Raw genomic sequence first — 72,089 nt, 5'->3', positions numbered from 1 at the left:
ACCTTTGTTTACCTTTCCCCTGTTACCTTTTACCTAAGACACCGTTTGTTCTGGCGTTGGTTACCTATTACCTTTTACCTAAGGCATCTGCTCGTCAGATCGCTGATTACCTTTTACCTGCAATGCCAGTTCATCGGTCGTCGATTACCTACGACACCCGCGATCTCGCGACACAGCTACTTATTACCGTGATTACCTGACGAATTCGGGCAAGTCGCGCCCGGAATACCGTGGCACCGTTCGATCCGTATCGGCCCTGCGAATTAGCGACTAATAAATTTAATTTCCTTTCATGCTTTCTTTTTGTATAGAATCACCTATTGCGCTCGTTTATCTTTTTCTGTAATTCTGTTTAATTGACGAACTTTTGAATAAATTGTGAAACTTTCTCTGAATCTTCTGTTTTGTGTCGGCTACATTTTTTTGGTTTGCATTGCGAATTGCTATTTTTCCCCAAGGATCCCCCCCTCTACCTTTTGTATCTCAGATGAGCTGAGTAGTCGGACCGTCCTCGGTCATTCGTTTCCCTCGTGCACTCTAATCGATAATTTTGCGCTGTGATAACATCCCGAGAATGAACAAAAATCAAGTCGATTAATTCGACGGTACTTTGTACCTGGCGCCCAGTTCATTCTCGAAGCCGGAGAGTCGCACGGGAAGAAGCGGATGAGCCGAGAAGGGACTCGATCGTACCTTCACGGGAAAATCTTTGTTACAGTAACTAGATATTGATATATTACATAAAAATTTGTTGTTATTTCTTCATTTTCATGTACTTAAACGACAGAAATTTTCAACTTTTCGCGGTTGGTAATCATCAAAGGAGCCCATGTATAAGCATAGGCTTACCCCCCTTACTGCCTGCCCCGCACGGTGCATAGCCACCCTCCTTAAGCCCAAAATTTTTTGGTCGTGCTCGGTTAGTTTTACAGGAGGACCCGTAACATTTCCTGTTGCAGCTTGATTGGCACGTATCTTTGCCACTTTTTGAGATACCAATGTTTTGTTGTCTCGCCACGTCTATAAAAATGTTTTATATGTACATAATTTAGAGCTGTAGAAAAATCTTGACGGGAAATATTGAAATATCCCTTTCATGTATTAAGAGACTCGGTAGAGTCTCGGGACAAGTACATTGACAGCCCTGTCGTCTGCTGGCCCGAGCTCGCCGAGACTATCTTTTCTCTGAATAAAACGATTCGCGGTGGTGGGGGTAAAATTGGCATGTCATTTTGTTCAATTACGAAACTCCTGAGTCATCTGAGGCTTTGAAAATTGAACTGGAGATTAATTAATAAATTCTCTTTCGATTCCACCCACAATCAGCATGATCGGTGGCGTAATTGCTGAGAAAAAACTTTGCACAGGCTCAAGATTATGCAAAAGTTACCAACACATTCTAGAATTTATGCGTCTATATTTACAACACAATCAAAGGCACTTTGATGCTCTCGAGTTTCTGATTGGTTGGATCTGACGACATCCATTTTTAAACGTTGTCATTGGTTGTTGAAATTAGTTGTTGATGATTGGAAATCTGACGTCAACTTCAGAACGTAGCACACGGCGCAGCACAGCTGGTAACAGCAGTCATAAATTCGATCGATATACATAAATATAATAATGTACAAACCATGTGTCAGTTTTTGATCGTATGAACAGAGTTTCGACATTACGAAGTACGTGCGGGATCAATAAAAAAATAATTTTCGTCATCTAAAGAAGTGCATATTACTATTTATTTTGTTATTTGTGATATATTAAACCGGTATCAAAGCGGCCGCGTAAATGTAGTCTGTGATGTGTGTGTGAAAAAGAATATAAAAAATGCGCGATGCATATGTCAACGAAACTTTTCAAGATTTCATCATTTCGTTCGATTGGAAATAAGTGTTAACTGAAATAATCCTTCAATTAAACCAGAATACGAGAAATATTGTCCAGTGCGAATATATTGTCAGTGGCGTGATTATATATCATGTGTACATAGGTTATATATACGAATAAATAGAACAAAAATACACGCAACTGTTAGAATGATATTAGAAACTTTAATTGAATAAATGTTTTCTAATTTATTTCTTGTGTCGTCATTATTTTTAAACATCCCCATATTTTGCTTGATATTCAGTTTGGCTCTGCCCTCTCCGATCCTTGTTCCCACCCCATCAGTTTGCAGCGGATCGATTCATATTATTAATTCGTTCCCTAATATGTGTCCTATGATTTTCTACTCCTTCATGATGATTGTGGTAACATGATTCGAGAGGTTTCTGACCATGATCTTGAATTACACATTTTGTAAATCAGATTTTCAAAAAAACATCTGGTCTTGGTATAGTGTGTAGTTATTGTTTTCCCATTAGGTCTGACGAGTGATAAATTTGGAAACTTTTCCAGAAAGCCTATGGATGCTTTTTTTGCTGATGATATGAAAAGTCATATCTTAGGAATGCGGTATGCAAACACAAATTTTGATAACAAAACTTATAAAATGACATGTATGTTGAGTATTTCCACTTTGCAAACTACAAATATGGAATTATTATAAAAAAAATTCATTCCGATAAGTCTACTGTTGCTCAGTTTTGGATGCGATCAAATATGATGCCTACCAACATCCCCAGAAACTTACAGAATTTCTGAATGCAATGTGCGCTATGTCATTTTAATGCAACATCATGACTTTTGACAACTTTTCATTATAATGCTGTAGATTCGGATCATTAAAATACTGCAAAAATCTGCAAACTATACAATTTAAATACTGTGCCATTCATTTTACATTTTGACTCTAACTGTAATGTCACGTCTCGCGTGCCACGTTAATACGCGAGTCGTGACGACGTACTCTTCTGATCACTCGCGACTTGCGCTGGTGTTCGCGATTATAGCGGGTCGCAGGGGTTGACCAGGGGCAGCATTCGCAACCGTACGCGTACGCGCAACAATAACGTAAATTACACCCCCCACCCTTACGATAATAATCAGGAGTCCTAGACCAGGGGCAACATCCGCATCCCGATCCACGCATACAGCAATACCGTTTCGAACATCCTCTACGAGGCGACGGTGAACGGGGGCGTGAGCCCTCGTCCTGCCGCTTGAGAATGCTCGTTGGTCGCGGACTCTCCGAACGCTCCGGTAGCTCGGACCTCTCTGACCTTGAGGAACGCTCAGGACGCTCCTCTCTATCCGAACGTCTTTCCGATCTTTCAGGTCGTTCGGATCGTCTTTCCGACCTTTCTGGACGACGCGGCGATCGCTCGCTTTCGCGATACCTGTCATTTGGCGGGTCGGGAGACGCAGAACGAGACTCGGATTTTGCAGCGCCCTTGGCCATGAGAGCCAGGACCTCACCGATAGAGGACGACGGTTTTATATCATTTGCCGGATTCGGATGGGGACTTGCACTAGGTACCTCCGCCACATATCTTTCGACAACCGAGAGAGCCTCCTTTAACGTCGCCGCTCCCTTGACAAAGATCATTTCGCTTAGTTTGTCAGGCAACGCCCGGCGAAATGCCGCGAAACCCCAAACCGCGATTGTATCGTTGCCGTCGGCGGCCAATTCCGGACGACCCTCCTCTTTCCAGGCGGCACGAGCTATACTCATTAGCACCTGAATTCGAAGATATAAACTACGCGGATTTTCTCCTGGCCGGAGCCGAACCTCGTAAATCCTATCTAAGCACGAATTTAAACTCCGATACGGGGCTAATCCTTCGCGCAAAGCTGTGATCAGTTCAGGCACGGTCCTGAATGTCATACCCTGTACACACGCCCGCGCCTGGCCATGCAAACGACTCAGAACCCCCGTAATAAATTCGGGAATCTGGCTATCAGCGACGAACGTGCCGGCATTTTGGACATTCTGCAGAAAATCCCCGAGAGGCGGAGTGGCTCCATCAAAATCTGGGATGGAAGCCAATTTATTCGTTAAGTGCAACCCACCGAGCACGATCGAGACTTCCGCGGGAGAAAAATTGAGTGCGCTATTATTAAGCGTACGATCATCCCGATTTTCACGACCGTCCATGGTGAATTTATTCGCGAACACTAAAGAAATTTATTCGGAAACTCGAACGGAGAAGCTGGAAAGTTCGATAATCAACGGAACAAACTAACAAAAGAAACCGAAGAAAACATATAGAAACAATGATATAGAACAATTCAGAACAAGAGATCACTTTCGAGCCTACGGACATACACCAGCAAAAATATATATTATTATGAGCCGGGCATCACACTGAATATTTCGTCGGTCGCTCCTACGTTGGACCAGCACAGCTTCGTTCCCGGCCTCGGACCGTCGTTTACGCTGAGCGATAAGGAGAGCGCGGCGAGCGGTAACCTGATCCCGGGCGATAAGGCCGGGGAGTCTTTGCTCGCCGTGGAGAAAGAACTGAAGAATATCGGCATGCATAAGAGAGAGAAAGAAAAACAGCAGTTTCTCACTCTTACGAGTTTCTTTAGTCAAGCTGGCTTGCTGGCCCTATTCATCATATATATTACGAGAAGCTGGCTGTCCTGCTTGCTCTTAGGAGTATGGAAGCGACTGAGCTGCCGCGGAAGGAAACCGTCGCCCAGGGCAACGCATGCTTTTCTCTCAGCGCCAAATCTTAGCCTCTCGACACGTGTCGATGGTCAAGACGGAGGGGGGAGCTCGACGCCGAATACTCATCGTCGAGCCGAGCTTCACAATAGCATGCCCTCTATACTATATACCCCTCCCCGCCACGTCCCTCGTCAGGAACTGTGTGCATAGCCGAGCGAAGAAAGAAAGATTCATTGTCGTTTGAGCACTCGTGCTAACAGGACGTCCATTCCAATTTCAATTTAATTCCGGCATACTCAGAGGACTACCTATTCACGTGTGTGACCAAAAAAGTGGGTGTTAGTTAACCGTTTTAAAAAAAAAAAAAAAAAAAAAAAAAAAAAAAGAGGAAAATGCAGGCTATTGTCGAGCGTTACGTACGTCGTCGCGAGTGCCCGGTGTGTGTGTTGCCCATAGTGGAGTGCTGCGATCTGTTCATGTGCCTCGCTGCGTTTCGCCAGCAGCGGAGTGGCGACGGGTTGCCCGACTGGTGTCCCCTATGTGATACGGCGGGGGACGATGACCACCTCCGCGCGTGTTTTCGCAAGTTCCGATTATTCGTATATTTGGAGGCGAAACATCAGCCGGAGGTGCGGAAACACGCGGGGACAACCCAGGATACCGAATATGAGGCCGCTGCCTCGGTGGTGGACGCCATACCCGCGGCGCGACAATTCGTGATAACTCACCGGCCCACACCGACGCCCGAATCCGCGACCACGGGTCCGCCGCACGAGGGGTCGTCATCTCGGCGAATACCCCCCGGCGTGGAAATGCGGCTTGAAGGGAGAAAGGTTACTCCCATCGGACCTTCCAACCCCCGCACGCCGTGTCCAGTGTGCGAAAAAATTCGAGGTTGTCCGGGAGTAGCGGCATGCTTGGAGACGAGCATCGCCCGGACCGGCAGGAGGAAAGGCAAGGTGGCCTGCCCCCTGTGCGGGTTATACGTACAGGGGGAAGCGTACGCGAGGCACGCGGGCGGCTGCCTTACGCGATGGGAGGCCAGGGGTCAAGCCACGCAGTCGGCGCCCCGAAGCTCAAGCGAGCCCCCACCAGCACGCGCGAGCGCCTGCAGAACTGCTCGCCCGTCAACATCCGCGAGCGCCTGTGCTACCGCTCGCCCGTCCGACACCTCAACCGTTCGCCGACCTGACTCACGGTCGGTAACTCCAACTGCGCCGGCCATAGCAACGCGGGAACGGACAGCGACGGTAACCGCCCAGCGCTTACCGACACCGACAACAGCCCTCGCGCCCGCTACTAGCACGCCGCGCATGGAGCAGCTGGGCGAGCTGCTCCTCAACGCTATGAATAACGAGGATGGTCCGAGCACGGCCGAGCTCGGGCAGCTGACGGCCGTACTCCTTCGGAAAATGCGGTTGGATAAACAATAAGCCGCGCTCTTTTGTTCGTATCTAACCAATTTATTTCTTCCTCTCCTTTTATTATGGGCAAACAATATGGTTTTTCTTTTTCTTCTTATTTGGGATTTGGAATCTAGTTTTAATTTGTCTCAACACTATGTTTTTTTTTTTTTTTTTTTGGAACGTAAGAATGAGATTATTATAAGATTTTCAAAAAAAAAAAAATATATTATGTTCGTCGAGGGCGCCGAAAGGCCCCTAGGGGGGGTGGGTGTCACGTCTCGCGTGCCACGTTAATACGCGAGTCGTGACGACGTACTCTTCTGATCACTCGCGACTTGGCGACGGAGCGCCCTTGGGTGACCTCTGTGCGTTGCCTCGTGTTGCCGCGAGCGGATGGCTGCGGAATCCGCGCGATCAGCATCGCCTGATCGCGAGGTCCGAAGGCCGTACCCGAGTGGACGAGCGAAACCGCTGATACGCCGAAAATCCCTGTCACGACGATCGCTTTCGAGCTATCGTCGCCGTGGCAAGGATTTTCATAAAGTAGTTCCGATTGCTCGCTACAGACTCTCGGTCGTCCACTGGGATAACTCCGTAATTCAGCAAGCTCGCGGCGGGGTAGTAAATCCTGGTAAAATAGTACAGGTGAACCGCACAGAGGACATAAGTCTGGGTTCCGTCAACAAGCGCGAAGTGAACAACACAGTGCCCCTTGATTCACGAACGTTTCTTAGATTAGTTCTTTTGCTTTCTTAAAATATTTGTTCGAAGTGTGAGTGAGTGTGTTTAGGAGTGTCGGCGGAAGAATTGTTTCCGCCAGTAATCGTAAGTCGAATTCATTGTAACTTTCACCATTGTAACTTTCACCATTGTAACTCAAAATTGTAACTTGAACCATTCTCTTTTCGTCAATCAATATTAATTTAATTCTTGTTCCAAAATTGTGTCTCTGCGTTTTATTCCAATCCTCGAGCGATCCCGTCAATCTTCTCCGGGGCCCGTATGGGACCAAATAGGCGTATTAAACATTTCTTTGATTCTGCTAAAATTTATTCTGGTCGTCAATTAATTATCAACCTCATTAAGTATATTGGAAAAATCCTGCAGCTTCTCTGCAGGTTGGTGGCAGCACAACTACCCTTTTTTTTCTTACAACAAATTCCTTCATTCTCAATTGGCCTTCCTCATTGTTCGTCCCCTCTGGACGTAACAGTAACATCTATATGAAGTAAAAAATTGATTATAAAAGTCTTCAGTTGCTCATTTATGGATAGATTTGAAATTGCTGTCTTCGAAGCTCATTGCGCAGATACATTGAACCGCAGCAGATACCTGCGAACTCTGAAATTTCTATGGATAAATATATATGCGACGGATCACCCCTTATCTTTGATTATGGTAATATGTAAGGTAAATGTAAGGTAAATTTTTAAGTGTTCCTTTTCAAATAGTATTGAAGTTTGTATGACTGATATACAGCGAATACTTCCAAAATTTTAAATTTCTGTGTTGCAGCATGTGTGCCAATCATTCAAATCATTTACTCCAACCGTCTCATGTAATCTAGAAAATTCATCACAAAAGTCTTCCGCTTTTCTAAATACTTCAATTTTCCTTTTTCTACTCCATTGTGAGTTTTCGAATTTCTAAATTCATTTCTGAATTGTCCTGAAATGGTTTTCCTCCAAAACCAATGCAGGTACCTTAAACGTCTTTGAATTCTGTTGCTCTGTTGAATTAAGTTCGCTTAGTTTTTTTTGCTGCTTTGAGTTCTGGCATAATAAATGTTAGAAGTTTTCGGGTACTTTTTTTCAGCAACTATCAAATTGTGGATAATTGGACCTCAGCGGCCACTTGCAAACTTTGGAAATATATTTCATTGAGGGCACGTTTTGGATGAAATGAAATCTCTAGATTCAGAATGCAAAAGCGACATTTAAAGTGGGAAAATCCGTTGGATTTTTCGTGTTATGAATTTGATCTATCTTTCATTTGAATTTTAAAGAACAGGGATAAATAAAATCTGTTCTATTAAGGAAATCTTTACATCAGTTCTTTCTTGGTATGAAGACTTGGAAAAAATCGCGAAAGGCCAAGGACAGACAGGAGACGAAATATTTCCAGTACAATTTTGACGAAAAATAGATCTTTTGTCGCGGAAACCAACGTTATAAGCTGAAAATCATATCTCGGCCCCCAACCCGCTTTCTACCATTCTCTTGGGTTCCCAATAAGCATAGCATATTAGAGTAGAAGAAAAAAAAAGCCAAAGTGCAAAGACAGACCTGTGACGAAATATTTCCAGTACAATTTTGACGAAAAATAGATCTTATTTCGTGGAAACCAACATTATAAACCGAAATTCATTTCTCGGGCCTCATCCCGGATTCCTCCATGCTGTTGAGTTCCTAATAGGCATAACATATTAGAGTATGAGGAAAAAAATCGCCAAAGTTCAAGGGCAGACTTGTGACGAAATATTTTCACTACAATTTTTACGAAAAATTGGTTTTTTATGGTGGAAACCAACTTTATAAGCCGAACATCATACACAGGGAAAATAAGATTGGGAAAAGTACATTGATGGTCCCTTATTTGCTGATAATTTCATGAAAAAGATTATCCCATAAAAAATGTTCGTATGAGAATGGAATCTATAAAAATGTACTAAGCAATTAATTCATAGAAATTTATACTAAAATCCTATAACCGTCATAACATAAATGAGGAACTTTTGAGAAAAAAGGCGTGATATCAAACCATAAACTTCCCCTAGGGAAAAAAAGGTTGGGACAAGTACATTGATGGTCTCTTGTTTCTGGATGACATAGAAAAAAGATTCAGAACCAGGAAAAAAATTCTATAGAAATAATAAACGAAAAATTGAAAACTTCAAAAAAATTCAACAAAAATAAAAAACAATCGAAAAAATTCTGTAAAGAAAAATAAAAAATTTTCAAAAAAATTCATAAATATTGGACAAATTGAAAAATAAACTATCCAAGTTACATGCAGTATAAAAATGTATGATATCAATTGGAGGCCAAGTTTTTATTGATAATTTGAAATATTTATCGAACAAATCGCAAACTTTAATTGAAATTCTTGATAATTATTTTCAAGAAAAAAGTTAATGAAAAAAAAGTCATAACGGAAGTTACGTGCAGTACTAAAATGAATTATATCAATTCGAGGTCAAGTATTTATCAGTTATTCGAAATATAATCTCCGGCGACAAATGAGCGTTGAGAATCCTTGTCGGGCTCATAACGTTTTATCAAAATTACTAAAAAATTAATGGAAATAAAATCATTAAAAATTCACATGAAAGTCATTCGTTACTTCAACAAGATACACACTGTAAAGAATCGATTCCCCTCCGACTTTCAGGATCCCCTGGTATTATTCACAACATTCAACTTCGATTGGATCGGTACAAATTATGTTCAAATACGTCTTAAACGTACTTGTCCGGCCCATCACTTTTTATTCAAATTGCTCATTCGAAAACAAATTAGGGCTGTTCTATAATGACTAATATAATAAAATGGATAGAAATAAAAATAATATCTCCAAGTAATTTGAACTTGATTGTTCGCAAGTTCGTATAGCAATATCCACTTCTCATTTTCTTCAGTGAACACATACCATTCGGTAAGAACCAATGAAAATGAGAAATAATCAGGCGCATTACTAGAAATTTTCGAACCTACTCAGCCATGCAATGTTTTTTTTTCTATAGTCACGTACACATTTTGATAAATATCACTAGTCGAGTACGACACGTGGATTCCTGGAATTTGAAGAAAAATGATTTTGTTGTGAATTATGACTCCATATAATATGAATAGATTAATCAACTTCATCTTTCATTTTCGTTTCATTTTGACAAGAGCGATTCGAAGGAAAATTATTTTCTCGGGAATTACTGTTCCTTAATATTATAACACATGCATTAACTTCGTTTTTGATTTGTTTTCGAATGAGCAATTTGAATAAAAAGTGATGGGCCGGACAAGTACGTTTAAGACGTATTTGAACATAATTTGTACCGATCCAATCGAAGTTGAATGTTGTGAATAATACCAGGGGATCCTGAAAGTCGGAGGGGAATCGATTCTTTACAGTGTGTATCTTGTTGAAGTAACGAATGACTTTCATGTGAATTTTTAATGATTTTATTTCCATTAATTTTTTAGTAATTTTGATAAAACGTTGTGAGCCCGACAAGGATTCTCAACGCTCATTTGTCGCCGGAGATTATATTTCGAATAACTGATTGTTCAGGATTGAGCGAGGCCTCGACGGTAGCGCGAGAGAATTCGGGCCGGGCTCTCGCGCTCCGCCGCTGGCGTCGCCAGTTCGCGGGTTCGGACATTTTGGGCGCGTGCAATTAGAGCAGCCGGGTGCTCGTTTCACGCGCTCACGGGGGGCGTCGCCACCTCCTGGGCAGTAATTAGCACGGGACCGGGGAAGCACACCGCGCATGTGCGCGGGGCTTCATCATCGATCTCCATGATTGATGCCGCAGTCTTGATCCGGTCGCTGAAGCGTGCAATACGGCTAATCACTGCATCTCACCTTCTCACCAGTTTTCGGTATCAAATTCGGGTTCTCTTATTCATTTTCGGTTCAAATCACTACACGGACTCTGCGCATTTAACGGAACATTCTCTCGGACTCATTTTTTAACGGAATATCTCAAAAAATCATCGGGTTCTTTCTCACGAGCACGCTTCGGTCGTCCATCTTGTTCGTCTCGCACGTGCTCGACGAACACCGGGTCAACTCGCATTTTCATCATCGGGCTTAATCGCACTAATTGTCGGGCAAATACTGTACTTACGATAGAACAGCGGAGCAATAAATTCCTCACTATTTTTCTCGCACCACCGGCGTACTTATTATTCGTTTACCACCTACACCAGACTCCTTGCAAAAACATTTTGGTCCTTCGAGCCGGATCTGGTGGTAAGTGCGCGCGGAGCGCGCGGAGTGGGTGTAAAAAGTGAGTGAAAATTCAGTGAGAACGGTTTCAACGGGTTTTTTACGGCGCATCGCATCTCAACGGGACTTCGAACATTCTCGTCTCCACGGCGTGGTTCGCACGTGGTTCGAGCTCAACGGGCGGCCATCTTGGTCATCGACCGTGCACTCTCATCGATTCTTCGATCTCAACGGGTTTTTTCTCAGTGAGTCTTCACATCGGGTGAGTTTTTTCGCAAACTTTATTCATCAATTTATTTGGGAAAATGGACATCAGTGCGGGAAGTGAAGCAAGTGTGCGGTCGCGGGCTCAGCGGTAGCGCTTTCTCTCTCACTCTCGGCGCGCGGGAACATTGGCGTCGATCTCGGCTCTCATTCTCGGGACGCTCACCGCGCGGCGTGGCGCGGCGCTGCGCAGTCGGTAATCAGTCACTGGCGTCGGGTCACGGGCGGTAAAGTAACGGTCACATTACCGCGCACCGGTAATTTATCGGTTTTCCACGGGATTCGGTCATTCGGCGGCAACTCATCGGCTAAACTCAATGCATGGACAATTCTCACGACCGTTACGGGCAATTACTCGGTTTTTCACACCTTTTTGGGCAATCTTGGGTACTTTTCGGGAGTGGCCAGTGACTTCGGGCAAAATCAACGGACATTTCTCACGGGTTCTAGCAGTGATTAGTGACACTTCGCATTCGGGTTTACAGTGACGTTCCGTTATCGAATTTTGGACAAATTCGCGGGTGCTTTATCGGTATTCTGTGCACTTTCGGGATTAACGGTGACAGGTGGCGCGGGTCGGGCGGGTTCGGGGCCACCTCGTCTCTTCAAGCATTTCGGGCTTGTACAAAATTTACGGGCTGCAGCATTCATACTACGGGACAATATCCTCCGGTTTTTTTTTGGGGATTTTTGTCGGTTTATTGGGCTTCACGCAATTCTTTGGGAGCAATTGGGTCCCCTTCTCATCTGGATCGGATACCTCGCATTTTCGGACGGTTCTATCATTCGGTTGCGCTCAACAGGTAACATGTCGGACGGGGAATCCTCACACCCAAAAGCGGAGCCGGGCGAGGAGCATCGGGTCCTCCTCGTCCCCACGGGACACGAGGTCGCTCCTCCAACGGGACCACCGGGATCCTCCTCACCGCGGCGGGACGTCTCCCCCGCAGCCTCACTCCAGGAGCTGGACGCGGGCAATCGGGATTTGACCTCACGCTCACGGGATAATTCTCGATCGGGCAGCCGGGAACCGTCACCGGGCACACGGAACCCACCTCGAGCGGGTAATCGGGCAACGGGACCGCTCGAGCTCAAGGTGGCGACACAGAACGCTCGGGTAAAACTCCTGGAGTCACTGCTCACTACGGTGACTCAGGCGGTCGCACGGGATTTCACCCCTTCACAGCTCGACAATTTGCGGGTGCAGTCGACGGAGCTGTGGAGCAAATTCTCACAGGTGCACGACGCGATCTCGGAGTCGTGCACGCCAGCGTTCTTATCGGGAGCATACGTCACCGGGGACGTATATTCGCAGGCGTTCCACCTGCACCAGCGCATCACCTCAATCCTTTCTCGGTTTCGGGACGAGATTCAGCCTTCCTCAACGGGAGCTTCCACATCGGGCGGCGCTGCAGCCATCGGGAGGGAGAATCTTCCGAAGATCTCTCTACCCACATTCACCGGGGACTTTTCAGCCTGGATTTCATTTCGGGATCTATTCACATCTTTGGTTCGGGACAACGCATCGCTCACTGATGTCGAGCGTATGCACTATTTGCGGACGGCCACATCGGGAGAGGCGGCCAAACTCATCGCCAGCCTCGCAATAGAAGCCGAATCTTTCGCAACGGCTTGGGAGATTCTCTCGGATCGGTACAACGACACACGGGTGCTCATCCGCTCTCACCTGGACAGCATTTTTCGCACAACGGTCATCTCACCAAACTCTGCACGGGATCTTCGCACTCTCATCCACGACGTCTCGGAGGCGTACAACTCACTCCGGGTTCTGGGAGCACCTATCGACTACTGGGACTGGGTTCTCGAGTATGCGATCACGCGACGTCTCGACACCTCGAGTCGCGTCGCCTGGGAAACAAAAGCGGGCCAATCACCAAATCAGCCAAAATTGGCAGAATTGCGGGCGTTCCTCACCAATCGGGCTCGGGCTCTTGAGGGCTCTGCTGTCTCCACGGGTCCTCCTCACTCTCGGAGCGGAAGCAACACGGGATCGGGCAAATCAGCACCGGGTACATCCTCAAGGCCGTCAGCAAGGGCTCATGCGGCAACAACGGGGAGCCAGCAATCATGCTCGCTCTGCCAGCAGGCGCACTTCATCGTCGCCTGCCCCAAATTTCGGGAGCTCACCAACGAGCATCGGCGGGAAAAGGTGCAATCCTTGCGGCTGTGCTTTAATTGCTTGGGTCGGCACAACGTGTCGTCGTGCCAGACGACGACGAAGTGCAAGGAGTGCGAACGGAAGCATCACACCATGATCCACGTCGGGTGGAGTCGGGACGGGAGCACTCCTGCACCATCACGTTCGGTCAAGTCGGGCGAGGCATCGGGAGCCTCTACGGCGGGACCATCCTCATCAAGCTCCGCATGAGACAACGGGGCATTAACTTTGTCCGCCTCGGGAGCTGCCAGGCCGGCAGTTCTTCTCGCAACGGGTCAAGCTAACCTCATCACACCACACGGGGCTTCTCACCGGGTACGAATGTTGATCGACACGGGCGCGGAGATCACATTCATCACTGCTTCTCTCGTGCAGCAACTCAAGCTTCACCGGGAAGCATCGGTAATACCGATCATCGGGATCGGCGGGACGCATTCGGGCCACACGCGCGGGGTGGTTAGCGTAAAGCTTCGGTCTATGCACTCATCGGACATTGTCTCAATAAAAGCTCACATTTTGTCAAAGTTAATGCCTACTCTCCCTTCATTTACACCTCCTAACATCTCACTTTCTCATCTGCAAGGTCTTCCACTTGCAGACCCGGAATTTCTCTCACCAGAGTCCATCGATTTAATTCTCGGGGCTGACATCTATGGGCAACTCATTCGGGAGCAGATCAAGCGGGGGCCTCACGGCACACCGATTGCACAGAATACGGTTTTCGGGTGGATCGTTCTCGGTCCTATGGACTCTTCTCAACAGTCAGCCGGGTTGGTTCATCACGCTGCAGTGGATCACGGGTATCAGGAGCTTCAGGATCTCCTCACACAGTTTTGGGTACAGGAAGAAGTCTCGGGCTCGGGCGAATCGCACCTCACTCCTGACGAGCAGGAATGTGAGACTCATTTCTTGACGACACACAAACGGGACTCAGACGGGCGGTACGTCGTCAGATTGCCGGTTAAATCCGCATCGGGGACATTGGGCGGGTCTTTTCACACAGCTTCTTCCTGTCTCCATCGACTACAATGCAAACTCAATCGGGATTCAAGCTACAAGGGCCTCTACGACACGTTTCTCGGGGAATACGAATCATTGGGGCACATGACTCGAGTCTCGGGCAATCACGCCCCGCTCGGGCCCATTTACTACTTGCCGCACCACGGGGTGCTTACCACAAAGTTACTTGTTGTATTCAACGGGTCGTGCAATACAGATTCGGGAATTTCGCTTAACGACATTCTGCACACGGGCGCGAAACTGCAGCGAGATATTTCGGACGTTCTCTTGTGGGTCAGACGACACCGTTTCGTCTTCGCGACCGACATCGTTAAGATGTTCCGGCAAATTCGGGTTCACGAAAGTGATTGGGACTTACAACGCATTTTATGGGTGGACGAGGGCGGGCGGGTCGTTCCATTCCATCTCACCACGGTCACTTACGGTACTCGGTCAGCACCATTTCTCGTGGGACGGGCCCTGGATCAACTGGTTACAGACGAGGGCGGGAAATATCCCGAAGCTGTCGCCCCTCTTACAAAGGGGCGATATGTGGACGATATTTACGGCGGTGCTGACCAGCTCGCAGATCTCATCACGCAAGCGGAGCAACTCATCGGGATTTGTACGGCGGGCTGCTTTCCTCTGGCCAAGTGGCAGAGCAATCATCCGGAGCTTCTCACGGCGGTCGGAGCGACCTCATCAATGGAAAACGCTCGGGTATTTGAAGAATGGGAGACAAAAGTCCTTGGTCTCGCATGGCTTCACACACGGACGTGTTCAAATTCACGGTTCACAAGTACACAGCCGGGGACGGGATCACGAAACGCATCATTCTCTCGGAGATCGCACAATTATACGATCCATTGGGTTTTCTCTCACCGGTAACGATTCGAGCCAAAGTTCTCTTACAAAGGCTTTGGTTAGAAAAGTTAAATTGGGACGACCTTGTGTCAACGGAAGTTCGCAACTCTTGGGTCGCGTTTCGGCAGGAACTATCGCATCTCGGGACGGTTTCGGTACCGCGGTGGCTCAACATCGCGACGGGTACATCGGTCGAACTACACGGGTTTTCGGATGCATCTCAACTAGCAATGGGCGCAGCTGTGTACGTTCGGGTTTCGGGCGCGGGTAATCAAACAACGGTCTCACTAGTCTGCGCTAAGACTAAGGTCGCACCGATCAAACGGCTCACAATTCCTCGGTTGGAGCTCGCAGCAGCGGTGCTGCTTGCTAAACTCACACACCACGTGCAAAACGTGCTGGGCCTTGATGACTCACGGGTATACCTATGGACGGACTCAATGGTAACGCTCACTTGGGTCACTTCTCATCCTTCACGGTGGAAGGATTTTGTTCGGAATCGGGTATCACTGGCACAGGAGCTCGTGCCACGGGCCCAATGGAGATTCACACCGGGTCGGGACAATCCAGCGGATTGCGCATCACGGGGGCTAACCATCTTACAACTCGCGCGACATTCATCATGGTGGGACGGGCCTCACTGGTTAGCCAAAGACTCATTCCATTGGCCAACTCATCGCATCGGGACGGGGGACGCAGCGGCGCTCGAAGAGCGGCCAGGTCTTACACTCTCACTCGCAACATCACCCTCACCGGTTTACGATCTCATCTTGAAATACTCATCTCTCACACGGTTGTTGCGAATCACCTCATGGCTCTTCAAGGTGATTACAAACCTGAAAAGAGCGGGCGACGGTACATCGGGTTCAGCCAACATCACACCGGGAGACCTGGAGAACTCACGGCTTTATTGGGTGAAAGCCATTCAGGGAGCATACTTCACTTCAGAGCTTAAAACACTCACATCGGGCTACACTCTCCCGAAATCGCATCCGATCACGCGATTAACGGGCTTCATAGATCATCAAGGCATTCTCAGGGTGGGAGGACGGCTGAAGCACTCAGCCTTACAACCTGATTGCAAGCACTCAGTCATTCTCCCTCGGGACTCACCACTTACGGCACTTCTCATCGCTGATGCCCACGAGCGCACTCTCCACGGCGGGACTCAACTCACTTTGGCTTATCTACGGCAGAGCTGCTGGATCATCGGCGGGCGTGGGCCAGTACGCTCATACATTTTGCGTTGCGTGCGGTGCGCGCGCTTCCGGGCGCTCAAGGCACAGCAACTAATGGGTCAGTTGCCAATCTCACGGGTTACGCCGGCAAGGCCGTTTCTCTTCTCGGGGGTCGACTACGCGGGGCCAGTTTCACTCAAAAGCTGGCGCGGGCGTGGGAGCAAATGTCACAAAGGCTGGTTGTGCATTTTCGTTTGTTTCGCTACCTCCGCTATGCACCTTGAAGTTGTTACAGATTTAACCACGGACGGGTTCCTCGCAGCACTCAGACGGTTCACGGGCAGACGCGGGATTCCGCACACGATCCAAAGTGATTGCGGAACCAACTTTCAGGGTGCAGCAGCGGAGCTACGACAATTATTCAAAACGGGTACACGGGAATCCGAACTCATTCAGCACACTGGGGCAACTGACGGGATTAAATGGGTGTTCAACCCACCGGGGGCACCTCACATGGGCGGAAAATGGGAGGCCGCAGTAAAATCGGTCAAGTATCATCTCCGGCGGACGATTGGGGATGCCAGTCTCACGTTTGAAGAATTTACGACTCTTCTCACACAAATTGAGGGCATACTCAACTCGCGGCCGTTGGAGCCTCTGTCGGATGACCCGGATGATTATTCGGTTCTCACCCCTGGGCATTTTCTCATCGGGGACACACTCACCTCCATTCCTGAGCCCTCATTACGGGATGTGCCTCAAGGTCGCCTCACACGGTGGCAATGGCTCCAGGAACGGGTTCAATACTACTGGGAGCATTGGTCATCGGGATACCTGCAACGGCAGCAGGCTATATCAAAATGGCATCATCCGAGTCACGACATCCGGGTCGGGTCTATGGTTCTACTCATGAACGAAAACACGTCACCCACAAAGTGGCCACGGGCACGGGTCACACAACTACATCCGGGAAAGGACGGGCTCACACGGGTGGTTACTCTCAAAACGGCGACGACCACACTCACACGGCCTATCACCAAACTGGCACTCTTGCCAGTGCCTCAACCGGGATCAATCGACAGCACTGCTGCCGATGGCGGGCGGAATGTTCAGGATTGAGCGAGGCCTCGACGGTAGCGCGAGAGAATTCGGGCCGGGCTCTCGCGCTCCGCCGCTGGCGTCGCCAGTTCGCGGGTTCGGACATTTTGGGCGCGTGCAATTAGAGCAGCCGGGTGCTCGTTTCACGCGCTCACGGGGGGCGTCGCCACCTCCTGGGCAGTAATTAGCACGGGACCGGGGAAGCACACCGCGCATGTGTGCGGGGCTTCATCATCGATCTCCATGATTGATGCCGCAGTCTTGATCCGGTCGCTGAAGCGTGCAATACGGCTAATCACTGCATCTCACCTTCTCACCAGTTTTCGGTATCAAATTCGGGTTCTCTTATTCATTTTCAGTTCAAATCACTACACGGACTCTGCGCATTTAACGGAAGATTCTCTCGGACTCATTTTTTAACGGAATATCTCAAAAAATCATCGGGTTCTTTCTCACGAGCACGCTTCGGTCGTCCATCTTGTTCGTCTCGCACGTGCTCGACGAACACCGGGTCAACTCGCATTTTCATCATCGGGCTTAATCGCACTAATTGTCGGGCAAATACTGTACTTACGATAGAACAGCGGAGCAATAAATTCCTCACTATTTTTCTCGCACCACCGGCGTACTTATTATTCGTTTACCACCTACACCAGACTCCTTGCAAAAACACTGATAAATACTTGACCTCGAATTGATATAATTCATTTTAGTACTGCACGTAACTTCCGTTACGACTTTTTTTTCATTAACTTTTTTCTTGAAAATAATTATCAAGAATTTCAATTAAGGTTTGCGATTTGTTCGATAAATATTTCAAATTATCAATAAAAACTTGGCCTCCAATTGATATCATACATTTTTATACTGCATGTAACTTGGATAGTTTATTTTTCAATTTGTCCAATATTTATGAATTTTTTTGAAAATTTTTTATTTTTCTTTACAGAATTTTTTCGATTGTTTTTTATTTTTGTTGAATTTTTTTGAAGTTTTCAATTTTTCGTTTATTATTTCTATAGAATTTTTTTCCTGGTTCTGAATCTTTTTTCTATGTCATCCAGAAACAAGAGACCATCAATGTACTTGTCCCAACCTTTTTTTCCCTAGGGTTAATTATTTTTCAATAAAAACATAACGCTAATGACTTACGGATTTTCATGACTTCACGTCTTTTGTTCTTCCATCGTTCCACATCTGATTTAACTCTTCCGCTAACTTCTCCCATGAAGCGGACAAATCAAATTTACCGTGCAAAGTTTGGAATTTCCCTGTAGCAACATGGGGATTCTGTATAAAATAATCGACCATAAAATCGATTTGTGATGAGGTTGCCATTGCTTGCCTTTTCCTCGCACCTACTGCCGTACACATTTTGTTCCTAAAAGAATATTGAAACCACGTTTGATTGATCAAGAGACGCGGTAGCGGCTCGACGCCAAGTATTAAAAAAAAACGAAAGTGTAAAAGAAAAGTCAGCGCGAGCCCTGCCGCATTCTTATATACGCGAATATGTCGATTTATGACGTCATAACGTTTTTCAAACCGTTCTCACGGATAAACCATTGTAGTTAAAAATCTGAAAATTAGTGATAATTTTTTTTCGATTTTTCTCTTTCAATTGATCCTTATTGCAAGTAAATCCGTTTACTCAATCCCGAGATATGATGATTTAAGCAATTAAAATCGAATGTTTCGGTACGCTCTAGTCGCTTGGAGTCAGAAAGACTTCAGTAGCGTTCGTTTACCTTTGGACATACGTCCTTTGCAGGAAACGTTACTTTTGTCCCGTTTCGTTTCGCCCAGTCCACTGAACGCGATATCCCCTCTACTCGCGCCCGATCGAGCGCGAGAGACAGCGCGCGAAGACTCGTTCCCTCTCTCTCCCACTCGTCGTAGCGTGGCGAGACATCTATACGCATATCCAAAAATGTTCTCACGTTCTTTTTAATGCTACTGCACCGCTGGTTTAGATATTTGGATGCAACAAGGCGCATTTTGAAGAGAAGACATTTAGCTTTACTTTGGTGTATTCGAAAAGTCTCTACGACTTTCATTACGGGTACTACATCGTTTCAAAAAACATTGATATTTTCGTTCGTTTGATTTCTTTTTCAATTGGGCAGCAAGTTCAGATAAAACAATTTGTCTCCTCAATTTTCGATATATTTTTATTTTTTTTTATTTTTCAGCGGAACCTCGAGTACATTGATTGTGGTAACTGTAGTAAAACAATGGGGTTTTTTGGAAAATTCGGAGAGAAAAAATTTTACTTCTTCAATTCCAACACATTCAAATTTTATCAGATTTTTTTGCTAAATTTTGTCAACCAAAAATTTCTACATGGTACGTTAATAAATTGATCTGGAATTTTCGAGCCGTATTAGAATATACAGAGTGGAAAAAATTTCATTTTTACTTTTGATTTTTTATTATTAACCGGTTGACTAGTAAGCTTTTTTTTCTGGTTTTCGTGCCAAAACTGGCACGAGTCAATAAATTACCGAAATACATGAAAATTTGTTTCTTGGGATATTCGAGGTTGCTGATTTCATTCCCAATCTTAATTTTCATGTAGCTACCTTCGAAAAGAATGAAAATAAGGGTTGAAAGTGAATATTTCTGTTTTGCTAGCGGCATGTTTTTATGTTATATTACATGGAAAATCCAAATTTTTTAGGATGAAAATGAATAAAATTCACTATCCCCGAGGGGGTGAAAAATGAGGGTTAGAGGTAAAATTTTCAGATTTTTCAATGGGAAATTTTTGCGTTATATTACATAAAAAATGTTCGTTTTTGAGGATACCAGATTCTTTCATCAAAGTAAAATAAAATTCGCTACCTGCGAAAGGGTGAAAAATAAGGTTTGGGGATGAAATTTTTAGATTTCTTAATAGGGAGTTTTTGTGCTATATTACATGAAAATTCTGAGTTTTTTAGAACACTAGACTCTTCTATTGAAATGCACCCCCAACCCTCATTTTTCACTCCTTGGCAGATCGGGAGTTTTGGTTTATTTCGATAAAGGACGTTCATGCTCTACAAAAAACATACAGTTTCTATGTGGAAAAGCATAAAATTTCTCGTTGAAAAATCTGGAAATTTCACCCTCAAACCTTATTTTTCACCCCTTAGGAAATAGTGATTTTTTTTTTCATTTCAATAAAAGAGTTTCGTGTCCTAAAAAACTTGCAATTTTCATGTAATGTAAGAAACTTTCACATTGAAAAATCTGAAAATTTCACCTCCAACTCTTTTTTTTCATCCTTTCGCGGGTGGTAAATTTTATTTTATTTCGATAAAAGAATCTGGTATCCTTAAAAACGAATACTTTTTATGTAATATAGCATAAAACCTTCCCATTGAAAAATCTGAAAATTTCACCCTAACCCTTATTTTTAATTTCTTCGGGGATAGTGAATTTAGTTCTATTTCGACAAAAGAGTCTAGTGTGGAACTTGGAATTTTCGGGTAATATCGCATAATAACTTTCCATTGAAAAATCTAACAATGTTAGCCTTAACGCTCGATTTTCACCTCTTTCAAAGTGAAAATTAAGCCCGGAAGTCGATTCAGCAACACAAAAAATCCTTGTAAACCCTTTTGCATCCCAATCGGTTGAAAATTTAAAACAAGATTTCAATATGTACCCATATCATACATTATTACCAGAACTGACCCGACTTTTTTTGTATATACCAGTCAACAGGTTATTCGCTCCGTGCGCGTAAAGTAGTGTGCTCGCACTACTTTGAAAGTGAGCGTGTGTCGTGTATACGTGTTCACCCAAAAATGCCGGAGTTCCATTTACGGTGGTGCTGGCAGTATGCATGAATACACTAATACTATTAGTGCAGTAGTATTAGATTTTTGGCTCCGCCCACGTACACAGAGCGAATACGTGGTATGAGATGCCAATGATCGTTTTTTAAAAACTTGTGAATTTCGTGAATTGTGAAAAAAAGTGCTGTACACCAAAGGTAGTTTCTTTGATATGAGATAAACATTTTATGAGTACTTTTTACACAATTCACAGTATTTTTTCTATGAGTTTCTCAAGAATGCATTTTAGTGTTTCGTGCCATGTCTTATTATAAAGAAATCGATCAATAAAAAATTCAAAAGCAAAAATGACACTTTTTCTACGTTGAATATTCTATTACGACTTCATGATTCTCGAAAAACCTAGATCAATTCATAACTGTTTGAAGTAAAAAATTAAAAAAATCTGATATCATTCCCATGAGCTGAAATTGAATAAAAGGTAAAACTTTTCCTTCAAATTTCATTAAAAAACCTCATTGTTTCAGAGTTACGACAATCGAGGTACTTGAAGTTTCACTGAAAATTGCATGGCGGAAAATGTTAAAAAAATTTAGTGAATAAACAATCGCTGACGCGACTCTTTTTACGATTGAAATATCGTGTGAAATTTAATATTTCTCGCGATGATTGAGCGAAAAAATCGTTTCCAATAAAAAAATTGAATCTAAAACCTCAACTTTTGAGGATTCGCTAGTAGAATTGAGGAGAAAAAATTTCATGTGAAAACGCGGTCCAATTGAAAGGGGAATCCAACGAACCAAAAATCAACGTCTTTCGAAATGACGTAGCACCCGTAAAAAGGGTCATAATGACTTTTCGAATAAACCAAAGTAAACCAAAATAAAACAAAGTAAGCTCTTCCCTTTAAAATGCTCCTTCTTGCATCCGAGATCTAAACCAGTGGCCTAGTAGAAGAAAAAAGAGGGCGGAACATTTTTGGTCTTTTATTCGGAAATTTTTCCTCGGTAGTGAAAACACTTGAAAAAAAGTAAAAAAAAAGCGCGACAAATATTGAAAGACCGCAACCTTAGTTTTGAATGATCTTCACATATTATCATTGTTAATTTGAAATTTTCTTCCTCATTATTTGTTTCATGATAGGGAAAAAAATATAAGACCATTCTAATATAGACAAGATTTACATCATTTGAAATTGACTAAACAGTTTTTGTCCGTCAACATAGAAAAAATAAATATTTAGTAGCGTTGAATGCTTTCGCCATCTGAAGGTAGTTACTCAACTTTAAACAAATCATTTGTAAAAAATTTTTTGGAGATAAGAAAAAATGTATAATTTTCCAAAATATTTACTAATTGTCACTCTTCTAAAAAAAAGCAAAATCACTATAAAAATACTTCAAAAAAGTAAAAAAAGAACGCCAAGTATTAAAAAACCGCCCCTCTAGTTTCGAATGATCTTTACTACATTTTCAGTAAATGAAAAATTTCCTTACCCATTATTTATTGCTAAAATGACATAGTAGGATGAACATAGTAGGATGATCAAGATAAGAAAAAAAATATGAGATCATTTTAGCATAGCCAAGGATTTTGAATAAATTTCGATTTCTGCAAAGAATCATGTTACACCTCCAACTGTACTGGCTAAAGAGTTTTGTGACTTCAAGCGTTCCCAGAATGATTTTGCGATTAAGATATTGTTATTCTAATTTAATGCACAAATTCACTGTCAAAATTACACACAAACTTGGCGTGGATGGTTTTCAAATGGAAGCTCGGCGAAGGAATGCTAATGCTCCATCCATCTGCATCTAGAGCGAATTTCAATGCCCACTAATTCATTTGTTTCTTATTTCGTTATCCTTCATCCAGCCACGTATGAATTTTTTACTTGTCTACCTATCCATATACTGGTTCATCACAAGTATTCTGTATCCCATTCTCTGATTCATTCACCAGATTGTCTATTTCTTTTATTCCTAAAACCATACTTTCTCCACATTCTATTCGTTTGTTGATTCAATAATTTAAACCATTCGCCTGGATATTTATTGTGTAATAATTCATTAAATCATTCATATTTGCTAATTATTTTTTTTCTTCATTAATCTCTTTCATCTATACACTATCTCAGGAATCTATTTTATTCATCAAACCATTAATTTTTAATAGTATATTTGATCAATCGTGTCTTCCCGAGCTTCCATTTGAAAACCATCCACGCCAAGTTTGTGTGTAATTCTGACAGTGAATTTGTGCATTAAATTAGAATAACAATATCTTAATCGCAAAATCATTCTGGGAACGCTTGAAGTCACAAAACTCTTTAGCCAGTACAGTTGGAGGTGTAACATGATTCTTCGCAGAAATCGAAATTTATTCAAAATCCTTGGCTATGCTAAAATGATCTCATATTTTTTTTCTTATCTTGATCATCCTACTATGTTCATCCTACTATGTCATTTTAGCAATAAATAATGGGTAAGGAAATTTTTCATTTACTGAAAATATAGTAAAGATCATTCGAAACTAGAGGGGCGGTTTTTTAATACTTGGCGTTCTTTTTTTACTTTTTTGAAGTATTTTTATAGTGTTTGATGTACTTAAGCAAATATATATATATATATATATATATATATTGAGACGTAACACTCGCGTAGCGGCCCGAGGTCGCTCGAACTATCTAATACCACGCGTGCGAAAAACATCGCGGCGCGATGACGGGCGTGCGTCCCAACCGGCGGCCATGTTGGCGACTGGCACAAAGGCCCGAGCGAGCCGGCGGGCAACGCTCCGAACAGCGCCACTTGACAAGAAATCAAACTAAATCATAATTTCTTTATTCTAATTGTTTTCAAACTTTTTATTTATCAATATGAGCGTAATTAGTCTCAAAATGTCGGGAAAAATAGCCGCTATCAAAGAAAAATAGAGAAAAGATTAAAGCTTGTAGAAAATTTGTGTTATTTCAAATAGAGTGAGATGCTTGATCACAGCGCATGCGCGGGGCTAAGCGTTCATGGGCTATAGGAACCCGAACGTGACTTTTTGTGATTTTTCAAATAAAATTAAATTAAATGATATTAAATGAAACAATGAAGCCAAATCACTCAAATAATTAAACAACAACAATTGACATTGTAATTTCATTATTTGAAAATCATGCTGAGCTGAAAATTAATCAAAGCGGAATTCGGCGCATCGGTAAAAATAGCAATCAGCCAATAACAAGGCGCGAATTAAGGCAGCGGGCCAATTGTGAAGCCCGTTACAAAGGAATGCGCAGAACGCGTCCGAAATAGAGAAATTCGGCGTTTGAGAGAATTTAGAGTGGGGAACGGGGTATAAGAGTGGGCGCACGGCTCATTCGAGAGGCAGTTCACCCTACCTCTAGAACCAACTCGGATCTCCTAGAAGGGCTTTCCTAACATCAAATAGCAAAATACACTCTATTCTGGTAAAACCTAAAAATCCTTTTTCCTACTATTCCTTTGGATGCCTGGGGTATTGGTGAGACTCGGCGACGTATCGATCCCGTAGTCCAGGGTCCATTCCACTTAACCTATAATTTCCGAATTTTCGCTGCACGGGACATTGGTGAGACTCGGTGACGTATAGATCCCGTGGTCCGTGGGCAAAATTACCTAACCTAGTGAATGCTCAGGACATTGGCGAGACTCGGCGACGTATCGAGCCCGTGGTCTGGGGTTCACATCCTAACCTGTCTTGTGTTATGAGCATTGGCGTCATTCGGCAACGTTTGAGGCCCGTGGTCAAGCACAAACTTTCCACCTCGCATTTCTTTGGGTTTTATTGAGAATAGAGGCGATAAATAAATGATTTTATGATTAATTATTCTTAAATTCAAAATTGTTTTATAATTGATCCGATTTGGTTGGGTCGAACGAAGAAATTAGCATTAAAATTGAATAATTCAATAATCTACAGTTCATTTGAACCATTGTAAGACTTCAAAGTCAAAATATATCGTCCGATCAAATTATAATCAATAAGAACAATAACAAGCGAATAAAAGCGTTAATTCAAGAGGCAGCGGTGAGACTAGAGTTTGTATAGCGTCCAAGCGATCACAAATTGAGAAATTGTAAAAACTAAAGCGTACAACACTCTTGAATTACTAGGAAGCATGAAAATCCAGGTTCAAGCGGTATAGGATTACAGGACATCGGTTGTCAATTATTAGTGTTGCGAATTTCATTATTTTGTTTGCTTTTTTTTTCTGAAAAATCTCATGCAAGCGGAAAGGAAAGAAAACAGAATAAGCAGGGGGCATGATAGACCATAAAGCGTCCTTTATTGTATAAACAAAAACGAAAACAAATTTGAAAATTCAATCGAAATTTCATACAGAAAAACGCTCCGTTTTTCCGGGTCTTTCGAGTCTTTTCTCGCCTGACTTGGTCAAACAACGCGGACAAACAAAGATTAAAAATAAAAACGCGTATCATTTTGTAAAAACACACAAGTATTGTTTAATAAATTCTTTTTGTTATCTTATCAACACAATTCTCGTCTCTCGTCTCGTTCATACCTGCTCCTTTTAAAATTAAGGTAGCTCGAACCGACGCATGGCGGCGTTCAGGCCGGGTCGGCAAGACCGTTACGTTACAATATACTAACTACGAATTTACGGATGATTGTTCCATTTTCAGGAAAATTCTACCTGCAGGTTGTAACATCGGATAACAGACTTTTAACTATAAGATAAAATCTAATAAAATTCACCGGGTGATAGAAAACTCGGTCCTAAATACGTATGTATAACCTACAATTCTACCTGTCATATTATAATATATGTATTAAATATTTTCGTTACAAACGTATTTACTTACTGCGATTGTGGAGCTATTGTCGAATGAAATAATTTTTTTACTTATAAATATCGAAAATCACGTCAAAGTACATGCAACAACAAAGGCACCATTGAGATTAAAAACCATGAAAGGCACAAAGAAACACGATTTGTAAACAATGCTTCCCATTCGACAATTACTAGTTATTTATAAGAAGTTACTAAAATGCCGGTGGTTCTCAACATCAACCAACGAAAGATTTTACTATTTCACATAGTCAATGTCACTTCCGCAAAGGCTTGAAACATAACGACGACGTTAAATAACGACGTTTCGTTATCGCATTCTGTAACGTCGAGGCAACGCTATTTGGAGTTACGGAATCATACAGTCGTTATCCGTTTGTCGTTACATTCGGCAGACGTCGCTATCGTTACCATAACGTTCCGATTCGTTATAGGCATAACGAGTTACAGAATCCCGCTACTGGAACCTTCCACGCAGTAACGTTGCTCTCTCTCTCTCTCCCTGCACGCGCCGAGGCTCTCGCCGGCCTGTTCGTTCGCGCCTTTGTTTTCGTTCCGTCTCTCTAGCTCGCGTAGTCGCGCGTCGTTTATACGGCAGTATCTTCTATCTTTTGCGCTGAATATTTCTCGATTCTTTCTTTTGTCTGAGCCTTCGCTTTACGATATCTACTGTGTGTGACGCTTTGGTCATTTTCTGATACCTTTTTGCGAGCGATATTACGTCCTAAACTTCGATACTTTCTCACCCCATTTCGATGTTAATTTTTCTTTCCTATTATCTTATTCTCCACCCCCTCACGGTCGAGCCTGTGCCGCTACCTTTTGCCTTGAATTACCTACGACACCGTTCGTTCTGATGTTATCTTTTGCCTACTACCTACAGCCCTGCTTGTCGGGTCGCTGGTTACCTTTTACCTGCCATGTCAGAGCATCAGTTGTCGGTTATCTCTGGCACCTGTGAGATCGCGAGGCGAATCGCTAATTGTTCTTACCCGGCGGATTCGCGCCCGCCGCGCGCGGATTTCCTCGTCACGGTGCAAGACATAAGGGTTGTACGATCGGACCCATTAGCGAATTACTTTTCCTCCCGATTTTATTTTATATCGCATCCACTCTCATTCTGATGTATCTCTTCCTGTACTCTGGTTTATTCATCGAACTTTCGAATAAATTGTGAAACTTTTTCTGAATCGTTTGTTTTGTATCGGTTACATTTTTTTTTGTCGCGTTATGAATTGTTACTCTTCCTCAAGGATCCCCCCCCTCTACCTTTTGTACCTCAGCTGACCTGAGTAGTCGAACCATCCTCGGTCACTTGTTTCCCTCGTGCACTCTACACTTTGATTTTACATTACGTTCCCATCGTGAGATCCGACAAAATTCAAGTCGATTCATTCGGCGGTACTTCGTACCTGGCGCCCAGTCCATTCTCGTAGTCGGAGAGTAGAGCGAGGCGAGGTGAGTGAGCCGGGAAGGGACGAATCGTACCTCCCCGGGAAAAATTCGTTACAGTATAAATACTCTTTCCTCGCTCAGTCTTTCTAAAATGGCGGTTTTTTCAAAACAGCATGATGTAAATTTGCGTGATTTTTTTCCCGAAAATCTCAACGTAACAAAGAAATGTTACAGAACAAAAAGTATTGAGCGTCATCTAAAGAATCCGTCTAATTTTTATCAAAAATTTTCTAGCTATTTTTGTATTTTTTTGGAAAATTTTTTAAAATTCTGAAAATAGTCACACATATTTTTTGGATGATTCTCAACAATTTTTGTTATATCAAATTTTTTTTTAAAGTTGAAACTTTTTGAAAAAAAATTATTTTCCATCGCACAATAAATAGGTTTATAATTTTGTTCTCAAAAAGTTTCAGCTTTAAAAAAAATGTTACATAACAAAAATTGTTTGAGAATCATCCTAAGAATGCGTGTGAATCTTTTCAGAGCTTTTAAAATTTTACAAAACATCGAAATTGAAAAATAAAAAAATAGCTAGAAAAATTTTGAAAAAAATCACACGTATTCTTTAGACGATTCTCTATACTTTTTGTTGTGGAACATTTCTTTGTTATGTTGAGACTTTCGAGAAAAAAAATCATGCAAATTTTCATCATGCTGTTTTGCGAAAACCGCCATTTTGCAAAAATCGAGTGAGAAAAAAGTGTTCATCACCAGTGTTCTGTAAAGGTCAGTCATTGAGAACACTTTTGCTGGCGATAGTATGATTATTTGAGTACAGCGACAGTAACGGGAATCGATTTAAAGAAAAAAAAACGTCAAAAATTCTTGACTTTTCAATTCAAAACGCAAAAATAATGAAGATTTTTATTTAATTTTACAAAATAAATGCCATATTCTGAAAAAGCACCCTGAGAAACTTGCTATGCCAGATTTTGAAGATTTTATTTTTTGTTCCTCATTTAAAACTGATGTGTACTTGAAATTGAGTGTCCAAAATTGTTATTTTGCGCATTAATGGGTTAATATGGTGATGCTATACAACATTTTGAGGGTAGGAGTATTGGAAATTTTTTCCGTGTAGCAACATGCTTGTGAAGTAATTTCTGAAAATTTTAAGATTTTCCAAACGTATTGAGGTCCATAGTAAAATCGTGACTACAAACGCAGAAAAATTCCATGTATCATAAACGAAAAACTTCAACTCCCATGGTCGAGGGTTAAGCATTGTTTTAAAAATATGAAAAAATTACAGCATTCTTTTTATGTATTTCGAACCGATTTAGGGCGCAGAAACGGTAAAATTTTGATCCCAAATAACAATGACCCTAGTGTGCATGAATATACCTAAACCAACTTGCATGTTCAATAAAACGATTTTTATTTTCAAAAAAAAAAACTGATTTGGCTTAAGGGGGTCACCCCCCGTGGGAGCCGCATTTTTTGGCGTTTTTCCCCGATTTTTTTTGCGGCAAGGATAAAAAATATAGACTTTTGAAATTTGAAGGTTTCATTCAATGGTATTCAACTCTATGGTAGAATTTTCTAACTCTGATATTTCGGGTTTATTCGGTGTAAAACTACTTCAAAGGAAACCATCTGCATGGTCTCCACGATTCCGGAGGTTCCGTTTATCTGCGATTAAAAAACCAAGGAGCGTTTTGACTTGTAAAGCAGTGGCTATCACCTGAACGTACAGAATCATACAGAAATATTAAAAATTGAAGGATTATTGAGCTATGCAACTTTTTGGAAAATTTAAATCAGGTGTTTCAAAACGGACAAATCTTTCAATTTTTCATATTTCTGTATGATTTTGATTCAGGTAATAACCACTGCTTTACAAATCAAAACACTCCTTTGTTTTTTGATCTCAGATAAACCGATCCCCCGGAATCGTGAAGACTATGAAGAAACATATGGGTTCCTGTGGTGGGCCGGACAAGTACTTTTAGCACATATTCAAACATAATTTGTACCGACACGAAATCGACGTCGAATATTGTAAATACCAAGGGATCCTGAAAGTCTGAGAAGAATCGATTTTCTTCTAAGTCTCTGCCACCATAGAGTAACAAATGACTTTTACCTTTGATGCGATTTTTTGGTAACTTTTTGATTCACTAGAACTTTTTGAAGTTCCAGATGCTTCCCGTAGGAATGAATTTCTCACGTTCTATTTGAATTTTTTTTCCTTACAATATAATTACGGATTTGTATTTTTTCTAAATATAATGTTTTTTTCATGATTTGCGAAAGCTTTTCTTAATTGTGTTGAAATTATTTACAGTTGGTTTCGTAATTTTTTTTACATATCTGTTCGGGAATTAGCGAGGCTTCGGTGCTAGCGAGCGCTCTCGGGCTCGAGTGCTCGCCCCACCGCGGGCGTCGCTAGCTTGCGGGCTCGGGAATTCGGGAAACGTGAGACAATGGGCTTTCCGTGCTCTAGTTCTCACGCTCTCGCGGGGGGTCAACACGTACTGGACAATGTGACGAATGCGTAATTCGTCACCAGAGTGCGCTGATTTCTGCGCTAAGAACCGCGAATTTGCGAATTTCGTACTTTAGCATTTCATACGGATTTGATAATTTGATCATTGAAATATTAACAAATGAGAGGAACGTGACGGACTTGGGTGACTAATATATAAGTATAGCATAAACAATAACCGCTAGTCGATAAGAAATATGAACGTATTGACTAACTCATTCTTATAGTTTACATTATAATAATCTCCATACGTTGAAATGTATCGAAATAAGGCTTTCTTTGATTTCTTATATAAATAGTTCTAGTATTCCAATACGATACTTTTACCCACTTCCATCTTATAAACATTAGGTTAGGACATATCCTTCGTCACTCTTATGCTAAGGACCTAGAATAATAAGGGCATTGTGTCATTGTGAAGCGAGCGTGTGAAACCGAGGCGTGGGTCGCGAGACCCCAGAATTCGAATGAGTGGGAGAACGAAGAACAACGTGATTGGTCCGCATATGAACGGAGCGTACGGAGTCTGCGCGTGAGAATCAAAAGATTTGTGAGACTAAAAGTCGAACGGAATAGAATTAGAGAGAACATTGTTGTCAGCCGAAGAGTCAAGATCTATATTTTCGTCAATATATTCATCAAACATTTAAATCTTTGTCTTGAGTTATTGAAGAGAAATTCGCAAGGCGAGTTTCAACTCCTTATCAATCGAACCCACCCAAAACTAAATCATTCGAAATAATAGTTACTATAATTCCCGCTCGGAGCGTTACAACAAGCAATTCGGGTGCGGTCGACGCGACGTGTGGCGCATGCCCACGGCGCGTCTTCATCGATCTCCATATTGATTGACTAGTCTAGATCCGGTCGTTCTGTAAGGTGGTACCTTTATGTTGAGGTATCATCATTATTATTTCTCCCACTATGTACTTACGAATTCTGCGGAATTCGTAAACATTCACGATGACGACGGCCGAACGAGGCAAGAGGTTTCGAGATAGTTAGTTGTTACCGTGCTCGCAAACTGACGAGTTCAACATGTGAAATATATACATACACGTGAATGACACTAGTCTCGTCTAATTTTCTATCCTTACATCTCAGAAGTGGGATCGACTCGAAGCCGAGTTGATAAAGTACGTAAAATCTTGGTCGATTGTCGTTCATTTTCACGGAAAAGAAAAAATATGAAATTCGTGGGAGTCGAGCGAGCTACGTGTGAACAACGAAAAGTTGAGTAAGTCGTTGTATCGTAGTATAAAAGCTGTGTGCTAAAAGCTGTGTGCTAAAAGCTGTGTGCTAAAAAGCTGTGTGCTAAAAGCTGTGTGCTAAAAAGCTGTGTGCTAAAAAGCTGTGTGCTAAAAGCTGTGTGCTAAAAGCTGTGTGCTAAAGCTGTGTGCTAAAAGCTGTGTGCTAATATCTCGAGAACGTTTCGCGGTCGTCGTTTATAAATTCTGGTGAAAAACCCGTGAAATGATAAGAGGAACCGTACCGAGTCTATCAAGATATTCAAAATCTCTGTTAGTTATAAGAAATCTGCTATAACATTGGTGAAAACAAAAGGTGTTTTCGTGAAAAACAGTTTAGCCGCATTATTCTGGACAGTGTCGGATTCACGCTATGAAAACAAAATATAGTACGCAGAAACTGTGAGAGACTAACGAATACTCGTTTACATTCTGTTCGTCGTCGTATCGTCCGCATCATTACAGAATATTGGAAATCGAAATATGGATCCACATAAATTGACCGTTCCGACGCTCAAGGAAATTCTTGCAAAAAATGGTTTGAAGATAACAGGATCAAAGACGGAATTGGTAAACAGACTGATGGAAGCCGATCCGAGAGGTACCTGGCTTGAGCAACTAGGAGCGGGGAATGGTGGTTTGGGCTCAGGAGAAACAATAGAGGGAGGGAACGATAACGAGACTTATGTTGACGCGCAGTCGAATGATTTAGCAGAAAAGCATCGTGAATTTCTAGAAAGAGAATTGGAAATCGCACGTAGAGAGGCGGCGCTTATGGCACGAGAATTGGATATCGCGAAAAGAGAAAACGAACTTTTACGCGAACAATCGCGCTTGTCTGAACGTCGTTCACCCATGGTTGGTAGCTCATCAGATCCTCCCCGAATGCAGAATCCAGTTTTTCACAACCAACCTCGATCCGACTGTAGTGTCACGAAAATTCGTGATCTACTTCCTGAGTTCGATGGCAAAGGTGATTCCTTCAATAATTGGGAAAAACAAGTGAGGTTGTTAAAGAACACGTATAATCTTGACGAAAATTCGACGAGAATTTTGATCGCATCCAAACTAAAAGAGAAAGCTCAAAGATGGTTCCATTCAAAGCCGGATTTCATTGAGATGGACGTTGATCAGTTAATGAGCGAACTAAAACAAATGTTTGGTGCTTCTGTGGACCGTGTGACTCGTCGTCGTCAATTCGAAACGCGAATTTGGAAACCAGATGAGACATTCAGTTATTACGTTCACGAGAAAATGATATTAGCTAATAAAATTTCGGTTGACAGCGAAGAAATCGTGGAACACACCGTTGAGGGTATTCCGGTTGTGAGTCTGAGAAATCAAGCTCATATGCAGAGGTTCAACACGGTAGACGAACTACTTAGAGGGTTTGAAAAAATCTCCATTCGTCAAGACCCGTCCAAGTCAACTGTGAATCGTCAGAAAAAACCTGCGAACGATGATCAACGAGTGATTATACGGTGTTACAACTGTAACATGACCGGCCACTTGGTCACGGTGTGCAAACAACCGTCGAAGGACAAGGCTTGTTTCAAGTGTAATGAGATCGGTCATTTTTCGAAAGATTGCCCATCAAGTTCTGCGCCGGTAGATAAGAAGAAAAACGAAATACACTCAATAGACTCGGCGGTTAGGGAAATAATGAATATTGACGTTGTAAACACGAATCATACGAGCGATATATTAGAAATAAACGCTGCCCTGTCGCCGGAGATACAAGAAGCTGTTCGTGAAATTTTTGAGACTGATTATGTAGAACCAGAGCGTCCAGAAGTTCCTAAGATCCAAGCAGAATTAACTCTAACATTAAAAGATCAGAATCCTTTTCATTTTGCACCGCGTCGTCTTTCTTTTGCAGAAAAAAATGCGTTGGGGGTAATTTTGGATAAGCTACTAGCAAATGGTGTTATTCGAAAAAGTAATTCTGACTATGCATCGCCCATAGTCCTCGTAAAGAAAAAAACTGGAGATCTCAGACTCTGTGTTGACTACCGAACACTAAACAAACTTATAGCACGTGATAATTATCCCCTGCCTTTGATCGAAGACCTGATTGACGCTCTGAGTGGGAAAAGATTTTTCAGTCTACTCGATTTACGAGACGGGTTTCATCATGTGTTGATAGCCGAAAAATCAATAAAGTATACGGCGTTCGTAACCCCTCTCGGTCAATTCGAGTATTGTAAGATGCCTTTTGGTCTAAAAACGGCCCCATCGAAATTTCAAAGGCATATAAACGAGGTTTTGGCTGATCTAATAAAGGCGAGAGAAATTGTTGCCTACATGGACGATTTTTTGGTCGCGACTGAATCTGTTGATGAGCACTTAAGTGTTCTTAAAAAGACCTTCAAACTACTGGTCGAAAATAAACTCGAATTACGCATAGATAAATGCAAGTTTTTACAAACAGAAATCGATTATCTGGGCTACCACATTTCTGAAAAAGGGGTTAGTCCAACGAGCGACGGAGTTGCAGCAATAGCACAGTTCCCGATACCGCGTAATCTCCGTGCTGTTCAATCATTTCTTGGCATGTGTGCATATTTTAGAAAATTTGTACACAATTTTTCAATAATTGCAGCTCCAATGTATCAACTTTTGAAAAAGAATGTTGAGTTCAAATTCGGAAAAGAAGAACTAGAGTCGTTCGAAACGCTCAAAAGAGCACTCATAAGTGTGCCCGTGGTTGCCCTGTACAGCCCACTAGACGAAACTGAATTACACACGGATGCAAGCTCACTGGGGTTTGGCGCGATATTGATGCAACGAAAGTCCGATAATTGTTTTCACCCAATTTTGTACTTCTCAAAACGAGCAAGTGAAGCAGAGAGCAAATTGCATAGCTTTGAGTTGGAAACTCTAGCGATAATATACGCACTACGTAGATTTAGAATATATCTCCATGGCGTCGAATTTAAAGTCGTAACGGACTGCAACTCGGTCGCTCAAACTCTGAAAAAAAGGACGTAAATCCTCGAATAGCGCGTTGGGTTTTAGAGCTCGAAAATTATCAGTATCGAATTGAGCATCGAAAGGGAAGTCGCATGAAACATGTAGACGCACTGAGTCGCGAGCATAATCTGGTTCATGTAGTTGAAGATAATTCGATGGAGCTCAACCTCGTTTGCAGCCAAAATACAGACCCAAAAATCGTGTTGATCAAGAGTCAACTCGAGAAATCAGAAAATAGTTCGTTCGAAATGATAACCGGCGTGATATATAAGAAAGGGGACGGTGGAGTAGTGTTTTATGTGCCGGAGTCGATGGAAAATAGTGTCATCCACCGATATCACGACGGTATGGGACACTTGAGTCCGGAAAAGGTCTGTTCCGCTTTGAAACAAAATTATTGGTTTCCCAAAATGACGGATAAGGTTAAAATGTACGTAAGTAGATGTCTGAAATGTTTAGCTTTCTCGCCGTGCACGGGGAAGTACGAAGGGGTCATAGTAGTAGAGCTATGCCGCTTCCGCACCATGTAGGAATCTACCTTACCGACCGTCGGTAAAGTAGATTCCCTGCTCAAACCCAAACAAACCCAAACGGTCGGTAATAAAGATGGCCGCCCAAACCCGAACAGCCGGTAATAAAGATGGCCGCCCAAACCCAACCAAACCCAAACAAACCCAAACATCGAACTGAGCTCTAACCCAAACAAACCCAAACAAACCCAAACATGTGATCGAACTTAGCTCTAACCCAAACAAACCCAAACATGTGATCGAACTGAGCTCTAACCCAAACAAACCCAAACAGACCCAAACATGTGATCGAACTGAGCTCTAACCCAAACAAACCCAAACAAACCCAAACATACCCAAACAGACCCAAACAAACCCAAACATCGAACTGAGCTCTAACCCAAACAAACCCAAACATGTGATCGAACTGAGCTCTAACCCAAACATCGAACTGAGCTCTAACCCAAACAAACCCAAACATCGCACTGATTCAAAGTCCGCGCGCCGTATAGTTCGCGTAAATGCCGATAGATGGACCCAAACGGCCGGTAATAAAGATGGCCTCCTAAACGGTCGGTAATAAAGATGGCCTCCCAAACGGTCGGTAAAAAGGATGACCTCTCTAACCCAAACATCGAACTGAGCCCAAACAAACCTCGAACGGATTCAAAGTCCGCGCGCCGTAAAGTTCGCGCCGATGGCGATTTGGATAGTGGAGATCTCGTGTGCGGATACAAGTCGGCAACCCCGAGCGGAATTGTTAACTAGCGAAATAGTTAAAGTTAACTATCGGAATAGTTAAATATCGGAATAGTTAAATATCGGGATAGTTAAATATCGGGATAGTTATTGAGTAAGATCACGGACACACAATTATAAAAAAGATTTTTTTATTCACTTAAGGTAGATACTGTATGAGCGAAAACAAAGATTTGTTTTTGAAACCGAACTATGTCATTTTACATGATATTATGCGTGTTCTCAATTAATTTGAAGAATATTGACCATTTTATAACGGAGATATGATTATTCGAAATTCTTTCGTTTTGCACGGAAACACATAGGGAAACCAAAATATTTGTAAATAAGAGGACTTTTCAAGCACTTTACAGAAAAGATTTCATGTCAGAAATATTTTTATTATATTAGTTGTTATATGAGAAACACGGTGTGAAAAAAAAACGTATGTTCACCATCGGGTAAATGAGATATTCGAGTATAAAGTACGTAGAGTGCCAGTAAAAGGTTCGTTCCGACTAGTCGACCATTGAAATTTGGCAACAGCGCTTTCATAGGAGAGACGACTCATAACCTCATTTCGGGCGGTCATTTTGAATAATTTTTATGAATATTTTCCATTGCAGTAGGTGAAGTACCCAATTATATACATGATACTACATGAATACGGGTGGGGCTCAAAAGTTCGAACGCCTAAAATAGCGAACAGGCATTCTGTATATCTATATATGCATATATAGATATACAGAACGCCTGTTCGCTATTCTAGGCCTTCTAACTTTTGAGCCCCATCCGAAGTGTAATAGGAAAAAGGAAATTAATGAAGAACTTTGATTACGGTTTATCAAATAATTTTTTTATTTGTGTTGTAATATTTTCAATAACTTTTTTATTTTTTGTTACACGAGGGCAGCCAGAAACATCTGATGCCAAGAGGACTTTTATAGCTTCTTCACCACCTTCGGAAAAAGATTTTTTCAAGTGCTCGATTGACAGCCCAGCTTTAGCCATTTTTGTTTTCATTCCCATAGAAATTCCTTCAGTAATGCACTCAAAACTACTTTTATTTAATTTTATTTTTGCAGTTTGCGCCTCAGCAAAAAGAATGGTGTTAATTGTTTTTGTTTCGGCTCGCAGTTCTTCGTTAGTAATGCCTGAAACTCGAACTATTTCCTCCAACATTCTTACGTCGACAGCTCCATTATGGGATCCAGTAGAAGCAGATTCTCCTATTAAATCTTCGGCCAAAGTTGATAATCGGAAGGACTGCTTCAATTTAACCCTTTCCGGAAGCTTTTTTCTTAACGCCGGCAGGCTATCACAAAAACCGTAAACGATTTTTTGAAGCTCTGACAAAAATCCAAGACTCTGTACTTCTCCAAGTAGCTTGGGTGTGTCGAATCTATGGCCATTATGAGCTACGAGTATTACTGGACCTGGCATCAAAAAGTTTAGAAATCGCTGCATTGCAATTCTTCGTGGTACGGTCGCTAATTGCTGTCCGTGTAAATGCAATTCACCACCTTCAACAGTCAACCCTAAAATAATCAAAATTTTGTTTAAAAATAAGTAAAATTCAATACCAATGCCGACAAAAATCATTAACGAAAAATTCATACCAGTAATGATAGATGCCGCTCGAGAAATGTCGTTACTTGGGAGAATATATTCATTAAATTCATCGGAACCACGTTTTGCTGATATTTGAATTATTTCAGAGGACTTGTTGAGGCCCGTTGTTTCAAGGTCAAAATATATAAAGGTGCTTCCATTGGGGATTACTTCGTTTCGTAGAGGTACACAATCGTCAACGTCAACGACTGCGCTCAGCCCGCATCCAGATGAATAAGTAATGCCTTCTTTATTTTCAGCGCTGTTATTTGTTCTCTGTCGAGCCTGGAATAATTGTCGTCGTCTCCTTTTAGCTGGGATTGTCTTCGAAAATTCATTCATGGCTTTCCGCTTCTCGTCTTTTTTTTTCGAAATTCTTCAGTATTCTTCCCTGGAGAGATGTCAAGTTGCTTGTGGATATTAACGACGTAACCAGTTCCATAATTTTTCTGGCAAACGGCAGCAGCAACACGAAAATCATTCGATTCAGATCCTCCGTAATGTCGAGATTTTGGAGCTTTACTCGCGACAATTGTATGAAAAGCTTCGTTAGCTTGGGTGGAGCCACATGGTGCGAGTTTTTCGGCATTGGCGACGAATTTGTTGAAGATCGTTATTAGCGTGGCCTTCATTTGCGGATCTGTAAGACCTTTTCCTCCCGGTAACAACTTGTGTTTGAACTTAGCCGGATCATCTTTGTACTTGCACCATGTTCTGCTACAGTTGTCGTGATCATCAAAAGCATGCGGGACAATTGTAAGAAGACCCGCTCTCACATTTTCAACGTTGTTCTTATTTTTTTTTAATACGCAACCGAAACAATATTTCATATAAGCGATGACTTGACTGGGAATTCGTATACTCCACATATCTTTAGAGAGAGTGCACGTCGCATGATTTATATCCGATTCTTTTTCGATGCGATGTTCTGCTTCACGTCGTACATTGGCAATAGTAGACGAATCGTCGTCCCCAATAATTGTGCTAATTTGAACACGCTCTTCTTTCAACATCGGATTTTTAGTAATAATTTCAACTGCTATTTGTGGCTCCATCGATTTAGAACTGCCTGAGTGATTAACTCTACAATCGTGATCAGTCCGATTATGCCCTTTTTGACAAAGAACGCAGCGTTTATTTCGTGTAGCGTATCCCACAACCTTGCCGCTCAAAGACCCAATTGCAATTCCGTGTCCTGTAACGACCAAAATAGCAATATAGAATCTAATCTTCATTCTGGAATTCTCATAACGAGATTGAAATGTCACGTCAAAAAACACCTGTGGAGCTATTGTAAGAGCGACCGGACCCTTTTTTTTGCCAACCGACATCAAACGAAACTTTTATCTTCGTTGGAGAACGTGGAACTTCTTTCAGATCATGTTGCCTTTCATTATGCTCTTCCGCATTGTCGAAACTGTGGGAAAAAATTCGTGTAGAGGGAATGTGCAGAAAATTATTTTAAAAAGCGAGACAGTGTTGAAAATAGTAAATCAAGCCACATGCGCAGTTCACACGCCTCGCATATTATTTTCAAAAGCAAATATCAAGCACATATAAATTCCAATAGTACCAAATGTCACCACAATAATCAGTGTTAATACTGTTAATAAAATAATTTGCGATTTGTAACCCGTGCTTAAGTAACAGAGATAAGAATATGTTGCCACAACCGCCGTCTTTATATGCTGAAAAAATAGTCGTCAAAATAACCATTCCGAACGAGCAAGTAAAATCGGGTCCACTCCAAAATATAGTTACATCAAAATACAGCCCAGCGTGGAAAATAAAAACTGAAACAAAAATAGAGCACTCTTTCTTTCTGAATATTACTTGTAGTTTCTCGATGTATCGTTCATCTATCCAGAAGTCGCAGAGCGGCAATCTAAAAACACAGAAACTCAGTTATTTATAACAATAGAAAAAGGTGTTGATTAGCGTATTCATAAAAAAAATCATCAAATTCTATCAATGACATAAATTACGACATGAAAAGGATAATTAACAGCTTGATACTTTATGCATAAATTTTAAATATTTCATTAATGTTAAGTATTTAAGGGGCCATAAAATTGTATTTTGTACAAAACAAACACTGTTATCCTACCATTCTGTTTGGGATAATTTTTTTTCCTGTCGTAAGGCATTTCTGCAGCTTTCTTTTGCAGTCTTCTCAATCGCTTTCCCTACGTATCGCTCATGACGTTTGATTGTACCATCATCAATGGGTGGTACATTCAATTCGGAAAGAATGGTATTCAAGTGAGTTGCACCAATTCCACCATCCAGTATACCTAAGAATAGATTTTTCAAAACATAATGAATTTTAAAAAAGGTTTTTTTGTGTGCATTCTGTAGTCGGTTTGAATCAAATATGAATTTTAGGTTATAAACTTACCAATAGCAGCTTTTACGTTTACAACGTATTGTCTGGCACCGGTATCGCTTCGAAAAATCCATTTTGATGTATGCACGTCTCGAAGAATCAAACATACATGACATCGTATTTTAAAAACACTCGCGAGACCGATTTTTGCTTCATCAGCTATGTACCGAAACGACAGTGGTACGTTGCACTCACGACACCACATTTCACAACCCAAAACACCAATGTCAATGATACGACGTCCCTCAGGCACTTCATATGGAAACTCCTCTTGCACTTTTCTCCGTTTGCAGGCAGCAACTAAATTTTCTTTCCACTTTTCTTTTCTTTTTGTCGAGAATTGGCCTTGTTTATCACGCACACGCGGTTCAGGCGTCGCCATTTTTTGAATACTGAGCGTTCGGGGACAACGCTATTCGTGAAGTGTTAAACGACATTACCAACTAGTGAATATTCCAACGTTGCCAAATCGCGCAAGCAACTTTATATTCATTCGTGAAGCTTTATTTTCGGCGATTTCAACAGTTGGCAATAGCAAAAATGAGAATTTTTTATTAGTTATTCCTCTAAGATTTGACTAATAAACCAACATTAAGATATTTTTTTGAAAACAATAAAGTCTCTGGAGCTCGTATATACTACATTTACATTTTTTACGGATTTATAGAATTTTTTTTTCACGGACTGTGATTTGACTCCACTGGATTACAGTAGTTACCTTAATCGAGTTTACAAAGTTTACATTCTCTTTTGAGTGGCGCGAACAATTTTTCCATTGTATGCTCTCGGCATCGTCGACACTCGGCAACTTCAGGATCCATTTTGAGGGACTCGGGCAATTTTTCCCAGGCAGCATCGACGCTGTACGCGGCGAAGGTCACGATGAATTCCTTGGGCAGCTGGGCGATGTCGGCGGTTGAGAGAGGTTCGCCCCGATGACACAGCTTCAATGACCTCCCCAGAGAGGGTCGCGACTCGTGAAGGTAGATCCGCAACAGTAGAACGTTTCGCAGTGCGCAATGGGGTGAATCGTGGTGGGGGCATGCTGCAGCGAGTTTGCACGAGGTCCTGAGCGACGGGCAGTCCACTACGTCACGCGCGTTGAACCCGAATTGTTCGAGCCACCGTTGTTTCTGCTCACCCTTCACGTAGACGGTGCTCGCGTCGCGTAGAACCGAGCGAAGCACGTTCTCGACCTCGTCGTAGGGTACGTCACCGGCGCTCCAGCGCAGACGATGATAGTTGCGTTCGAGCCAGAGATTTACACCCTTGTACCTGGCGGGAATCTCGCTCCACGGCGTCGGTGGTTGGAACAGGAAGACCAGCGGGTAGTCGGGCGAGTTGAGTGGAGCGACGGCCAATTCTTTGACTATGAAGTTGTGGTACTGGAAGCCCTGCACGTCCACGAGGTACTCCATGACGAATGCCGAGCACTCCGCTCGGCCGCCCGCATTTTATAGGAGGATCCCCACTCCTCAGTCATCCCCACTACAGACGTTTCCTAACGTCGCCACTTATGGGATTGTAGTCTACGATGCGATCGTGCAAGATGAGGCAATAGGCAGTGGTTCCCGCGGGAAAATTCGAATCGGCCTCGAGTTCGATACGGACGTCGACCGGCGCCATCTTGAGGGTATCGTTCTGTTTCGAACAGTCGATCACGATGATTGGCGCATGCGCGATGAAGTCACCCTTCGTCAGCAGGGGTTCGGCATCCTTCTCGTTGTAGTACGCGCTTTGGAAGTTGGAGTACATCTCGTACAATTGCCCGTACTGGTTGCGTTGCACGTCGAGATTGAGATTGCCGTAAGGGTAGCACTGCGAGTTGAGGAACAGTTTGACGTTGGTAATGCCGCAGTGATCGAAGCGGCTAGCGTTTGCCGTTCGAGTGGCTTTTCGATTCGTCTGGAAGGCGAGAATGACGAAACGCGGTTTCTCCAGCTGATTCGACGTCTTCACCGTCCAAACGTGTTTGGTCGTGCTCGGGAGCGCGGGATATTCGAACAATTCCCAGATGCGAAAACTCATGACTATGTCCTTGTCAATGCGACTGAGCAGCTGAATTTTGCGCTTGTCCGCCAGCATCACGTAAGGCATCAACCACTCGATTCTCGTGATTTCGATCTTGTAATTCTCGAAGGTGCCGTTCTCGATGGCCGTTTGAAGAATCGCATTCATGTCGTGCCTCGATCGCGTGAGAATGAGCTCGTGCTTCGCGTTGATGACGATCTTGCGATAATCCTCGGCGAAACCTAGGATCATGGCGAGTGGGATGCATACGTCGAAGTATCCTCCGGCGTTGTTCAGCTGTTGAGCCTCCGCAACGTCGAGCCAGCCGGAGTTTTCAAGCATGGCCGTCTGACTGGGACTGAAGGAGGCGTATCCCTTCATGAGACTGGACAAACCCACATTTTTGCTTCGATCGATCTCGATGGCATTGATCTCGTAACGAATTTCCTCGAACAGATGCAAGATGGCGTTGTTCACCAATTGTGTGGCCGTTACGGCATTTCCATCGGCTTTGCTGAGTCTACCGCAGATGTGCAGCGAGCTTCGGGCTGGTAGGACGCAGAGGTCCTGATGTTGGATGGATATGCGAATCTCGTCGCTGTTGGCGAAGCCCGACGAAGTGTAGGGTTGATGCGCGTGAATCTCGTAATGCGTGACGGACTCGTCGAATACGACGGGCGAATGAACGTCCAAAGCCTCTTCCATTCCAGCAGCAAAATATCACGCAAGTTAATTTCTTCCACCACCGCCGATGACTCGAAGGCCGAGACTCCGCAGGAACTGAATGTTGCGACGTGTTAGCGTTTTCGACACTCCTCGCCGACTGATGCTTGGACGATGTGGTGTCGCTCTTTTATAGCCCGGAGTGGTTCTGCTGTTGAAGACGATGCCCATGGTCTACTTGACTTCTCTGATATGCAGCCGGATGGTAATGATTTCGCCGCGAAAATTCACCAGTGCTCCGTCCTGATCGACGATGCGCAGTTGCAGATGATCAATGACTCGGACGGCGATCGGAAGATAAATGACTTGCGAGGGGACTTCGATGATCTTATATCCCGGTGGCACGGCCGGGAAGAACTCGTGAATCGTGTGAACCTTGTGCTCGTTGATGTACGCGCCGGACGTGATGTTGCACTCGACGCGCAATGCGTTGACCTTGAGAATAGCCACAGGCAAGTCGGAGCTGTGAGTCGTATCGGCCGACAGTACGCGTGGGGCGAAGCCCAGCAGGGGCGCGATGGAGTCGGCAGGACGAAAGTCTACGTTGTGGTCACACTTGAGCAGGCTGCGCAGCGTGTTGTTGTTGGGCTTGAGATTGAGGGAGATGCCTAGCGGTGCAAGCGCTTCCTGCAAGTACGTTGCGATGTCATCGATCTCGTAACTGCCCGTCGGCAACACGATCACTTGGTCACCCGCGTAGAACTTGTTCTTGCCGATATCGATGTTGGGTATGGAGTTGAAGGTGAGAAACTCCACCAGGCCGAGAACGTAGTTCTTGCCGGGCGAAAGCTCGATCGGTGGAAAGTATTCCGCCTCCAGCAACGACGACGTTCCCGTCAGACTGAGGGTCAATGAATCACCCATGTCGCTTCGCGTGCGACTGAGTCGATGCGGCGGCTCACAGCTGGTTATATAAGAACTTGAGGCAGAGATGGCCGCACTCGTACGTACCGAAATTCTGATATCGCGAGTGATTGTACTTGACCTCGCGGACGCCGAGGTAATCCATGAGATCGCGAGGCGGCTGCAGATCGCCGAAGCTGTCGAAGTAGCGGACGTCCTTGCCGATCTTTCGATACGCTACCCAGTGCGTCCCGGGGCCCTCCTTGTCGTCGAGATTAACGATGCCGCATTCGCGAAATCGCGGTCCGCCCCTCGGCATGGCGTTTCGCATGAATACGCCGCGAAAGTGGGGAATTTCTCGCGCGTACTTCAGCAGATCAGCGTCCGTTAGAGGGCGTTTCGGCAGACGGACTTTTTTTTTTGCATCTCCAGGCCGAAACCCTTTTTGTGGGGTTTGAGGTAGAGCCCTTTGCCTATTGCGATAGCCTCCATCGTCTCGTTGTGTCTGCGATTCTCGCGCAACTGACGCTCGGCAGCTTTGGCGCTGTTCACAGCTTTGGCAACGCCCGCAGCGCCACCTACCAGTGCCCCCGTCGCACTCAAACCGGCAAAGAGGGGAATCAGGAAGGGTAAAAATCCGCCCACTTTCTCCGGCACTGGCAGTACGCGCGGTACTAGCACTTTTCTCCTACCGCCGGCCTTCTTCACGGCAGCGCGAGCCTGCTTCAGTGCCGATCGAATGATCTCGCGAGAATTATTGCCGCTCGATCGCGAGGCAGCTTTCACAATTTGGGCGAGGGTCGCGGTCTTCCGCTTCAGGCCCATGCCGAGTTTCGATTTTGCGTTCATGGCGTTCGCCACGACGTAAGCGGTGAGCCTCTCCTTCGCACCGCAGTCCCGCGCTAACACGCGCTGCCACGCCCTGTCGGCCAACAGTCGGTCCGCAGTGTTGCGCGCTTCGACGTTCTCGCGGTTCTGCGAGTACGCGATATCGTGCTCCTTGCACGCTGCGTCCAACGGATTGATTCCCGGATCACCTCGAGCCAGTCTCTCGGCCAATTTCGTGCCAGGTCCGCAGTACTGATAGCCTGGCACGTGCAGTTCGATGGGCAGTCGGTTGATGAACTTGTTCAGGAGACCTCGTCCAGTGCGCATCACGCCGATGAATGGGGGCTGAGGGTATATAAGCGCTCTATTTATACCCCCGACGACTCAGTCATGGATTTCCGCGAGCACACGCGCAAGTTACCGGTGATGAATTTCGACGCACTCGTTGAGCAACGAGCACCGCGCACGCGTCACGGAGAGTTACTGCCCGCCAGTATACGCGCAGTCTTCTGCGGACCGTCCAACTGCGGCAAGACCAACGCGCTGCTCGCGCTCATCACGCATCCCAATGGACTGCGATTCGAGAACGTCTACGTATACTCCAAGTCGCTGAATCAACCGAAGTACGGACTGCTGGAGAAACTCCTCGCACCGCTCCGGGGTATCGAGTACTTTGCCTTCAGCGAGCACGATCAAGTCGTGTCGCCGGAGGATGCGCGACCCAATTCCATCATCGTGTTCGACGACATAGCATGCGAGAAGCAGGACAACGTCAGAGCCTTCTACTGCATGGGCCGTCACAAGAACGTCGATTGCTTCTACCTGTGTCAGTCGTACGCTCAGATTCCCAAGCACCTGGTGCGCGATAACGTCAATCTCCTGGTGATCTTTCGCCAGGACGAGATGAACCTGCGCCACGTCTACGACGATCACGTCAACACGGACATGCCGTACGCGCGGTTCAGAGACTTGTGCTCCGCCTGCTGGAACGACACCGATCACGGATTCCTCGTAATCGATAAGGAGCGCGGTAGCGGATCCGGCAGGTACAGAAAGGGCTTCGACCGTTTCGCCATAAATATATCGCGCACCGCGTGACTCCGCGCAGTACATCATGGACGGCCGAAGTGCGAGGGCCGAGAAACGAACGCTCAGCCAGCTGGAGAAGATGAGGGATGCCGTTAAACGCAAGTACGCGCTTCTGAAGGCTGACAAGCAATCGATGGAGAGGGCGCTCGACGAAACTTTCAAACCAATCGTCCAGCCGCTCGAACGTCTCGTTAATGCACATAAGAAGCCTAATGAGATGGAAAATTCCTTCAAAACGGCCTACTACGATGCGGAAGAGTGGTCGGAGCCGGCTGAATGGCCCGCAACCAAACAGAGTCCCGCAGTCGACGAATGGCTTCAACGACGCGAGGTTCGCAGCCCCGCAGTCGGCGAGAGTCCTGCAACCAAACGGAGTCCCGCAGTCGGCGAGAGTCCTGCAACCAAACGGAGTCCCGCAGTCGGTGAATGGCTTCACGAGGCTCGCAGCCCTGCAGTCGGTGAAATCAAACAGAGCCTCGCTGATCCACGCGAGGAATATTATGACGTGCTGGAGGAGGAAGTGCCGACTGTCAGCAAATATCTTCACATGCTCAACACGAATAGGAAGAAGTATCTCGACACGACTTACGGAGTTCGAAAAATGCCGGACGGTAGAACGATGATCGGAGACTCGTCCATTCGTTTCGAGACGGGGAGCATCGTCGTGGGTGATGCCAAGTACCGATCGAGCGTCGGGTTGCTCGAACTGCTCTTCCGAAAGGAGCCTGACTCTCGTCTCGTTAGCGCGGAAGACGGTAACACGTATGGGACGATTCTGCGAAGTACGAACGCCTACAGGAAACACTACAGTCCGGACGAGGATATTCGCAAGCAAAACAGCAGCAAGTACAAGAACTACGTGGCACCCTTCGTACCGCAGAAGACCGGTAGTGCCTTGCCACGATACAAGGTCGCGCGAAGGAACACGCGAATGGATTACGTGTACTGGGACGATCCGAACGAGTTGGTCGATCGTCTGCGTCTGCTGCTGGCCGAGCGATCGGCCGGCAATCCCAGTCACACCAACGAGATCGTCTCGATCATCGAGGAGTTGCGCGAGGCCGGTATCGTCATATAGTAGGCGCACGCGCGCGAGGAAGCCTCAGTCGAACAATGAGCGTCGATGTGTTCGGACGTCAATTGGGACGAATCGAGGGTGGTACGCGTGGCCCTCCAGGAGTTGGATTCAAGCTCACAACCGACGGCCAGTACGACGTCGATAACAAGAAACTGTGCAACGTCGCCGAGGCGAGTGAACCGAGTGACGCCGTTAATTTGAGTACGCTGAACAAATTGCTGCACGCTACAACTCGCCTGAGAGAGGACACCGACGAAGTGCAAGTGAACATACAGATTCTGCGGGATCAAGTGAATGAGAAGCTACGGATACTGGACGGTAACGTTGAAACGACTCTGAAGTTAGCCAAACGCAATTCTGAGGTAATCGAGACGTTGCTGCATGGAAAATGAACGTGAGAGATTGGTGGAAGAGCTGCACAAACTGGCACGCCGAAATTAACCACGACGCAAGTTCGAGGCTCGGGGGCTCGACGAGACGTGGCAGGCGGATCTCGTGGAGATGCAACCGTATGCCCGAGAGAACCGAGGTGTCAGGTACTTGCTCACCATCATCGACGCGCTATCCAAGTTCGCGTGGGCCGTGCCCGTCAAGCGAAAGACCGGCGAGGATGTAACTGCCGCGATGGAACTGGTGTTCCGTCAGGGCCGAGTCCCGCGGAATCTGCAGACCGATCAAGGCAAGGAATTCTACAACGCGCCATTCAAGCGACTCATGAGCCGGCACCGCATCAATCATTACTCGACGTACAGTAATCTCAAAGCGTCCATCGTCGAACGATTCAATCGCACGCTCAAGAACAAGATGTGGTTGCAGTTCAGTCTGCGCGGCTCCTACAAGTGGCTCGACATTCTGCCCGAGCTCGTAGCCGCGTACAACCGCAGCAAACATCGTACTATCGGTATGAAACCGAGTGAAGTGACCGCTGATCATGTCGAAACGCTGCTACGACAGCCACGCGCACGCCGGCGCAGAGCGCCCAAGTTCGATCTCGGCGACAAGGTTCGAGTGAGCAAGAACAAGCACGTCTTCGAGAAAGGCTACACCCCCAACTGGACGACGGAAATATTCACGGTGAGCCGAGTGGTGACGTCAACGGAGCCGATAACGTACAAACTAAAGGACTATCAAGACAAGCCCATCGCCGGTGGATTCTACGAAGAGGAGCTCCTACGAGTCAAATACCCCGACACGTATCTCGTGGAGAAAGTATTGAAGAAGCGCGGCGATAAAGTATACGTTAAGTGGTTGGGATTCAATAATTCACACAACAGTTGGATAAATAAGAACGATTTGTAATTTATTCAATAAATGTTTTTTTTTCATCAAAAGTGTTTGATTCAATTTGTGGCATCTTGCCGGCTTCAGAAGCAATCGCTCGTCGACGACTATTTGATGCTGAATTCAATTTGAGGTATCTTGCCGGGCAGGTACTCCAGAAGCAATCGCTCGTCGACGACTGTTTGCGCCATCTGCTCGAACATCTTCGGATCCTTCTCGAACGCCGTTGAGATGCGTCTCGGTAGGAAGACTTGGGATTCGTTGTCGAGAGTGGCGACAGCTCTCAGGCCATACTTCATAGTGACTTGCCTCAGATCGGTGACATGATATATGCTGTTGACGCACAACTCCGTCAGTTTCTTCGTTGGCAGGAAATCCTCGAGCAGAGCAATTTTGTTGAGCTTCTCGACGGTGTCCATCGTGCTGCTGTGAAGAACGGCTGCGAGTTCGCTGTTAATATACCCGCCATCCCCACTCAGGGCGCAGGTGGTGGTGGTAGCTGCGGCGGTGGTGGTGGCAGTAGTGGTGGTGGTAGCTGCGGTGGTGGTGGTGGTGGTGGTGGTGGTGGCAATGGTGGTGGTGGCTGGGCCCTGAAATGCCCCCATGGCAACGTGTCCGTGCTGTCGGGTAGAAGAATGCGTTTGTCGTCGTGAGCACTGAGCGCCACCTTCGACTGCCTCTCCGTAAACACATTGTGCAAGCGTGATCTGATTACGCATTGCACTCGTCGCTGCGCCTTTTTGTCTCGGAGACATCGCAGAAAGTCGTCGAATGTGATGCTCGCCTCGACCACGCTCCTCTTCACGCCCTTGACCCTCTTGATGCGATCACGCCCCTCCACACGGACGCAATACATCTTACTGCGCAAGCCCACGAACTCGGTCATGATGCGGCCGTTGCACTCGTCCTTCATAAGGCCGATCACCTTTTTATTGGCCAGTGGCATGCCAAACCGGTTGTTCGACGGGTAATCGGACGTGTCGAATCGCTTAATATCACGCTTCATGATGGCATAGATGTCGTTGCAGCGAATCTCGTAGAGCAGGCTGTCGGTGTCGGTGTAGAGGAGCTTGCATCGATCGTCGAATTCCCGCTTCATGTACTCGTAGTGGAAGTCGTATACGTGGATCTTCGATAGGTCTAGCACGCTCAGCCCCACGTAGATCGGCTTATTGAGATAAACCTCCGTCTTCGTGAGCTGAATCGCCACGAGGTTCTCCCCGAAGATGGAGCAGCTATGGAAATTCGGCTTGGCGATGAGTGCTTCGGCCCCGTAGCGCCCACCCCACTTCCTCACCAGCTTCACAGTCACGTGTTTGCGTACGTTCTCCATCGTCTTGCCGAACACCGCGTTGTTCATGAGTTTGTAGAGATTCTTCTCAAACTCATTCCGCGCCCGTTTTCGCAACTCGCTGTTCAGCTCGATGTAGGGTCGTAGCCATGCGGACTGTCTGAACTTCAAGACGCGATGGACGCGTACGAGTTTCATCCCCTGCTGCACAGCCTGCTTCAAGTTGCGGTAGTGGAGGATGTAGCGCTTCTTCGGCTCCAGCGTAGTCATGAGCTTGTTCTGTTTCGAGCCGGGGGCGCTCTTGTGCTCGGGACACAGCGGCAGGTCTTTGTGCGAGTCGTGACAATTCTCCGGGTAGTCGAGATCCACTTCGAGGATGTATCCGACAGGCGAGTCGTCCGGCACATTGAGGAAGTCGACGTTATGGCCGGTGAACCACTCGAAGCCTCCTTGCGGCAGGTACTCCATCATCGCTCGGCCATACAAATTGTTCACGTCGAAGTACATCAGATACTTGGCCTCCTCATTGGCGTCGTAGTCGCTCATGTATTTGTTGTTGGCCCGGGCGTATCGGTTGGAGCACTGGCTAATACCCCCGCGTATTCCTTGCTCGATGAAGAGGTGCATATCGGGGTCGGTGAGGAGTTCTAGCTGGACCTGGGTGTACCTAAACATCGCGTCCCAAGAGTAGCCTGGCAGTGTGTAGTAGTGGGCGGGGTCCAGGCCGTATGCTGCGACCGAGTTGTTGCGGAAGTTCTCGAAGACATCGGCAAGGAGAAGCACATCCGTTTTCAAGTACAGGTCCGAGTATTCGCCCAAGCTCCGGATCTCGAACTCGTCCCACACTCTCTTGGCGTGCTCGTAGTCCGCGTCCGAGATGTCGCTGCCCGTCAGTGAACTGTGGAAGCTCGCTTTCGGTGGTAGCTCGATATCCTGCAATTTGTCCACACAGTCGGCGTACTCGTAGGGGAACACACCCTTCCTCGTGAGCAGCTCGAATTTCTCATCGGACAGGTGGGGGAATTCTCCCCTCACGATCCGCAGCTCACTCAAGTCCGATGCTAGTTTTTCCAGCGACGACGCCATGAAGCGGAACGAGTCGATGAAGCGAAACTTCACATCGCTGCCGGCAACGTGCTTCGTGAACGAGATGTAGCGTTCCTTCGTCTCGGGCAAGACCTCGACTGGACCGGGGAAGCATGTGGCGATTTCCCGTATGATGAAGTGCGAGTCGTAGCCGGTGAGATTGTGGAAGACGATGGGCACGGTCCTCGAGTCCTGATAGTTCAGGTTGCACTCGTTGTGCGCTGCTCCGCGGTACTTGCCCGTCAGATGGCAGTGATCTCTCACTCGGTCGCTGCTCAATAGAGGTTTCTGGCAGATGTGGCACTCGGTGGCGTTGTGGAACTCTCGAACCTGTTGCCGCGTCAGTGCTTCCATGGGCCGAGGGTTCGCGTGAACATTGTCCAGTTCTTGAGCGAAGTTCTGCAGCTCCCTGACGAACCATTCCGCGGGCTTTGGCCCCCTGTGACTGCGGTAGCGCGATAGTGAGTCGTTGTAGCTACACTTCACGTAGTACCCCACGCTGAATGCCTCGTGGCTCGATAGGCATTCTCGTCTCGGGTCGGTTTCAGCAAGCACTCGAAGTCGGCATACATGATGAAAGGCACGCGCTCCTTGTGCCCATGGTTCTTGAAACGGAGCATCCTGTTCGCCCATTTGGGCATGGTGACCTTGCACTTGTTGACTTTCTTGCAATCAACTTCGTGTGCTGCCAGCTTGTCTTCGGTGTGGTAGAAGTGGAGGCAGCGATCGCAGACATGGAGTCTGTGATTCCTGTTCGATAGTTGCCTCGATACCAAGCGAGACAGGTCCTTAATCCACACGTAATGGAGCCTCGGGATCACGTAGCACTCTTCATCCTCTTCCTCACCCTCCTCCTCCTCCTCCACGTAATGGTCCTGCACGAGGAGTAGATTGACGTGTCGCTGCTTCTTCGCATCCGTCACGTGTAGGGGCAACACGTCGAAGTCATGCTTCTTCTTCTTCAATATGTAGACGTTGACCGAGATCTCGTTTTGCTTCTCGAATTTGGAGATTTTACGCGGCTCCACGGGGAACTCGATCCCGTCAAAGTTTAATTCCTGCTCGTACCGTCTGTATTCGGAGACACGGTTGGAATAATTGGTGGGATGAAGCGCCGATAGTATGGCCCACTTGAAGCACTGCTCGTCGTTGTTCTGGACGTTGATGCAGGCGTTCTTGTTTCGTATCTTGGCCGGCAGATCCACGTATGAGCTGCCACGCATCGGATTGAACTTGTTGATGTGCAGCGTCATGTTGATGATGGAATGCAACGACCAGCCTGAACCTTGCTGCTCGAATTCCTCCAGATCCGTCTGAATGGGCTCCTGAATGTTCTCCGCGAACCATCGGCGTATATCAGTGGTGCCGAAGATCGGTGCTGCCTTCGTGTTGAAGAACTTCGTATCGAACACCTCTTCATCATTCTTCATAACGGTGAATTTTGCGGCAAGCACGACGTAAACCTTGACCGCATTCGATCCCTTACTCTGCAGAACGTTGTTGATTTTCGCTCGGAAATGCGTCATGCAGTCCTTCATGAAGGCCCCCACATCCACATGCTTCAAGTTTGTTAACGCGCCCACCCTGATGCCATTCTTGAACGATGAGTTCAGATCCGACCACTGGACTCGATCGATCAGCCTCTCCCGAATTTGCACGCCATGACCACGTTTCAGCAGAAGTCCCAGCTTGATCTCGATCCCCCGCAAAATCCCCACGGCGTACAGGAATTTCTGCTGCTCCGGACCAGTGGTGGCAAGCCTCTGAGACTCCTCCAACGTAGCGATTACCTTTTTCAATCGTTTGATCCATTCATGAATGACGTTGGGCTCTCGATCCTTCAGTAGCTGCAACACCTCCTCCCAGCTTGCAACGATATCTCTGCAGTCTTGTGCTGACATTGTGCTCGAGTGAACTGTGCCATCTCGGTCGACGGGCCCCGAATTTATACCCGGGCGACTGGTTGGGTGGTGGGGGAGGAGCGAGCAACGATTGGTCAGCCACCGTAGGTGGGAGGCTTCCAGAAAGTTCCAGGATAGCAATGAGGTGGGACTGTAGAGAGCAACGATTGGCTGCTGAGCGTGGGGGTAAAGAGCAACGCAGGTGGGAGGTATAAAAGAGGCGAGCATCCACTCGCAAGCATCAGTTCGAGGATGGAGTTCGTGGTGGACTTCCAGGGCTTCAAGCGACCCTTCAACGAGTTCGTCTACAAGGAGGTGGCGATGGTTGCTCTTGAAGACGATGCCCAGCCGTCGGTCTATTTGTTCGAGTCGCCGCACAGATGGAGCTATCTACCGGCCAAGTACCAGAGCGAGAATCGGTGGTTGGAGGAAAACTATCATGGGCTCAACTGGAACAGCGGCACCGTGCCCTATGACGAGGCGCACGAGATCTTCTTCAGCAGACTACGAGACGCCAGCAAGGTGTACGTGAAGGGGTTCGAGAAGAAGAGATGTCTCGAGAAAATTCTACCCCGGGTCTACAATCTCGACGACATTGCCTGCCCATCGCTCCGTCAATTGACCGCGAACGCCACCGACTCGTGCACCAATCACAAGAGCGGATGGAATCCTTCCCACTGCGCGGTGAACAACGCGTGCGCGCTGAAAACATGGCTCCTCCTCCGACGGCAAGCGGACTCTACCGAGTGCATCCCCGAAACGACGACGACGTTGAAAGACTATTTTGCCCAGTGTGACTTTTCATCCATCGAAAATGTAAATTCTCTTTGAATAAAAGTGGTAAAAAAAGAATTGAGGCTCAGTTTGTTTGGGTGGTCGCTTTTTTGACGACCGTTTATTTTTTTAAATTTTTTTACATTTTTTTTTTAAATTTTTTTAATATTTTTAATACATTTAAGCAACCGTTGAGCCGTAGTGGGTGGTCTCAACGGTGCTGTGCTTTTGCGTACCCAAGGGTCGGCGTTTTCTTTAGCAGGGCCCTTGGGTACGATAATACGCACCCTCTTCCTAGATGGAGCAGCCTTCAGGGGAGGGATAAGAATTGATTTTCTTTTAACATCCCCTGAGGGCTGCTTCATTTTTGGAGCGGGAGGGTTATCATCTTCGGAGAGGAAGAGGTCGTCCTCGAGGATAGACCTTTTCCCCTCCTCCGATGCTGGTGCCGGTGATGGTGCTGGTGCTGGTGATGGTGCTGGTGCTGATGCTGGGGATGGTGCTGGTGCGGGTGGTGGCTCCTCAATCCCCGCAAATGCCGGCAGCGGGAGGTCCAGCACCTGCCGGCCGAAGCGGGGATCCCACTCGTGCATGCCGCACAAGCACACCTTGTTGTACACCTGCAAAATGTGGTGATTTCAAAAAAGGTACATGAGAGAATTATTATGGGATAGACTTACCATTGTCGCTCCTGGAAATTCTCTGAAATCCAAGCGATACTCGCCGCCTTATATGCTCGTCCAGCCGAGGCTTCGCACACGAGAGATCCCACTAGCCAAATCGCCATCTATCGGCATTTACGCGAACTATACGGCGCGCGGACTTTGAATGTTTGAGCTCGATGTTTGGGTTAGAGCTCAGTTCGATGTTTGGGTTTGTTTGGGTTAGAGCTCAGTTCGATCACATGTTTGGGTTTGTTTGGGTTTGTTTGGGTTAGAGCTCAGTTCGATCACATGTTTGGGTCTGTTTGGGTTTGTTTGGGTTTGTTTGGGTTAGAGCTCAGTTCGATATTTGGGTTTGTTTGGGTTAGAGCTCAGTTCTATCACATGTTTGGGTCTGTTTGGGTTTGTTTGGGTTAGAGCTCAGTTCGATCACATGTTTGGGTTTGTTTGGGTTTGTTTGGGTTAGAGCTCAGTTCGATCACATGTTTGGGTTTGTTTGGGTTAGAGCTCAGTTCGATCACATGTTTGGGTTTGTTTGGGTTAGAGCTCAGTTCGATGTTTCGGTTTGTTTGGGTTTGTTTGGGTTTGGGCGGCCATCTTTATTACCGGCTGTTTGGGTTTGGGCGGCCATCTTTATTACCGACCGTTTGGGTTTGTTTGGGTTTGAGCAGGGAATCTACTTTACCGATGGTCGGTAAGGTAGATTCCTACATGGTGCGGAAGCGGCATAGCTCTACTACTGGTCATGCACAACGTGCCAAAGGGGAACACACCTTTTCAGACTATCCACGTAGATCATTGCGGACCTTTCGAGAAGAATCGACTTAAACAGCACCTACTGGTAGTGGTCGACGGTTTTACGAAGTTCACTAAGTTGTATGGCGTAAAGTCAACGAAGAGTAAAGAGACGATCGGTTGGTTGACACAGTATTTTATGACCTACAGTAGACCCCGAGTGTTCGTTTCAGACCGTGGCAGCTGTTTCACCTCCGAAGAGTTCCGCGACTTTATAAACGAACATAACGTTAGACATGTTCTGATCGCAACTGCATCTCCGAGGGCAAACGGTCAAGTCGAGAGAGTAAACCGAGTCCTCGTTCCAATGATTGCTAAATTAACTGAAAGTTCTTGCGGAAAGTATTGGTATCGAACCCTCGGCGAAGTTGAATACGCGTTAAATAATACCGAGCATAAGTCGACAAAAGAAATTCCTAGTAAGTTACTTTTTGGAGTAACGCAACGCGGCTCGGTTGTGGATGGAGTGAAAGACTTTCTTGACGACACTTTGCCTGCGGAAAATCGAGATCTAGATGCAATTAGGTATAATGCGGCGAAAAATATTGGGAAAAGTCAGATGTACAATAAAACATACGTGGATAAACGGCGGAAAGAGCCACCTAACTATAAGGAAGGAGACTTTGTAATGATAAAAAATTTAGAAAGCACCCCTGGCGTCTCAAAAAAACTAATTCCTCGTTACAAAGGCCTTTACATTGTAAAAAAATGTCTTCGGTTTGGACGCTATGTTATCGGGGATGTCGAAAATTGTCCACTTACGCAAAGGCCTTATGAAGGTGTTTGGGAGGCAGGAAACATGAGGTTGTGGCGAGAAGCTGTGAACGAGTCAGGAAATGCGTCGAAAAGTAATGAGACGAAAGCTTGAATATGTAGCGCCGAAAAAAAAAAAAAATGTATAGTGCTGACTACGGACTACGTTTTTTATTTTTTTTGAATCAAAATAAAACCGTACTTTTGTATTGTCCGGGACGGACAAAAGGCCAGGATGACCGAATGTAAGGTGGTACCTTTATGTTGAGGTATCATCATTATTATTTCTCCCACTATGTACTTACGAATTCCTCGGAATTCGTAAACATTCACGATGACGACGGCCGAACGAGGCAAGAGGTTTCGAGATAGTTAGTTGTTACCGTGCTCGCAAACTGACGAGTTCAACATGTGAAATATATACATACACGTGAATGACACTAGTCACGTCTAATTTTCTATCCTTACAGTTCAGCGTGCTGACGTGCTTCTCCGTTCAAGTTTAACTTTCGGCTAAATCTCTCCGGTAATTACGGTGTTTCACCAAAAATACTTCGCTCAATATCTTCAGGACATTCACGGGAACAAATTGGACTACTCATTCGGACTTTTCTCTCTTTGATTGCGGGTATTTCTCACGATAACTAGCGGGCACGCGAAAGCACGCTTCGAGCGCTCCTCGTAGCTTCGTCGAACGAGCCTCGTTCGACGTTGACCGGCTCTTCTCACTCGGGTAATCTGCATCGGTTCGGGTGTATTTTCAATAGTGGGCATACTGTCCACGTCACTCTACGAGCAATAAAACCTTTTTTACACTTTTATCCCGCTACGCATTGTGTCATTTATTTTCTCCCCACCAACACCAGATCCTTCACGCAACAATATCATTATGTTTATAATTTTTTTCATTCGTCATCCGATGTACTCGTCACTTTTGCATTTATTTGACAACGTTTTGTTCATTTGAACACCAAACGTTTTTCATACATTACCAAGATTTAGTAGATTCAATTTTTTTTTATTTATTACGTTTGAAATGGTTTTTTTTATAACTTTTAATAATGAATGGCTCATTTGAAGCAAGTTTCGAGAGAATAGATCGAACTTCTTATAATAAATCATCGTACATTTGTGTTTTGAACTGCATGAGTGTCACATAGGGTTCACTGAGACTACTGTCTAGGTGACAAAACATAAATGTACTTGTCGCCAATTTTTCAACAGTTTAGATTACAGAGGTAAAAAATATTTGAGATACTTTAGATACAGTTCATTCATTACTAATTTCAATACAGACTGCATTATTGCAATGCAAGATTCAATACAACCCTGCATTAACGATAAATGGAAGTGAGTGAACTATTTAAAATGTTTCGCTTAGACAGTCCCTGCATGATTTACAAAAATATTTTTATACATTCAAATTTTTGATGCGAAAGAGAGATGGAGTTAGTACACAGCCCATTTTTCGCATGAAATGAGAGAAATTCAGAACAATCAGTTGTCAATTTCAATTGCTTGTAAGAGTGAATGTACATTTTCCCCATTTTTTTTTGAACAAAACTCTGGGAAACAAATAAGAAAAATACATTTTGAGACTTGGATATGAACGAAACATTTTTTGTTTATCAACACTAGGGTCACCGTGCGCGCAAACGCGCGCTTGTCTTACATTGTTTTAACACTTTTAAAATAAAAATATTACTCAGGACTATTGTTTCGAATATTTCATTGCAAAAATCACGGTACCTACAGTCGAATAGTAGTTGCGTAAGATTACTCTTACTAAATTATTCCATCACTTCTCTCTTATGTCGCTAAATAAATTTATCTGACACGATCGCGATCAAATGTGTTGCAATTGTTTCCTCCGTTTTTCCACGATGTGAAATACGCACATGAACGAACTCCGAGCACAACATCGACAACCAATCAAAGTACGTCTATAGCAGCTTCAAAAATAACTCGCACTTCGAGATTAAATGACAACTCTTCTTTTATGATAGGATGAGACCTAAAATTCGTTTGTTGTACGATATAGCAAATTGGGGCGAAGAAAATTGACATATTTGCCTTTCGACTTAAGATTTGGCACATTTTGCTTCCTCATCGAGAAAGCTTTGTGACGATGAAAAATTTTTTTTTCCAGTTTTCAATGTCAATGTGCTCAAAATGTTCCAAAACATCGAAAAATCATATCTAGAAAAAATGTCCGGATGTGTGTGTGTATTAGGGTGGCGCAAAAAAATCGACTATTTTTTTTTTCAGGGTCTCCTATGAAAATATGTTAATTTATCATGTTTCAAGAGCCCCCTCCAAAAATCAGCTCAAAAAAATTTTTCTTAAAAATCGCTCAAGATTTTTTAAAATTCTAAAAATAGTCAAAATTTGACGTTTTTTATTTAAAAATTTTTTTTGCTCAATACAACGAAATGTTGTACCGAAAAAACCAATGAGTTTCTGAAATTTTCGTCTCGAAATATTCATTATAAAAGGTCGCTCAAAATTCATTTTAATTTTTATATACTTAAATTTTATTGTTTCGAGCGACCTTTAAATATTCATATTGATTATCAATTTGAATTTCAAGTTCCAATTAGTAAGATAATCGATTAGAATGCCCTACGAAACAGAGGAAAATTCGTATATAACAATATAGGTATATAACAATTCGAAGTATTTTTGTTGGTAAAATCTACTTAATAATTATTAAAACAAATTGTTCAAAACATCACTCAGTATTTTACCAAATTCACTCATTATGAGAGTCAATAAATTTTTGGATTAAACAGGCATGCTCTATTCATAATTACAATTTCTCTTCTAACTAGTTCTCGTAATTGTTTGAATTGTTTAAATAAAAATATCGACTTATTGTAAAATCATACCTTGTTACGTCAGATTTTTCTTCCATTTCATTGTGTATTTCTAACCATTATCTTACTTATTGAAAGTGAAAATGAATAATCAATATAAATATCAAGAGAGTTGACTTTGAAGAAAAGCCCGACCTTGTCCTCTTTACAAAAAAGACCCAGAACCGTCGTCGTCATCTGTTCAGTCACCCGTCCGCGATGGTATTTCCGTTTCGTCAAAAACGTCTCATCAATTTGCACGGTTTTCCCTTCGCCGCCAAGGAGAATCTCACCATGAGAAACAATCACTTCAGCTATCTCCCGACAATAGCTATAGTAATCTACCATGGTCGAAATGCTGAGCTCTTCGTTATCGTCTTCGCGACGCCATTCCGTGAGGTGTTTATGGAGCTCTGTCACCTTCATTTTTCCAATGAAGCAAACCCCTAGGGAAAAAAAGGTTGGGACAAGTACATTGATGGTCTCTTGTTTCTGGATGACATAGAAAAAAGACTCAGAACCAGGAAAAAAATTCTATAGAAATAATAAACGAAAAATTGAAAAGTTCAAAAAAATTCAACAAAAATAAAAAATAATCGAAAAAAATTCTGTAAAGAAAAATAAAAAATTTTCAAAAAAATTCATAAATATTGGACAAATTGAAAAATGTACTATCCAAGTTACATGCAGTATAAAAATGTATGATATCAATTGGAGGCCAAGTTTTTATTGATAATTTGGAATATTTATCCAACAAATTGGAAACTTTAATGAAATTCATAATAATTATTTTCCCGAAAAAAGTTAATGAAAAAAAAGTCATAACGGAAGTTACGTGCAGTACTAAAATGTATTATATCAATTCGAGGTCAAGTATTTATCAGTTATTCGAAATATAATCTCCGGCGACAAATGAGCGTTGAGAATCCTTGTCGGGCTCACAACGTTTTATCAAAATTACTAAAAAATTAATGGAAACAAAATCATTAAAAATTCACATGAAAGTCATTGTTTACTTGAACAAGGTACACACATTACAGAATCGATTCCCCTCCGACTTTCAGGATCCCCTGGTATTATGCTCAACATTCAACTTCGATTGGATCGGTACAAATTATGTTCAAATACGTCTTAAACGTACTTGTCCGGCCCATCACTTTTTATTCAAATTGCTCATTCGAAAACAAATCAAAAACGAAGTTAATGCATGTGTTAATATTAAGAAACAGTAATTCCCGAGAAAATAATTTTCCTTCGAATCGCTCTTGTCAAAATGAAACGAAAATGAAAGATGAAGTTGATTAATCTATTTATATTATATGGAGTCATAATTCACAACAAAATCATTTTTCTCCAAATTCCAGGAATCCACGTGTCGTACTCGACTAGTGATATTTATCAAAATGTGTACGTGACTATAGAAAAAAAAACATTTCATGGCTGAGTAGGTTCGAAAATTTCTAGTAATGTGCCTGATTATTTCTCATTTTCATTGGTTCTTACCGAATGGTATGTGTTCACTGAAGAAAATCAGAAGTGGATATTGCTATACGAACTTGCGAACAATCAAGTTCAAATTACTTGGAGATATTATTTTTATTTCTATCCATTTTATTATATTTGTCATTATAGAACAGCCCTAATTTGTTTTCGAATGAGCAATTTGAATAAAAAGTGATGGGCCGGACAAGTACGTTTAAGACGTATTTGAACATAATTTGTACCAATCCAATCGAAGTTGAATGTTGTGAATAATACCAGGAGATCGTGAAAGTCGGAGGGGAATCGATTCTTTAAAGTGTGTACCTTGTTGAAGTAACGAATGACTTTCATGTGAATTTTTAATGATTTTATTTTCATTATTTTTTTAGTAATTTTGATAAAACGTTGTGAGCCCGACAAGGATTCTCAACGCTCATTGGTCGCCGGAGATTATATTTCGAATAACTGATAAATACTTGACCTCGAATTGATATAATACATTTTAGAACTGCACGTAACTTCCGTTATGACTTTTTTTCATTAACTTTTTTCTTGAAAATAATTATCATGAATTTCAATTAAAGTTTCCGATTTGTTCGATAAATATTCCAAATTATCAATAAAAACTTGGCCTCCAATTGATATCATACATTTTTATACTGCATGTAACTTGGATAGTACATTTTTCAATTTGTCCAATATTTATGAATTTTTTTGAAAATTTTTTATTTTTCTTTACAGAATTTTTTTCGATTATTTTTTATTTTTGTTGAATTTTTTTGAACTTTTCAATTTTTCGTTTATTATTTCTATAGAATTTTTTTCCTGGTTCTGAGTCTTTTTTCTATGTCATCCAGAAACAAGAGACCATCAATGTACTTGTCCCAACCTTTTTTTCCCTAGGGGAAGTTTATGGTTTGATATCACGCCTTTTTTCTCAAAAGTTCCTCATTTATGTTATGACGGTTATAGGATTTTAGTATAAATTTCTATGAATTATTTGCTTAGTATATTTTTATAGATTTCATTCTCATACGAACAATTTTTATGGGATAATCTTTTTCATGAAATTATCAGCAAGTAAGGGACCATAAATGTACTTTTCCCAATCTTATTTTCCCTCGGTATGATGTTCGGCTTATAAAGTTGGTTTCCACCATAAAAGACCAATTTTTCGTAAAAATTGTAGTGAAAATATTTCGTCACAAGACTGCCCTTGAACTTTGGCGATTTTTTTCCTTATACTCTAATATGTTATGCCTATTAGGAACTCAACAGCATGGAGGAATCCGGGATGATAGGCCCGGGAAATGAATTTCGGTTTATAATGTTAGTTTCCACGTAAAAGACCAATTTTTCTTCAAAATTGGACTGAAAATATTTCGGCACTGGTTTGGTCTTGGACTTTGGTGATTTTTCTCCTTGTCTTCTAATATGTTTTGTCTATTGGGAACCCAAGAGCATGAAGAAATGCGTGTTGTGGGCCGTAATATGATTTTCGGCTTATAACGTTGGTTTCCACGAAATAAGATCTATTTTTCGTAAAAATTGTACTGGAAATATTTCGTCACCGGTCTGTCCTTGGCCTTTGGCGATTTTTTCCAAGTCTTCATACCAAGAAACAACTGACGTAAAGATTTCCTTAATAGAACAGATTTCATTTATCCCTTTTCTTCAAAATTCAAATGAAAGATAGATCAAATTCAAGACACAAAAAATCCAACAGATTTGCCCACTTTGAATGTCGCTTTTGCATTCTGAATCTAGAGATTTCATTTCATCCAAAATGTGCCCCCAATGAAATATATTTCCAAAGTTTGCAAGTGGCCGCTGAGATCCAATTATCCACAGTTTGATAGTTGCTGAAAAAAAGTACCCGAAAACTTCTAACATTTATTATGCCAGAACTCAAAGCAGCAAAAAAAACTAAGCGAACTTAATTCAACAGAGCAACAGAATTCAAAGACGTTTAAGGTACCTGCATTGGTTTTGGAGGAAAACCATTTCAGGACAATTCAGAAATGAATTTAGAAATTCGAAAACTCCCAATGGAGTAGAAAAAGGAAAATTGAAGTATTTAGAAAAGCGGAAGACTTTTGTGATAAATTTTCTAGATTACATGATACGGTTGGAGGAAATGATTTGAATGATTGGCACACATGCTGCAACACAGAAATATCAAAGTTTGGAAGTATTCGCTGTATATCAGTCATACAAACTTCAATACTATTTGAAAAGGAACACTTAAAACCTTGCCGAACCAAGTTCCATTACATATTACCATAATCAAAGATAAGGGGTGATCCGTCGCATATATATTTATCCACAGAAATTTCAGAGTCAATGTATTCGCAATGCGCAAAGCGCAATGAGCTTCGAAGACAGCAATTTCAAATCTATCCATAAATGAGCAACTGAAGACTTTTATAATCAATTTTTTACTTCATATATATGTTAGAGTTAGAGTCAAAATGTAAAATGAATGGCACAGTATTTAAATTGTATAGTTTGCAGATTTTTGCAGTATTTCAATGATCCGAATTTACAGCATTATAATGAAAAGTTGTCAAAAGTCATGATGTTACATTAAAATGACATAGCGCACATTGCATTCAGCAATTCTGTAAGTTTCTGGGGATGTTGGTAGGCATTATATTTGATCGCATCCAAAACTGAGCAACAGTAGACTTATTCGAATGAATTTTTTTTATAATAATTCCATATTTGTAGTTTGAAAAGTGGAAATACTCAACATACATGTCATTCCATAAGTTTTGTTATCAAAATTTGTGTTTGCATACAGCATTCCCAAGATACGACTTTTCATATCATCAGCAAAATAAGCATCCAAAGACTTTTTGGAAGAAGTTTCAAAATTTATTACTCGACAGACCAGGTGGAAAAAGTATAACAACACTTATATCAACACCAGAAACTGTTTTAAGAATCTGATATACAAAATGTGCGATTGATGATCATAGTCGGAAACCACTTGAATCAGCATGAAGAAATAGTAGAAAATTATAGGACACATATTAGGCAACCAATTAATACTATGTATCGATCCGCTGCAAACCGATGGAGTCAAAACAAGGATCGGAAAGAGCAGAGCCAAACTCAATAGGAAGCAAAATGTGGGAATATTCAAAAATACCGATGACACAAGAAATAAATTAGAAAACATTTATTCGATTGGAGTTTCTTACATTATATATACTAACAGTTCCGTGTGTTCTTGTTTTATTAATTATCAACCATAATATTTCAGATCGCAAAAAGAAAATTTGACGTTATAGGTTGACGAACATTTTTTCTTACAACTTCCAGACCTATTTTTGATAAACTGATTTGCCTTATTTATATTATTCACTAACTATGCGAACGTTTGCTACATTTGTCCCACACTTCGTAACGTCAAACCCCGGCTGGTTCGTTACCACACAGCTATCAAAGGAAACTCGTATATATGACCTACATTATTACACATGATATGTAATCACGCAACTGATGATATATTTACACTGGACAATATTCCGCGAACTCTGGTTTAATTGAAAGATTATCTCAGTTGACACTTATTTCCAATCGAACGAAATAATGAAATCTTGAAAAGTTTCGTTGACATATATGAATCGCGCATTTTTTTATATGTTTTATTTGCACACACAGATCACAGTCTACATTTACGCGGCCGCTTTTATACCGGTTTAGTATACCACAAGTTTTAACAAAATATACATTAACCAATTTTCACTAACCATTTTCATTTATTAATTAGAGTCCGCACACAACAGCACTTTGGGGATCATAACCTCACCTGTCAAAATGACGTTCAGTACGAAAACAAGTCTCGGGTGGTTTCGGATGTGCGTATCGATGTATTGATATCATATAACCTATTTACAAATGATATATGATAAACCTATTTTCAGTCAAACGAATTAATGAAATCTTAAAAAGTTTCGTCGACATGCACCGCGTATTTTTTTATTTTATTCTTTTTCACACACAGACCACAGACTACATTTACGCGACTGCTTTTATACCGGTTTAGTTTAGCATTCCACAGGTTTTAGTACTATGCACTTCGTTAGATGACGAAAGTTTTTTTTATTTATCCCACACGCATTTCATAATGTCAAAACTCCGTTTTTTTATACGATGATCGAAAACTGACGCGTGGTTTATATATATATATATAATATAATATCCATCTGAGCGCGGTCGGGGTACGACTCAAAAGTTAGAAGGCCTAAAATGGTGAACAGGCATTCTGTATAACGCATATATAGATATACAGAGTGCCTGTTCGCTATTTTAGGCCTTCTAACACTTGAGCCTCACCCGCGGTCGGCCTAGCAGCTGGAGGAGCCGACATCGTTGAGCCAATCAGAATGCGTAGAGGCAACAACTCTACTACCACTAACTACGTCAAAACGCGTATACGTATACGTCGAACTCGTGATGTGTCAGTAACTTTTGCATAATCTTGAGCCCGTGCAAAGTTTTTTCTCAGCAATTACGCCACCGATCGTGTTGATTTTGGGCGCAATCGAAAGAGAATTTCTTAATTAGCTGAAAGTTCAATTTTCAAAGCCTCAGATGACTCATAACTTCGGTAATTCAAAAAAATCACTTGCCAATTTTACCCCCACCACGGCGAATCGTTTTATTCAGAGAAAGTATACTCGGCGAGAGCCTCGGGCCAGCAGACGACAGGGCTGTCAATGTACTTGTCCCGAGACTCTACCGAGTCTCTTGATTATAATTGCTAAAACTTCGCGAATTTTTATTCGGCAGTCCGCCCCGAAGAAAAAAGTTCCGTTGCTGGGGTTTTCGAATCTTCTACAAATTCTCGCGCCTTTTTTCTTGGCCCCCCCGGAGGAACACCTCCAATTCCATCCGAATTTCTTGGCCGCACAATTTTCGATTTTCATCGGTTTTCCGCAACATTGCGGTGGCGTCGACGATCTCGATGGGATGAGGCCAATTTCTTCCAAAAACTCAATCGCTGCTGCATCAGTTGAAATTAGCGAATGAAATGAAGACAAATATGAAAAATGCTTCAATTTTGGATGTATCGCAGGATGTACCGCTTCCATTGTTTCCGCTTATTTTGTCGCCATTGAATTCAAAATTGCCGTATAAAACTTGCTAGACAAAATCAGGTTCACCGTCCGAAAAAGAGTTAGCGAATTATTCCTATACTACTCTTACTTTTAATCGCCGTTTATTACGATGAACAAAAGCTGTTCACCCCAGAAGTGATTTTTGCTAACAACAGTTATTGCAATAACGCTCCTCTTATATTCGAGTATTGAATCCCTGTTCGAACTCAAAATCTTGATTGCAGAGCTGACGTTTATGGTAACTAGCTAAACTTTTATAAAATTTATGAATTACGAGAAGTATAGTCCTGTATCTACTATCATTTATGGAAGTTGCACAAAATTGTTTCGTTAGCGGTAGTGCTTAGTATTGTTCGCGGTCTTTTTGTTCAATGTTTCCCTGTAAGTGCATCGCCAAATATTTCAGATCTTCATACCAAAACGTAATTTGAACCCCTTGTATCAACCTGCCATGTCTTTAAACATTTGCTGTCATTACGACTTATCTAACCATCCCATGTACGTAATAATAGAAGTGCTGAACACTTTCAAACCAAGCAACCCGAAAACCTCGCGAACTTTTTCCCCCACAATACGTTTCGATGCTAGCAAAAGAAACAGCGATTGCAACCACCAACGGGGGGGCCCAGGGGGGCGAAGCCCCCCGGGGGTCCGGGGGCAGAGCCCCCGGCGGGGGGTAGGGGCAGAGCCCCGCGGGGGGTACGGGGGGCGGAGCCCCCCGAGAAAAGACATTTAATTTTAAATTTTTTTGAAAATAATTTAGGTACCCCAAATAATATGATACGCAAACTTCATGACACTCATTTTCCCCCTTAAAGGCTGAGTTCCGATTATCTTTGTTTTAAAAAGTTTGCATGATCATAAGTAGCGACCACAAATAATATGTTATAAAAACCCTGCAACTTTGAAACTACTGTATCACCCCCTTAATGGTTGAACTTTGATCTTCAGTATATTAAAAAAAAGTCTGATTTTCGATCGAATATGGACCCTGTATCGTCAAAATTAGGCACCACAAACATTGTAATGCTTCAACTTTCAACCCCCTGTTTCACCCCCTTAAAGGCCGAATTTCGATTTTTTTTATTCTTGAAAAAAGTCTTATTTTCGGCCAAATATAAAGACTACATAGTCAAAACTTGGGGCCACAGATATCGTAATCCTGCCACTATGTACAAACCTCGTGTCAGTTTTTGATCGCATGAACAGTGTTTTTCCATTACGAAGTGCGTGCGGGATAAATAAAAAAATAATTTTCGTCATCTACAGAAGTGCATATTACTATTTATTTTTTTTAAATTTGTGATATATTAAACCGGTATCAAAGCGGCCGCGTAAATGCAGTCTGTGATGTGTGTGTGAAAAAGAATATAAAAAATGCGCGATGCAATGTCAACGAAACTTTTCAAGATTTCATTATTTCGTTCGATTGGAAATAAGTGTTGACTGAAATAATCCTTCAATTAAACCAGATTACGAGAAATATTGTCTAGTGCGAATATATCGTCACTGGCGTGGTTATATATCATGTGTTATACATACGAATAAATAGAACAAAAACACACGGAACTGTTAGAATGATATTAGAAACTTTACTTGAATAAATGTTTTCTAATTTATTTCTTGTGTCATCATTATTTTTAACCATCCCCATATTTTGCTTGATATTCAATTTGGCTCTGCCCTCTCCGATCCTTGTTTTCACCCCATCAGTTTGCAGCGGACCGATACATATTATTAATTCGTTCCCCAATATGTGTTCTATGATTTTCTACTCCTTCTTCATGATGATTGTGGTAACATGATTCGAGAAGTTTCTAATCATAATCTTGAATTGCACATTTTGTAAATCAGATTTTCAAAAAAATTTCTGGTCTTGGTATACTGGGTAGTTATTCTTTTCCCATTAGGTCTGTCGAGTGATCAATTTGAAAACTTGTTCCAGAAAGTCTTTGGATGCTTTTTTTGCTAATGATATGAAAAGTCGTATCTTTGGAATGCGGTGTGCAAACACAAATTTTAATAACAAAACTTATGGAATGACATGTATGTTGAGTATTTCCACTTTGCAAACTATAGATATGGAATTATTATAAAAAAAATTCATTCCGATACAGTTGCTCAGTTTTGGATGTGATCAAATATAATGCCTAACAACATCCCCAGAAACTTACAGAATTTCTGAATGCAATGTGCGCTTTGTCATTTTAATGCAACATCATGACTTTTGACAACTTTTCATTATAATGCTGTAGATTCGGATCATTGAAATACAGTGAAAATCTGCAAACTATACAATTTATATACTGTGCCATTCATTTTACATTTTGACTCTAACCGTAACATATATATGAAGTAAAAAATTGATTATAAAAGTCTTCAGTTGCTCATTTATGGATAGATTTGAAATTGCTGTCTTCGAAGCTCATTGCGCAGATACATTGAACCGCTGCACATACCTGCGAACTCTGAAATTTCTGTGGAAAAATATATATGCTACGGATCACCCCTTATCTTCGATTATGGTAATATGTAATGGAACTTGGTTCAGCAAGTTTTTAAGTGTTTCTTTTCAAATAGTATTGAAGTTTGTATGACTGATATACGGCGAATACTTCTAAACTTCGATATTTCTGTGTTGCAGCATGTGTGCCAATCATTCAAATCATTTACTCCAACCGTATCATGTAATCTAGAAAATTCATTACAAAAGTCTTCAGCTTTTCTAAATACTTCAATGTTCCTTTTTCTATTCCTTTCTGAGTTTTCGAATTTCTAAATTCATTTCTAAATTGTCCTGAATAGGTTTTCCTTCAAAACCAATACAGGTACGTTAAACGTCTTTGAATTCTGTTGCTCTGTTGAATAAAGTTCGCTTAGTTTTTTTTGCTGCTTTGAGTTCTGGCATAATAAATGTTAGAAGTTTACGGGTACTTTTTTTCAGCAACTATCAAACTGTGGATAATTGAACCTCAGCGGCCGCTTGCAAACTTTGGAAATATATTTCATTGGGGGCACGTTTTGCATGAGACGAAATCTCTAGATTCAGAATGCAAAAGCGACATTTAAAGTAGGCAAATCTGTTGGATTTTTCGTGTCTTGAATTTGATCTATCTTTCATTTGAATTTTGAAGAAAAGGGATAAATAAAATCTGTTCTATTAAGGAAATCTTTATGTCAGTTCTTTCTTGGTATGAAGACTTGGAAAAAATCGCCAAAGGCCACGGACAGACCGGTGACGAAATATTACCAGTACAATTTTGACGAAAAACAGATCTTTTTTCACGGAAACCAACGTTATAAGCCGAAAATCATATTACAGCCCACGAAACGCATTTCTTCACACTTTTAGGTTCCTAATACACAAAACATATTAGAAAATAAGGGGGAATATTACCGACGTGCAAGAACAAACCAGTGCCGAAACATTTCCAGTATAATTTTGACGAAAAATCGGTCTTTTTTCGGGGAAACCAACGTTATAAGCCGAAAATCATATCTCGGCCTCCAACCCACTTTCCACCGTGCTCTTGGGTTCCTAATAGACAAAACATATTAGGAAACAAGGGGAAAAATCACCGAAGTCCAAGAACAAACCTGTGCCGAAATATTTTCAGTAAAATTTTGACGAAAAATAGGTCCTTTTTCGTGGAAACCAACGTTATAAGCCGAAAATCATATCTCGGCCCTCAACCCGCTTTCTACCGTTCTCTTGGGTTTCCAATAAGCATAGCATATTAGAGTAGAAGAAAAAAAATCGCCCAAATCCATGGACAGACCTGTGACGGAATATTTTCTGTACAATGTTGACGAGAAATTTGTTGTTTTTCGTGGTAACCAACGTTATTAACCGAAAATCATATCCCGACCCGCAACACGCTTTACTCCATGCTCTTGGGTTCCAAATAGACGAAACATATCGGAGTACAAGGGAAAAAATCACCAACGTCCAAGGACAGACCTGTGACGAAATATTTCCAGTACAATTTTGACGAAAAATAGATCTTATTTCGTGGAAACCAACGTTATAAGCCGAAAATCATACCCAGGGAAAAAAAGATTGAGACAAGTCCATTGATGCTGATAATTTCATAAAAAAGATTATCCCATAAAAAATGTTCGTATGAGAATGGAATCTATAAAAATGTACTAAGCAAATAATACATAGAAATTTAAACTAAAATCCTACAGCCATCATAACATAAATGAGGAACTTTTGAGTAAAAAGGCGTGATATCAAACCATAAACTTCCCCTAGGGAAAAAAGGTTGGGACAAATCCATTGATGGTCCCTTGTTTGATGATATAGAAAAAAGATTCAGAACCAGGAAAAAAATTCTATAGAAATAATAAACGAAAAATTGAAAAGTTCAAAAAAATTCAACAATGAAAAAAATCGAAAAAAATTCTGTAAAGAAAAATAAAAATTTTCAAAAAAATTCATAAATATTGAACAAATTGAAAAATGTACTATCCAAGTTACATGCAGTATAAAAATGTATGATATCAATTGGAGGACAAGTTTTTATTGATAATTTGGAATATTTATCGAACAAATCGGAAACTTTAATTGAAAAATTGACGTTTTATGCATAGGAGCCACTAATCATTCATGATAATTATTTTCAAGAAAAAAGTTCTTGAAAAAAAAGTCATAACGGAAGTTAAGTGCAGTACTAAAATGTATTATATCAATTCGAGGCCAAGTATTTGTCAGTTATTCGAAATATTATCTCCGGCGACAAATGAGCGTTGAGAATCCTCGTCGGGCTCAGAACATTTTATCAAAATTACTAAAAAATTAATGGAAATAAAAAATGGCAGAATCTTTCTTTCGAATTATAAGAACGATGTCAAACCATTTCTTTTTAACCAGACCTTATAAAAATCGTTAAAAATTCACATGAAAGTCATTCGTTACTTCAACAAGGTACATACTTTAAAGAATCGATTCCCCTCCGACTTTCAGGATCCTCTGGTATTATTCACAACATTCAACTTCGATTGGATCGGTACAAATTCTGTTCAAATACGTCTTAAACGTACTTGTCCGGCCCATCACTTTTTATTCAAATTGCTCATTCGAAAAAAAATCAGGGCTGTTCTATAATCCCAAATATAATAAAATGGACATAAATAAAAATAATATATCCAAGTAATTTGAACTTGATTGTTTTCAGGTTCGTATAGCAATATCCACTTTCTCATTTCCTTTAGGGAACACATACCATTCAATGAGAACCAATGGAAATGAGAAATAATCAGGTACATTACAAGAAATATTAGAACCTATTCAGCCGTGTAATGTTTTTTTTTCGATAGTCACGTACACATTTTGATAAATATCACTAGTCAAGTACGACACGTGGATTCCTGGAATTTGGAGAAAAATGATTTTGTTGTGAATTATGACTCCATACAATATAAATAGATTAATCAACTTCATCTTCCATTTTCGTTTCATTTTGACAAGAGCGATTTCAAGGAAAATTATTTTCTCGGGTTTTACTGTTCCTTAATATTAACACATGGATTAACTTCGTTTTTGATTTGTTTTGGAATGAGCAATTTGAATAAAAAGTGATGGGCCGGACAAGTACGTTTAAGACGTATTTGAACATAATTTGTACCGATCCAATCGAAGTTGAATGTTGTGAATAATACCAGAGGATCCTGAAAGTCGGAGGGGAATCGATTCTTTAAAGTCTGTACCTTGTTGAAGTAACGAATGACTTTCATGTGAATTTTTAACGATTTTTATATGGTCTGGTTAAAAAGAAATGGTTTGACATCGTTCTTATAATTCGAAAGAAAGATTCTGCCATTTTTTATTTCCATTAATTTTTTAGTAATTTTGATAAAATGTTCTGAGCCCGACGAGGATTCTCAACGCTCATTTGTCGCCGGAGATAATATTTCGAATAACTGATAAATACTTGGCCTCGAATTGATATAATACATTTTAGTACTGCACTTAACTTCCGTTATGACTTTTTTTTCAAGAACTTTTTTCTTGAAAATAATTATCATGAATGATTAGTGGCTCCTATGCATAAAACGTCAATTTTTCAATTAAAGTTTCCGATTTGGTCGATAAATATTCCAAATTATCAATAAAAACTTGTCCTCCAATTGATATCATACATTTTTATACTGCATGTAACTTGGATAGTACATTTTTCAATTTGTTCAATATTTATGAATTTTTTTGAAAATTTTTATTTTTCTTTACAGAATTTTTTTCGATTTTTTTTTATTGTTGAATTTTTTTGAACTTTTCAATTTTTCGTTTATTATTTCTATACAATTTTTTTCCTGGTTCTGAATCTTTTTTCTATATCATCAAACAAGGGACCATCAATGGATTTGTCCCAACCTTTTTTCCCTAGGGGAAGTTTATGGTTTTTAAAGGTCTCTCGAAGCATTGAAAGCAAAGCATATAAAAGATGTAATTAATTATGAGCGTCCTTTTAAAATGAATATTTTGAGTTAAAAATTTCAGAAACTCATTGGTGTTTTCTGGACAATATTTCGGTGTATCGAGCAAAAAAATTTTTTAAATAAAAAAATTCAAATTTTGACTATTTTTGGAATTTTTTAAAATCTTGAGCGACCTTTAAAATTTTTTTTGTTGACTTGATTTCTGGAACATGATAAATCAACATATTTTCATAGGAGACGTGTGTCTCCTGTGAATGACGTGTGTGCGTGCGTGCGTGCGTGCGTGCGTGCGTGCGTGCATGTGCGTGTGTATGTATGTTATGGCATTGCAAAATTCAAACGCTTATAACTCGGAAACGGTTTGAGATACAGGGCTACCGTTTTGCACAGATGTTAATCTATACAAGCTCTTCACTCTCTGATAATTTTGTCAGTATTTGTAAAAAATTACAAATCTGACGACGTTTTGAAATTTTCATAAAAAGGGTGTCGACGCTCTAACTTTCGAAAATTTAGAGATTTATTAATAATTTTTTTTTTTTATAAATAAACTATCATAATAGGAAGGTTGGTATTGAATTTGGGGAATATCGGTTGAGCGGTTCAAATTTTATGACATTTTGAATCTTACAAAAATATGAGTTTTTCAAATAATCGTCCAACCGGTTCAATTTTTGGAAATTTTATAAGATATTATGTATAAGTCTAGTCTGTATTTCCTCTATACTTTCCATCAAAGTTGTCGGAATTTTCTTTAATTTCAATGTAAATAGAAATACGATGAATATTGAAAGTTGCAAACTGTTTTTTCTGATGGCTCGTCATTTAGTTTTTTTTTTTTTTATAAATTTAAACAAAAAGATAAATTAAAGTTCGTAAAAAAAACGTAGAACTTGTATACAAAAAAATGCTGCAAATTAAAATTTGCAAATTGCTTCCACAAGATGCAAGATGCTCGAAACTTCCTCTATGAGGAAGTCAAAAAACTCATAGAGTAAGCTTTGAGCATCGTGCATCTTGACCATCTTGAGGAAGCAATTTGCAAATTTTTATTTGTAGCATTTTTTTCTTTTCCCATGCCAAGGAATGAGGACTTAAGTGGTCCCATTTCTCTTGTTGTATTACGGAGTTGACATTATACTCGAAAACAGTCACTTAAAACGCCTATATTTCGAAAAATGTCGGTTTCTCGATTTTTATACCTTCGAGAGGCTTGGCCCGTTTTGCCCCGAAATTTTTTTGTGGGCAAATGCAGGAAACCAGGGCCGGAAATCTACTTTGGGTCTCCAATATGGTTCACATAGCAATTATACCTCAGCACGGTCGACTCGGAATTCATTTTTTGCATGACTCAAAAAAATGACCCAATTTCGACTAAAGATTTGGCTGATTTTTCCTTCTCTCATTCCAAGGAATGGGGGTCTAAGTGGCCCCATTTCTCTTGTTTTACTACCAAGTTGACATTCTATTCGAAAACAATCGCTTTAAACGTCTGTGTTTCGAGAAATGTCGGTTTTTAGATTTCTATGCCTCCAAG

At 42.5% G+C, this 72,089-nt stretch overlaps 5 protein-coding genes and 1 long non-coding RNA gene across 6 annotated transcripts; 1 reads left to right on the top strand and 5 right to left on the bottom strand.

Annotated features, from left to right (window-relative positions):
• Nucleotides 1-13,675: 13,675 nt before the first annotated feature.
• Nucleotides 13,676-17,514, top strand: LOC122413351 (uncharacterized). The gene is made up of 2 exons (XM_043423640.1): nt 13,676-15,073; nt 15,154-17,514. Exons 1-2 carry the CDS (start codon nt 13,676-13,678, stop codon nt 17,512-17,514), a joined length of 3,759 nt encoding a protein of 1,252 aa, XP_043279575.1.
• An 18,854-nt stretch (nt 17,515-36,368) lies between these two features.
• Nucleotides 36,369-37,488, bottom strand: LOC122413476 (DNA polymerase III PolC-type-like). Its single transcript, XM_043423851.1, has 2 exons — nt 37,154-37,488; nt 36,369-37,072 (listed from the first exon to the last, which is right to left on the bottom strand). The coding sequence occupies exons 1-2, from the start codon at nt 37,485-37,487 to the stop codon at nt 36,369-36,371; spliced, it is 1,038 nt and encodes a 345-aa protein (XP_043279786.1). The 5' UTR covers nt 37,488.
• A 737-nt stretch (nt 37,489-38,225) lies between these two features.
• Nucleotides 38,226-39,595, bottom strand: LOC122413482 (uncharacterized). The gene is made up of 4 exons (XR_006261555.1): nt 39,253-39,595; nt 38,979-39,030; nt 38,426-38,562; nt 38,226-38,340 (listed from the first exon to the last, which is right to left on the bottom strand). It is a non-coding gene; the product is annotated as an uncharacterized lncRNA (long non-coding RNA).
• Nucleotides 39,596-41,019: 1,424 nt separating this feature from the next.
• On the bottom strand, nt 41,020-42,246 carry LOC122413350 (uncharacterized). Its single transcript, XM_043423639.1, has one exon. It carries the CDS (start codon nt 42,244-42,246, stop codon nt 41,020-41,022), a length of 1,227 nt encoding a protein of 408 aa, XP_043279574.1.
• A 5,612-nt stretch (nt 42,247-47,858) lies between these two features.
• LOC122413349 (uncharacterized) lies at nt 47,859-50,114 on the bottom strand. Its single transcript, XM_043423637.1, has one exon. It carries the CDS (start codon nt 50,112-50,114, stop codon nt 47,859-47,861), a length of 2,256 nt encoding a protein of 751 aa, XP_043279572.1.
• A 1,438-nt stretch (nt 50,115-51,552) lies between these two features.
• Nucleotides 51,553-53,324, bottom strand: LOC122413480 (SH3 domain-containing protein C23A1.17-like). Its single transcript, XM_043423859.1, has 2 exons — nt 53,116-53,324; nt 51,553-53,055 (listed from the first exon to the last, which is right to left on the bottom strand). Exons 1-2 carry the CDS (start codon nt 53,116-53,118, stop codon nt 52,588-52,590), a joined length of 471 nt encoding a protein of 156 aa, XP_043279794.1. The 5' UTR covers nt 53,119-53,324; the 3' UTR covers nt 51,553-52,587.
• Between the last annotated feature and the right edge of the window lie 18,765 nt (nt 53,325-72,089).

Source organism: Venturia canescens, chromosome 7, assembly GCF_019457755.1.
Source record: "Venturia canescens isolate UGA chromosome 7, ASM1945775v1, whole genome shotgun sequence".
NCBI classification, from domain to species: domain Eukaryota; kingdom Metazoa; phylum Arthropoda; class Insecta; order Hymenoptera; family Ichneumonidae; genus Venturia; species Venturia canescens.
This window is presented reverse-complemented; position numbering and strand designations above follow the sequence as displayed.

Coding starts and splice junctions, on each gene's coding strand:
- LOC122413351 (XM_043423640.1), top strand. CDS start 13,676: ATGTTGATCGACACGGGCGCGGAGATCACATTCATCACTGCTTCTCTC. Junction 15,074..15,153: donor CATCAATGGAAAACGCTCGG/GTATTTGAAGAA, acceptor ACGGTTCACAAG/TACACAGCCGGGGACGGGAT.
- LOC122413476 (XM_043423851.1), bottom strand. CDS start 37,487: ATGAATGAATTTTCGAAGACAATCCCAGCTAAAAGGAGACGACGACAA. Junction 37,073..37,153: donor AGCGGCATCTATCATTACTG/GTATGAATTTTT, acceptor TGATTATTTTAG/GGTTGACTGTTGAAGGTGGT.
- LOC122413349 (XM_043423637.1), bottom strand. CDS start 50,114: ATGGAAGCACTGACGCGGCAACAGGTTCGAGAGTTCCACAACGCCACC.
- LOC122413350 (XM_043423639.1), bottom strand. CDS start 42,246: ATGGAAGAGGCTTTGGACGTTCATTCGCCCGTCGTATTCGACGAGTCC.